This window comes from Centroberyx affinis, unplaced genomic scaffold (assembly GCF_046629955.1).
Source record: "Centroberyx affinis isolate AG114_WGS23_722 - 3 ecotype Tasmania unplaced genomic scaffold, CSIRO-AGI_Caff_v1 ptg001484l_1, whole genome shotgun sequence".
In the NCBI taxonomy this organism is placed as follows: Eukaryota; Metazoa; Chordata; class Actinopteri; order Beryciformes; family Berycidae; genus Centroberyx; species Centroberyx affinis.
Window position 1 is genome coordinate 20,088 of NW_027279951.1, and position 60,948 is coordinate 81,035.

Genomic DNA, 60,948 nt, shown 5'->3' on the forward strand with positions numbered 1-60,948 from the left:
CCCTAATGTACTGTATGTGCGTGTGCGTGTGAGAAAACACTCATAAAATGATTTACAAAGTGGCCTTGCCGCAGAAAAACTATAATGTCTAAGAGCGGCACAGAGGCTCAGTGTTTAGCACTTTTGTCTCACAGCAAAAAGGTCCCGGTTTCGGTTCCCTGGCTCTTTAAGAATGTGGAGTTTGCATGTTCTGCTCAAGTTCGCCTGGGTTTCTTCGAGGTTTCCAGTTCTCTCCCACATTCCAAAAACATGCAAATCAGGTGGATCGGAGAATCTAAATTGCCTATAGGTGTGAATATGAGTGTGACTGTCTGTCTGTGTTAGTCCTGCGATGGACTGGCAGGAATAAGTAGATGAAGACAATGAATGAATAAATGTAGAATATCTAATGTAAAATATACATTGATCTGAATGGGATTACTTGTGGAACAAAGATTTTAAATTCTTTCATTCCAAAGATTTAAAAGTCATTTTCTAGATGCGTGGGGCCACTCCAAACTCTGTCAATGAGCTTTTCAAGGGATAATAAGGAGGAAGCCTGAGGGAGGACAAGTCTGCACAGTGATGCTAAGTAACAACCGTCATCAACACATAACCCTGAATATAACTGGCATTCTCACTTCCACAAGCACCAAACTTCACACTCTTATTAGGTGTCATAAGCCGTCTTTCTGCTTCGGGCAATATTTAGAACCAATTTCCCACTATGGCGACCACAGCAGACATATGCACACTCAGCCTCATATACCCTAAGTGCACATTATCTCATTCACACGCCCAAGTGCGCACCCTCACTTGTACCTGCAGGCATACACACACCAACACACACACACATATATACACACACCCAAGGCCTGAAAGATACTGTAGGCCTGCTCCTTAATCCACTGTGACCCCAAACCAAGCCACCTCATTAAACAAAATTCCTTGAATCTCCCCTGATACTCTGAGAAGAGGTCACTCTTTCATGCTGCAATGAAAGAAAATCTTTATCAGGGGATTTATTTGACATTCTTCATTTTTGGCACACACACAAAACTCTGAAGTTAGTTTCAGGTATATCATCAGTACAGTAAGCAATTTCTTGTTAACTCAGCACAAATTGCATACACATCTATTGAAGACTTAGTGGTATTTACCAGAGACATGACAAACAGTACATAAGTATATTCTTTCAGTTTGTGGTTAGTTGTGAAGTTGTCATCTGTGGATTGACAGTCTCACCCTGCTGAGCCCTTCTCTCTGAGTCACGTCTGAGCACCAAGCTATTATTAGCTGCCGTTATCTGCATTGCTGATTTAACATTTTAAACAGGAAATTAGAAATCTGTAATGGATTACAGCAACTTCCAAAGCAGTAACAGCCTCATTATAACCACAGACTAAAGGACTCTGTTGGTTATAATAAAGCCGGTAAACTGGTCTAAAGAAAATGAGTGCATAAATGATTTTGCCTCTTTGGGCATTAACACAAAGGCACAAATTGGCAGGGAGTCTGGGGCCCCAGAAAAATCAGACATTTTTTAATCACATTTCCTACAATTTCACACAATATTCTATCACTATGTAGTGCTCTTGAACACAAACTTGTGGACACCATTAAGAATTAATTTAGAGAATCAGTGTATATATACTTCTGAGGTATGTAATTTACATACATATGTCATTTATACATATGCCATATTCTAAAATGAAATAAAGGTTGAGAAATCATTGCACAAATTAAGACATTTACATTGTTTATTTTTTTACCACAAGGGCATGCTACTCAAATTAAAATGCAAATTAAAAGGAGAAACTGCAAGAGATTCAATCAGAAAATAAATTAATGTAGCAATACTGTGCTAGTAGTGCAGACAGGATGTGAAACTGTACAAGCTAAACTAGCTATCAATCTTGTAAAATAAGTCATGCTCCTCCCTTTTGGTAACTAGTAAATAATGGCCAGCATATGATGTCAATCTTGTACCAAATTCACCCTACAGCACACATTGTAACAGCTCTATTTAGTTTGTTTAACTAGCTAATTAGACTTGCAAATTCAAATCATAGGCTCTTGTCATCATTACATTTTCAATGCAACCTACATGACCATGGTATTTTATCTGATACCATGACACTGTTCTTTACAGGAAGTTTACAGCCAATCACATAAGCGCATGAAACGGAGGCAGAGCAAAGCAAATAAGGACCAATAGAAATTATTGTTTTGCTCCTAGACAGGTTGAAAGGTGAATGAGTTAACCCATAGTAGAGCGGATGAAACTACTTTGCAAAAAACGCATACGGAATTAATATCAATGGTGATGGGGACAATTTTGGGGACAATTTTGGGGACAAGTGGGACATGACTCCACCATCACCTAATACACTAACTAATACACTAGAACCCTTACAGACTGTTCACTTACTCAAAATTGAGTTGTTTGTGATTGGATTGGATTTTATTGATTCCAATGCTAATTCCGATTTAATGAGCAAATACTTAAAGATTGTAATTTACAACAACAAAGAATCCTACTGAAACATCAATTATTTATTGGGCAATATTGATGTTTTGAAACGATTCATCAGCAGATATAAATCTGAAGCACTGATGATCCTCACTTCCTGAGTGGTTGCAGCATGGGTTTTTGTTCCTGGTTCGCGCTCTGATAAGGACGTGCCAAGCGGTTAGTGGCTTGCACAGTGAGCTCTCAAGTATGGCGCAACATGCCGCAATCAACGTTTTCTGAGAACTGCTGCTGTTTATGAACACTGAAACTGGTAAGAAAAGAGTTTCTGTGGGAAACTGTCCCCTTAACAGAGACCAGCATAGGCCATTGTGCTAAAATATACAGAGTTATATTTAATGTATCAGAGGGCGTGTGAAAGCTCTTTTGCCACTGGCAACAGCTTGGCAAAATGTTCAACAACATGGCCTCTTTGTTCTCCTCCCCATATTTGTTTCCGAGTGTTCGTCCCCAGTCCTCACTGACACTTAACATGAGCTGTTTGATACATTAACACCTCGAGTATGGACACACAGGGAGCAGTCTGGTCGATATCTCACTGTGTGTTCTGGACTATATAGTCGGCAATGACTCAATTTACTCATTCTGCAAGGAAAAAGGGAACAGGCCTTTAGTTCCCCTGACAACCCGTGATGAGAAACAGCAGACTCGGCCGAATGCTGCAAAGCCATTAAAAAAGTTTGACATACCCCCTTCATGCCTCAGTGGCCACCATCTAGTGATTGGTCTTATTCTTTGCCAGAACAAGTTGGTATCTTCTCACACACAAACAAAACAAATGCAGCCATTATGCTCTAGTCTACAATATCTTACATGTTTTTAGCTAACAAGATACAACACTGGATAAATTCAAACAAGAAGATGTAAACATTAGATGATACAGATGGGGTTCCCATTTATTGGGATTTGATAACCCCTGTCCTAAAAGCACACAAGAAACATGGTATACTTGGAAATACACCTGTCCCTTTCTCAGAAATCTTGAAAACTGATGTGGTTTTGAATATTCTACAACAGGAAATCAAAATCAGTTGTTGAAAAGTACATTTAAAAGCAGTGAAATTATTAAATTTATGAATTGTACACAATCTTTTAATTATGTCCATGTTTATTTATTATAATTTCAGTGAATTTACATTCATTCCTTAATGCTTCAACAAAGTCAATGGATTTTAAAATAAATGATTAGCTAGTCTACTACTTTGTGCCATTTTATTGACAATTGTTATTACCAATCCCTACTAAAAAACAAAAGGATCAACAGTAAACAGAAATAGCCTTGTGATTTTGCAACTCTTGATATTGGTAAACTACTGCTGCTGTCTTGAACTACTGCTGCTGTCTTGAACTACTGCTGCTGTCTTGACGAGATAGTGCAGGTCTTACACCACTAGAGGTCAGTTTCCTACATTAGTGTTCAGGTGACGAGTGTAACCTGTAATTTAGCTTGCAGGCATATATTTAACCATTTGTAGCATCAAATCTTGCAGAATAATACAAAGAGTTACTATGCCTGAGATTTAGATGCAGTTGTATCGGTTTAGATTAGGGTTGAACAATTAATCGAAATTTTATCGAAAACGCAATATGGCCTACTTCAATTTTCAAATCGCAGGAGGCGCAATATTTGTTAAAGGCGAAATGTGTGTCAAAATACCATTTTAAATTAGGAACATCGGGACCTCAGGAACATCCAAGCTCTTTTTGACTTCTCCTATGATGCCGTAACTACCACATTGTGTGGGGATCTGAAGCTGAAAAGGACATTGGCATGGAAATAAATTATCTGGGGATGCCCCTCATGTACAACAAAAATGTACAAGAACCAGCTTCTTGACTTCCTATAATATTTCATACCTCTCGGATGGATTAAAACGCCTTTGATTTTCCTCTGAATTATGGAGGCGCCTCACCATGTCCTGTAACATTATGATTAAATTATAAAATCATAAGTCATAGCTATTCTACACTGTTGTATAAAAACAAATTTACACTTGAGGCCATGTGTCCAGTGGTCAAATCATAGCCATGAGGTTACAATAGCAATCTCTACCTTCTCTCTCTCTCTCTCTCTCTCTCTCTCTCTAACGGCCCACGGTCAAATCACTATAATATGGCCAAATCATATTCCATAAACGCAGTCCGTGTTTTACAATTGTTAGTGTCAGGTTTTACATGCCAGAGTAGCTGTAGACGATGCAAAACATACCTTATAAGGCTTTCCCTTTTTAAATAAGCCTATCTGTTTAAATAATGCTATCAAAAACAGTTGCGGCTCACCAGAGCAAACGGCTTCCTGCAAGCCAAATAGCACACATGTTGTATAACAGAAAACTGTACGCTGAACTCCATTGAAACGACTTACTTTGTCATTGTTAACATTGTTAGTAAAAACAAATGCATGGCCTATTCACAACTCGACCCGAAAGATTTGTAGAAAATAACATATTCTATCAACTAATTAATTAATATGCTTTAGTTGCTTGTAAACAGATTGATATTACCGATAAATTGACAGATTTAATTTACAACAGCATATCATGCCGCTATCAATGCATTACCACACATAAAAAGCTCCCTGGTCGACTTTAATCATTTAAACAAATCATTAAATCATTAAAAAAATATATATGGACAAGCAAGTTGAGGTTAGTTCTGCATAAGCTTGGTTGGCGCTACAGTTAAGCTAGCCTTTTAGTGGTAGGAGTTTGGCTAGCGCACCCAGCAACTAAGTTAACAGATTTTTAAACGAATAAAGTTGCTGTACAAACAAGGTAACCTTGGCCTACTGACTTACCGGTGACTTGCCGCAACTTTCGGCGATCGATCGGGCTTGCTTCAGTGGCCTTCTCGGATGTTCTGCCTCGTTCTGCCTCCAAAGCAGGTGCTCCCTTCAAAACAATCCCACCGTCTGCGTTGCACTGCTTATCAGAATGGCGATAACCGGGCTTTCACACCAAACGCGCTATCGCGGCATTGCGCAGGGCAAGGCCATAATGAGGGACACGGCAGCGCTCTCCTAAACATCTGCGCAGCTGAAAGTGGCACGCACCACCTTGATTTTTCGGCAGGTTTTGCGCCCAAAGTTCAACCCCCCAAATACGCTGACCTCTACGAGATGCGTCAAATGGCATTCCGACATTTACAGGAGGCGGAAGTTTTGTAGGCGCCGGAGCACCAAGGAGTTATAACACCACATTAAAAACATATCAGAACCTGGCCAAAAAGTCACAGTCATGGCAGATAATATCCGATGGGGAAACCAGGTTAGAAAAATTATATTGTGTTATTTACATATTCAGAAGAAGCCTAGATAGCGTCATTGTTGAATTATTTCAGCTGCTTTTAAAGATGTTAAGACCTAAAGCATTAACTTAGCACTAGGGCTGTGCAAAAAAATCGATACAGCTGAGTATTACAATATTTTTTTCCATGATACTGTATCGATTTTCCAACCCCTCATACAAAAGAAAACTATTCGTTTTAAACGGTTTTAAAATGTCCTTAAATGTCCTTAAATTTCCCTCAAATCCCTGTGATCAAATAGCCTACGACCGCCACTCCAAGAATACTTAATATGCACTTTATTTTCATATAATGTTATGGCATCTACATTTCAGTTCAGTGTGTTCAGTGACACAGTGTGCAACTGTGCAATGCAAATACTGTTCTAATAAATTGGAATTGAAATTTTGAATTAAATAGTTTTGACTCCATTTGTCCGCTGAGTTATCAGTATAATGTGATGTACATATTAGACTATCCAGGTGGTACACAGCAAGTTGTATTTTCAGCTCTATTTTTAAATTTTCAGTAAATTATGTAGAGTATTGCAATGTATCGCAATATGTATCGTATTGCAATGTATCATGATACAATCGTATCGTGACCCATGTATCGTGATAGGTATCGTATTGTGAGGTCCTTGCCAATACCCAGCCTTACTTAGCACATTATTCATGTCATTAGTAAATCTATCTACACCATTTAAAACAGACTATTTACAGAAAATGAACCATAGGCTGTTGGAATTGTTTAATAAACTGCTGATGACCCTGCTAGTGCATCTGGAAAGGTAAAAATATGTTTCTGTAGCCTACCGAGATTCCAGCTTGCACTCTACCTTGCGCAAAATACACACATTGCCGCTTCTGGTGTGAAAGCCCTGTGACGCGGCAAAAAGGCCAATAAATCAACATTTTCAGTGGTTGCTTTTTCTGTGTTCTAATATTTTTTGTGAAATGTATATGGTGTAAATAATTTGACGTTACCTTTTCATGACTGTCAAACAACAGCAAGATCATTAAATGTTTTTCTTGAAGTCTCACAATGCTAGCATGAACCCTCTCTTGAACGGAAGTTTGCACGGAAGGTTGCTAGCTTGTTAGCATTTTGTGACTTCCAGAAAATAAACATTTTAATGATGATGCAGGTCTTTGATAACCGTGAAAAGGTAACAACACATTATTTACACCGTATACATTTCACATAAATGATCAGAATACAGAAAAAGCAGCCACAGAAAATGTCTATGTTGTACCGCACGTTGTGGGCGTGGCCTTGAATCGTCACCGGGCCTGTTTCGAACACATTTTTGGGGGGCTTAATGGATCATCGGCTACATTCCATTCCAAATCCCGTCAATCTGCCGTACAAAGTGTGTGGAGATTTCTGGTCCCTGAAATTCCCAGGTATCCAAACTGAGAGCTGGGGCACGGGAGTAAACTGACCTGGAAATGTCCGTATACCCACAATGGAATAATCGGAAGTATCTGGGACCTGAAATCCCAGGGTATCTTAAGTGGACGGGCGTGTGCTGGAATATGCGGCTGTTAATTGACACGCTGAAGTAGAATATTTCTGTTTACTTCCGTAAATTCGAAATTTCACAGCAATATACAGAATGTGATTTTTTCATCCAGTGTTTGTAATGCTAACAGGCGACTGGGAGCATTGAGGGAGTTAGCTGTATCTGCATGATGTCTCTACAAAAGAAAATGTTCATTCATTCTATTTGAGTGCTAAACATGTTACACTCTAATAGTTTATGAATAACCTCTGTGTAACTCAACTAAACGTTAAATATTGCTTGCTCCAAGCCCCGCAACTCTGGTGACAGGGTTCTTTTTTCTAGATTTTGTAAAGCAGTCAAAGTGATGTTTTACTGAACTAGCTGCTGTCCCTTTTGCTATGCTAACCCACTGAGCTGTCACTCCTGTCACCTACCAGAGTCTCTTTATATTATAACATACACTGCGATGCCAGTACACAGAGGGAGCATGTGAAAAAGAGAGAGAGAGAGAGAGAGAGAGGGAGAGAGAGAGAGAGAGAGAGAGAGAGAGAGAGAGAGACTGATGGTTGAAATGAGAAATCAAACAGGGCAAAACCATCAGTCAAGATTCAGAATGCATTGCATATAGGCCAAGTCTGAAATAGAAAAAATGAGCTGCCATCAAACCCACGAGATTACAGGTTTAACCAACAGAGCTTCTTTTTTTGCTACTGCAGCCTCTCTCACCACAGGAGAAGCAGAGAGTGTATTTTATGACAAGGCATTTGACATCTATAGTGAAGAGAGTCAAAATATGAGCTTACAACAATGTCGGCCTTCATTAAACAGACACTGGTTGACTTTCCATCCATATTGTTGGGGACAAGAATACACACACAATCAGCATTCTGAATTTTGCACACCAAATCAGTTTAGTTCAGTTACTTGCACATTTAAATCATAAAAATAGACAGACGTAACAAAATAAGAGGGGAAGTGAGAATGTGGTAGTAAGTGGGAGTGTGTGTATGTGTGTGTGTGTGTGTGTGTGTGTGTGTGTGTGTGTGTTCAAAGGGAGAAAGGCAGGAGGGAGGGAGATTGTGTGTTTTTCCAGCTCAAAGTGTCATCAATCATGGTTCCGAGGAATCTGTTTGATAAAACATGTTTTCATTCTTTCCAATAGAAAAAAGGTGTTTCCTGTATTTCTTTTCTGCTGTGATAACATCCTGGCGTTTATTTATGAGTTGCATAAAGAGTTATATGCCTATCAATCTTCAGTCAGAGGCCAGGTTTTATATACTGTACTGACTTAAGCTTTCTGAGCAAAACGCCAGCTCAGAGCATTGACAAGCTATGTGACTTCCCTTAAAGTCTATGGACACTTATGTTTTTCTGGAGGTGAATGCACCCCAACATTGCACCACTGGTCTCAGTCAGTATATTTACACCAGCACTTGTTGATGATGTGAGATGGGTGAATTAAACCTGGGATTGATTCCCAGCAGTCTCAGCTAATGGAATGTGCACTAGGCCTATAAGCCCTGGATGATTAGTTGTAGGATTGTGTTTTGTTGTGAGGGCTATTGAACCGGTCTGTGATTTGCAGGCCCGTTTCTTCCCCATGGGGAAACCTCATAATGTGGTTTGTTGGAACCATTCCTACCAATGCGGTAATCTGTGGCTTGTTTGGGTGCTAGATGTGGCCCTTGGTCAAATGCGTAAGAACGATAAAGTCTAATCTCTATAGGCTACAGTGATTTAATGCTTGCACCCAAAAATGTTTGTTCTTTATTTTCTCACCACAGCATCAATAGTCGTCGGCAGTGAAATGCGCGCTATGGGTGCTGAGCTGATTCTCTGGACATTTTAGAATAAGATGATCATTGGATCTACATAATTTATAGAGGAATTTCTTTTTTGCAACATCAAACAGACCTGATTAGTTCCCACAACCACTCGGAAGAATAAGCAGCACATTGTGACCTACCTAATAAAAGCAATTTCACTTCTCTGGCTGCCTTTTCTCCATCCTCTCGCAGGTTTTTGTCAATCATCTTTGACCTCTCCGCGGCCGCTTTATCCTCGGCGCTCACCGTACAACCCATGGCTCCGAAAGCAGGGGCGCACCGACCACTTGCGCAAAAAAGGCTTCAATGATGATGGTTTCAGTGTGACAGCCAATGCCAAGAATAACGTGCAGTCCTGTTTCCAGTAACCCTGCCCTATAGAGAAAACTGCTCTTGCCGACCCGATTATGAGTAGAAACAGTAATTTAATTACAGAGTTTTTCACGCACGCTTGAAAAGTCAATTTTCTTGCTCTCCTGTTCAAGTTAAAGCTCGAGTCTGAAGACTGTGCCTCCGAGTCATTTGATTTTAACACCGGATCTCAGGCTGCACTGGTACCGTTTGTTACCGGCGGTCCATTTCGATTCAATTAGAGCCCTCTGTCCTGCATCCATTCACAGACTGATGTGTTTCTTGTCGGTCCTCCTCTCCAGACTGTCTCACTTGGTGAACACGTTCCTTGATCGCACAGATCGACTGCAGTCCTTTCCGGAGCTCAATTAGGCACGCATGAAAATCCGTTGGTAGCCTATGCGTATTCCTTGTCAATTGGAACCAGTTGGCCAGTCGCATTTGACGTCACTTGGACGCGATAGTCCAATTAAACAGGTGAGCTCTGCTAGACTTGTGTCTGTCAAAATCCAAATAGACTGTGTGGAACCAATTACAGAGAAGCCGCTGAGGCGTGATTTTTTAAGAGTAGTGTGCAGACTGCAGTGGGCGCTGTGCCAGCCTCATTCCTCTGCATCACGGGGATGGAGGCTTGAGATGGCAAACACAATACTGCACTGCTATAGGCTACTCTAAACACTTGCTGATGGAGCTGTTGACTGTTAATTCCACAGGGGTTTTGTTTATCTGTGCAATTACACAACACAGGCCGTTTGCTGTTGAAATGGCTAATAAATGTCACATGTTAATGAAATGTCTTGGTATCTGCTTATCATAGAGTTGGTGAACAGCGCCCCCAAATGGAAATAGAAGTAAAAAGAAAATCTCCCACGAATGGAAATGCTGAGTTTTTAATCCGTGTTCAAATGCAAAATGTTAAAAGTAGAACAATTACTGGGCCTTGTTTGCAAAGCAAAACACAATAGCCTACTGATAAATTACATTTAAAAAAAAAAACTGTTGAACTATATGCCATGTGTAACGAACAAACATTTTCGCTTCAAATGAACAGTCTTTAAAAAAACATTTAGCATAATGTTTGTTTATTTCAGAAATGCTTCTCTTCTACACATGGGAATATTGGTTAATATTATAATGTTTAACCATGAGCTGCACTGGCTCAAAGTAACTTTTAGTAGGCCTATTCAAGAACATGTCCTTGGTCTGTACTAATTAATGACATGCATAGCTCTTCCTTATTTACTTACAATTTTATTGTAAAATATAAAAGCCATATTTTTCCATATTTGTAAAAGCTTGGCAGATGCTGATCTGAAGCTGAAATATGCATGCAACATATTTTCTAGTATCGTTTCAATTCTGATTTGCCATTTGTTATTGATTCAGTGGCAATTTGCAGCTAAAATTGAGACACAGGTATGTGTTTACTTCATGATGGTATGTTTGTTCTTATATCAGACCAATTAAGATTAGGACGCTTAACAATGAAGGTGTCAGGAATGAAATATGTGCCCTTCCTGTATAATTGACCAAAAACAATTCTGTGTGAATGAGTGCTGATGTGTTAAAAACAGGCTGTAGGTTGACATAATATATGCAGCAGTGAGGGGGCATGACGGCTTTGAGCTCAAGTTCAGGTTTAGTGTATATTGTGTAAACACAGCTTACCCTTGACAGATCAGACAAGTAGACTGACCAGCTGTAGATAAGTGTGACAAGGATACTCTTCTTTAAAAAGATGTGTGTGTGTGTGTGTGTGTGTGTGTGTGTGTGTGTTTGGGGGTGAGGGTGAGGGGAATTCACATACATCAATCTCGATGCGAGTGTCAGTGTGAGAGAGTCTTTTGAATTTATGAACATTAAAGTGTCTATTATTATCTATGGCATAGAAAATAATAACAGGAGCATCATTAAAACACTAGGAAGTAAGGGAAGGCTGCTTTGTCTAAATTTTGTGTTCTTGCATTAACCAGAAAACAATATGTGCTGCTTAAATACTGTATGTATGAGTTTGAGTAAAGAGGAAAATGAAGACACAGGGGCAGTGGAGACACAGGTGTAAAAACATCTACAATTGTTTTATTGCCAAACTAAAACTGTCCCTGCTATTTACACTTTACAAGCTAAATATGCATCACAAATATAAATGGTTTACATTTATATACATTATTTATATAAAGCCACCTCTTACCCACCAACATTCATATACCTTGTTATTTACTCATAGTCCTGTCATTTCCATAGATATAATTCTTAAATGTAGAACAAGAGCTATAATAAAATATATCACATAGATTGGTTTAGGTACATGAAAAATGCATACTTGATATCATTGCTTCTGGTATTAAAACTGTGGTACCTGTTAAAGTTAAAGGCATTTCAAAGCAGTAGGTAGTAAGTTGTTATTTTGGCATGATCCCAGAAAGTGAAGGATAACACTTTTCTCTAAACAGGACAAGACAAAACCTTCCTTTACACCACAACCACTGCCAAGATATGTGGAAAAGCAAGGGACAGAGGTTGATACATGCGCTAAATATTTTTCTCGTTGTTGTTCGTAATTGATCAGTAAAATAACTTGATTATGAATCTAAATCATTAAATGAACATCAAATAGACAGATAATTACTGTAATGTATAAATAAACAAAGAAGAAATGGTTTACACAGGACTTTTCTGAAGTTTGAGAGTAGTGATGCAAATAACCGCCATCTGAGACAAGTAACCTGTATTTGTTATAACATTCCTCTGAGTTCCTATCCGAACTAACACCATGGTCTATAACATTGGGCTGTAACTTTGTGGTCTATATTTCTACAAAATGAAATGCTCTCGGCAGTCTGACAGCTTGTCAGTTGTTCTATCGTTCTATTGTGAGTCTCAAAACAAAATAAATTTGAGGACATACAGGTAGTGGTGGCAATAGTCCACATTCCTAAATTAATTTTAGGATTATAATGTCATCACTGCCTGAAAAGCACAACAGTAATGTCTGAAAAATGATTTCATGTGGCATTATTTTGGGGGAAGGTTGTCTGATAGTAAATAACTACAGCACAAAACTTCAATACACTGCACTATCAGATGGCAATTGTACAGTATTACAACAACAATCATGTAGTTATAAGTGTTTCAATCTTTAGAACTAAACTATGGCAGTGCTGGAAGGAAACTCTCCAGCCTTGCAGTTCACTATACCAACTATTAGACAGACTGGACTAAAACAACAGGGAAACTGTCATCTCTAAAAGATTAAGCTCAGGTCTAAACATTCATCATGTGTGAAAACAGATCAAAATACTACAAATCAATAAGCTGCACTCACAGATGAACTGTGAGGGCGAACAGGAACTGTACTTGATTTATATTCAAGATCACAGGTTGGCAAAGATGCACTAACAGTTTTACAAAGGGAAGTACCAAATCCTAAAATCAATGTCTTTATATTCTATGAAGGATTTCAGATTCATATAAACTATCAGCCCCTAACATTTCTATCATCAATATACTGTCAGCTAAAACAAAAGAGCAAAATCATACATAATATACTAGGCGTACCAAACATTAATAAATGATCATAAACTTGATCATATGCAGTAGTTAAATACTGTCCATAAGCACATTTGCTTATCTTGTGAAATTAAAAACATAGATATCGTAGTTAAATAAATATACACTTTTGTTTTACTGTATCTTTGTGTTATGTTTGTTCCATATGCATAAAGGCACCAGGGATGCTGAAGAAAATTGGATAATCCATGTATATGACTATTTCATACCACACTATGCTCCAACTATGGCAAATAAAACACCTTAGATGCCAGTTGCATCTTATACAAACATGACCGCTAAGCAATTATCTTGTGTTACACAATGATAGTTCGACAGTTACGAGTGCTGCTGGTTCAGGGTGAGATGGTTGTAGCAGCTAGTCACACTCTGACTGTCCCTCCCTCTTTTCCCACTCTGCACTGTCCTCTACTTGTGCTTCTCAATGCCAGATAATTGATATTTGTGTATAAATAACTTATGAGTTACTATTTATCATGTAGTATCTTGATGCATTCCTGTCCTCAGCCGAATATAGAATCTTGCCAAGTTTCTATACAGTACCAGCTGCAGTTTTCTGTGTGTACATGGGTCATGTTTTCCAAATTAAGGATTTGGGTAAATATAAATAAAGAGGAAGCGGTCAGCAAGTGGTCAGTCGCTGATAAAGGTCTCTACCATATAATATATTATAATATTTGTGGATGGTCTTGTACACACCATCCGACTCAAACGGTAATCAAAAAGACCCTGTTTAGTCCTGATTATTCATAAAACACAAGTCCATTGCATTAGTTTAGACTTCATTATAAAAAGTTATTATGAAAAGTATTTTGTTCAGGTATGTGTTATGTTACAGTCAAGCAGTTCATTCAGCATGATCAAGACCACATACTTTTGTACTGTTACCCAACCCCAGGCTCTGTGCTGTGCAGCCCTGCAGTGTGCTCCCACAGAGGTGACAGCTAGCTCACCCTCTCCTTTGAACAGTTCTTATTCCCCATTCCTAAGCCCCAATACACAGCAGCAGGATCTAATGGCCTCCTGCGGCATGGCTGCTCCCTGTTGTCCAGTCGATGACTATGAAGCTCAAACTCATTACCATGAAGGAGACGCCCAAAGCAGCAAAACAAGCGGCCTGATAATGAGAAAAACAGAAAACACCAGTGGCACAGAAACTTAATTATCAAGAACTCGAGTATGCATAATATACTATGTGAAAATGAAAAAAAGGCTGATCACCAACTAAATATAATGAAGGGCTGAAATCTACACAAGGGTTATTATTGCTCACCAGTATCTTAGGAGTGGAGTTCATGGGCTCTTCATCCTTGGGAACTATGCGGATATAGAAGACAGCAGGGAAGATGAAAATGAGGCAGGGAGCCGACGTGGCACCTGGAAAGAGAGAGAGGAGAGGAGAGAAGGACAGAGGGCAGTGAGTCTGATTAAAAACACAACATACTACACAGAAACTTTAACTGAACACAGACATGAACACATAGAGAACATATTCAGAGACTGTGGCAAACAGCCCTACATCCGTCTCATCTGACTGTGTGTATTTGCGTGTGTATTTGAGTGTGTATGCATGTGTACGTACACACCTGTGTGTGTGTGTGTGTGTGTGTGTGTGTGTGTGTGTGTGTATGTGTGTTTGTGGCAGAGACTGTTGCTTTGAAGATGTCCTTGGAGGTCCTTGAACTTAAATGCTTTGAACTTTCACTTCTAACCCGTAAAACATGGCCTCCAATCTAAGGACAGAGTGTGACAATAATATTGACTCAGGCCATCAGTTTGTCAGTGTGTAAACACACACTGATCACGTTTTTTAGTTTAGCTTTTAAGACAAGGCCAGACAGAGTGATTTCAGGAACTAAAAAGACTGAAACATAACAGGCACCGCCATGTCAAACAGGTCGACTTAGTCTGGGAACAGAGACAGAAAAAGTAACCTATAATCACATGATGTCAGAATCTAACATCTAGTCTAACTAATCCTTGAGGAAACCTGAAGGGAACATCAAATGCTCTTTTCAAGTATTGTCTTTTGTTTGTAATGATGATGCTTTTTCTTCCTCAAAAAGAGATTTGTTTTAATATCAACTGGCCGACCAAATCACATAAAAGGTCTGTGATTCAATACTTGAATCTATGAGAGAGGCGGAACATGTAGTTTCAGGGACAGGCATCACAACCTCTTAACTATCTCTGGAAACGAATATTTAATTGATAACTTGCTGTTAGTTTGATAGTTATTTCAGCTTTCTGGCTCTAGAAGAGGTTCGGCTCTGTACTAACCAATGATGCCGAAGATGCCCAGAATGTTGGGGGCAAATATCACCAGCAAGTTGATTAAGGTGAGCAGAACGAGGGCAATGGCAATGTGACGCAACCAGTTGAAGGTCTTGTTAGGGAATAACATGTGCTGGATGGCTCTACGCACCTGTGGGCAGAGTTGTAGAGACACAGATATATGGGGACAGCAGATTAAATTAAGAAATAATACCACAGTATGACAATGTAGTGTACATATGTTATAGTAAATCATAGAAGGAAGGCCCTAACTTACAGGGAACAGTACAATAGGAACGGTCAATGTGACAGCGGTAAGGACAGCCACTCGCACGCACAGGATCAAAGTGTCGTAGGGATCGATCCGACTATAGGTGTGCAGCAGTTCAGGCTCTACGTTATCTGTAGGAATGTAAAGAGGAAACATGTTACTGCTGCAGTGTTTCTATGTGAACCACACTCAGTAACACCTTGTATCATTGGACAAGCAACATATAATCACCACAAGAGGGAGCTTGGACCCTATCTCTAGGTAGCACAGCAAGTACATCTTTTAATCATTTGTTTCTATTCAAAACAGAAAAAAATAGAAATGTTTGGGTATAAATATTTGTACTCAAAATAAATTTGGAGACAAATCTGCTACGTCAGACCATTCACTTTTAGCCACAGGATAGCGTTACTGCATGGATCCACACGTCTTTTTCAGATATTTATCACTTTTTTCTAGCCCAGTTGTTACACATTTAACTGTTCAGCCTACATTATCTGTAGGAATATAAAAAGCATTTTACAGTTTCAGTGTTTATCTCTCAACATCACCCAATAATACCTTAATAATACCTACTTTCATTGGACAGTGCTATTAAACAACAAACAATTACCACAACAGGGAGCATAGGCTCCATCTCTGAGCAGACACATTTCTTCTTCAAACCTTGGATAAAAAAAATATGCAGGGCGACTCTCTCCTCTGAAAATATTAAAAAGCTTTTATTTATTTCACTATTGTATCTGCAAGCCCACAACATGCTGCATTTTTAAAGCTGCACAAGGCAAGATTTCTATATAAAAAGACACCAGTGTTATCAGCCTATAATAGAGAAGAGTGTTCCATCCCCCCTAATTGAGACCCTGTAGATTCTCCCTATTGGCCTACATTTCGTTGTATTTTAAAGTGTGCTATATAAATAAAATTCCTTATTATTATTATTTACATTTATTATAGGTGGTGGGAAATTGTCTCAGCGTACACAAAGTGACAAATACCTACCAGCTAAGAAGAAGAGATTAATGTCTGAGGAGTTAGTTTACTGATGTCACGTCATATTATTTCTGGATAATGAAGCTTTAAAAAATCTATCCCTCGCTGCCACTTGGGGCCACTAAAGTTGCCTAGTGCAGCTTTAACCTTGCAAGATGCAATAACCAATTTAGGAAAAAAAAGTATTTTTAATATTTTCAGAAGAAAGAGTTATCTTTGTTTTGTTTTTTTTATCCTTGTTTTGACAGAGTTGCCCCATTTTTCAAAAAGCACCACTCATTTCGACACCCTCTAAGCCAAAGCAGCATTCCTTTTGCTTTACTACATATTTTTTTACATTAAGAAATACCTATGAATGCTCATTTGGGTATAAACTTTTGTATTCATCCCTTAATAAATATAAACTTCAGGAAAAATGCCAGAGGGGAATTGCTCTCACCATAAAACGTTAGGTAGCCAAAGAGAGCTGCCAGAAAGTACATGGTGTACATGACAAGGATGGAGATGTTGGACACCTGCTGCATCTTCTTCTTAGAGGGGCTGAAATGACACAGTGGAGGGTGAGGTGAATGTCACATCCTGCACATCCTGCATTATCAAATGGAGCAAGTTACACAGTGTGGACTGATGAAGGGCTGACTCACTTGCGGAGCTCAGTGTAGATAGGCAGGACCTCAGGGTGGCACACAAAGGCAAAAGCCAGGATTGGGATGGTGTAAGCTGTCTGTGAGGAAACACATGACCACATAACTTGTTATGATGAGCAGTGCAACCAAGCATCCCAATCAGATCACACTACCTTGTATGGGAACTTTTATTAAACACTGACAGGCTTGTGTGTACATTTGCAAACTTGGACACTTGTGACCTGTGCCATTAACTTTCAAAGGGATCCAAATTTGCAGACTGCATCCTCACCTGCAGCAGTGCGGGCCTACCTGTGAGTTCATGGTGAACATGCGTGGGGAGCAGTGGGAGTCGTCCGCCTCGTGAACCAGACCGTTGTCGTAGTTGTGGCTGTGGGCGGAGGCATTCAGGCTGAGGTGCGCAGCGGTGCTGTTGGCTGTGAACTCCTCAAACGGGCAGGGAATCTGGAACTTCTTAAAGATAACCTAAAGGGAAATATAAAAGGAAGGAGGAAAGGCAGAGGTAGTTAAAGGAGAGACATAAGGATGAGGGGAGAGTCAGAGTCAGTAAACAACAGCTCTTGGAGATCAGTGCCAAGCTCAGAAAAGCCATTTCACAGCAGATTAGGGTGAGTCAGCCTCTAAGCTCACTCTCTCCCTTTGAAGTCTCTCAGCAGCTCTTATTTCCCCCTATCAAATCGAGCCCAAATATCACATACCACTGAAAATAGAGATGAGGGTGGGAGACTGATTAAGAGATGTGCCAAGTTGACATGCCAGCACAAATAAAGCTTCTTGTAAAGAGTGCAAGCCACTGTGATGATGTGACACTATGTGAAGTGAACCAACTTACTGCGGTGAGAAAGAACACCATGCAGCTGAGAGAGAAGCCGCTGGTGTAGCCAAGGTAACCTGTAAAAAGAGAAAAAAATGACAGTCCTTAACATTACAGGTCCTTGGTTGAAAACTGAACGTGTCCAGTGGGCCTTCTTGTGTCGTTTAATTCAAGTGGAGTGACTACACACATAAAGTTTGTTTACAGTTAAAAGGTTCCTCCTGCTCTACAAATGAGGCGTCTGATATGTAAATAAAGGCCCCCAAGAGGCCACATTTAAATGTCCCCTCAGCACTTACTGACTGAGCAGATGCAGCATGCTCATGTTAGTGTAGTAATGAGTAAGTTTGGCTGTCAGTGGGTGAGAGGGTGTGATCATCTCTGGGCCAATGATGGCTAATTGGGCACCTGCTGTTTCCACAGCAGTGGTGGGAGAAGTGCACAAACCCATTACATGAAAGGAAGAAAAGTACTCCATCAAAATGTCTGTAAATTTACTTAAGTATTAAACCATTACTTCTTTCTCATTATGTTAGTGCAGCTCGAAGTCAAAATAATACATCATTTTAATGAAATTGTCCAGTTTTAAAGTTACAAAACTTTTTGAAAAGAATCTAGTAACTGCATGTGTGAGATAAATGGAGCAAAATGGAGAATGCTTTGAATTAGAAAAGAGTAAAAGTAGTTCCATAAAATAGTGATAATTAACTAAAGCATGAGCATCTAAAACTTGTACTTGAATACAAGTGCTTGAGTGAAAAAGGTTAAGTGCATTCCACCGTTGTCTTTGTCAGCAACAATGCAAAGACATAAAATCCGGAGGAGTGCAAGGACCTGATTGGCTAATAGTCAATCAATAGTCAATTCCCTGCTTGCCGCTTGAAGCCAGAGGTATAGTCAGATAGGCAGGTTATAAGCAGCTCATTCACACCATGATTCATGATGGAGAACATAAATACAGGGTAACAATCAATTTGGGCAGATAAAAGTGGTTCACAATCAATTTGGGCAGACAAAACAGGCAGAGGTATCAGCCAAGAGGTCAGTCTATATCAGTATTACTCACCAAGCTGCTTCATTAGAGCCAGGGGCAAGATGACACTGGCAGAGACCATGATGACCAGGTAGTTTCCATTCAAATACCACAGACTGTTTGGAGAAAAATACATTTTATTTTGAGCTCAATATTCAAAACATCAGCATAGAGATTCATTACACAGAGAGAGAGACACAGAGAGAGGAGAGAGAGGCAGAGACAAAATGAATATGTGAGAGAAATTGGATTACAAGGGGTCCAGGTGGCCTATTCTACAGGGCCGATAGAAACCAGTGAGGAACACCATTGTGGAAAAACGTCTGCTGCAGACTGGACTGGAACAGACTTGAGTGAGGCACTGTTACATAAGTCTGATGATTTGTGTGACAGTTCACAGTTGCAGAAAGAAAGGCATAGGGCAGCCTAAACAATATGGCACTGAAGAAGTCAGTGAATATTATGTCACCCTGTTGCAGCACACCCTTGCCTTCTCTCTCCCTCGCTCTTGCTCCCTCACCAACCCAAACAACATCAAATGGCTGGCTACCCCTCGAAGAACCCTACCCCTCCTCACCCCATACCAACCCAAATAGACTTTCATATCACCCTACACCCACCCACGAATACTTTCCCTCTTGAGGGCATTACCTCGGAGGTTTTGGACTGAGGCTACCGAGCACGTGACGTGAGAACCAGATCTGGGCTAGAATGAACGCTCCATTCTTAGCCCAGCTTCCCCTTCAAGCCAATGACAGGCCATGCTGCCATATCAGCATCTGCTATATGAGGGAACCACACATGTCCTCTCATTAAACAAACATCCTGTGCCTGACCGTCATAAAACATTCTCCCTCATGTAACCTAAATAGCCCCAAGGCATGTATATGTGCGTTCTTAACACATGTGCAAATTGTGCATGTTGTGTAGGTGCTGAGATGCAGAGTGTCTGCCACAGTGCGGCTCTATGGTCATGGTGTTGTGGCGACCTAGTCTAACATTTCACTTGCTTTTAATGAGTCGCAACAAAACTGTTTATAGTAAACATACTGTATGTGGCTGAACAGGCCAGATTATGTTGGTGTCTGTCTAGACTCGTTTCAGGCCTTGAGGTGGATCAACACCAGGTTACTTAATGGAGAGGAAAGAGATGGACTGTCCTGTGGTAGCTCTCTTGAGAGAGCAAATAATCTGGGGGCAAGGAAAAGAAGAAACGTCAGTCGCTGTAGGACTGTAGACAGAATTGACAAGAGGAGGGTTATAGACAAGTGTGAAACCATAACACAATTATTGTCTGACTGGCTTACAACAAGAGAGGGACTTTATAGCGCATTGTCTCCCAAATCCTGTGTATAGGAGGCTCTTAGTGACCTGCAGCCCCTTGGTTAAGCTGCTAAGCCTGTTATTCTTAACCGTCTCAATGAGACACAGCCACAGGGATAATTTGTCTACTACAGCCCTACAGGCTGCAGCATAGTGCACTGTACTGTGTGTGGTGGAGGAGGATGAGTCCCTTGAAAGCAGAGGAAGTCACATGAACCACAGGTCATGTCCTTTACAGACCTTTGGTCAGTGGGTCATTCCAGATGATCAGCTTTCATTAGAGATGTGCCTGTGGGGAATCCCTGCCACTTCCAAATATCCGAACTTCTCTCTCTCTTACTACACAAGGTCTCTGGTAATCCTCATACATACTCACATAGATAATGATAATGATAATAAGATTATGTAGATGTCTCTACATAATGTCTATGCATTGCTAGAATCTATGTTTCCTTTCCCCTAAAGTCTTGAGTGAAAGGTACTAATCTGTCCGTCAGCCACACTACATTACTATCTATTTAAAGAGCCACAGGTCATGAATACAGTAACTCCACCACCCCCATCTCATTCCACTCTGTGCTCCTGACGCCATGGGTTTGAAAAGCAAGAGCCATGTCCAGTGGAAGTGCACAGTGGGTGGCTGAGTTGTTGAGGGCTGGTCCTGAACTGACCTGTCCTTATGCCTGACCTCTGAATTTGGCACCCATGTCACACCAGCTGCTGCTGTCATTCTTGTGTGTGCGTATGTGTGTGTGTGTGTGTGTGTGTGTGTGTGTGTGTGAGAGAGAGAGAGAGAGAGAGAGAGAGGATGAGGAAACGGAGAAAGAGAGACTCCTGTCATAATACATAATACTTCAACTTCGATTCAGCACATTAGTAGTTCAGCTTCTGGCCTTCACACACACACACACACACAGAGATCAGAGTATGAGCCTATCCCACCCACCTCATCAACAGTAAAAGGTAACAACGTGCCATTTAGAGAACTCTTAGACCTGCATGTTGAAGCAACTACACAAAACTGAAAAGCACAAAGAACTGGTACACATACTGTAAACACGATATAAAAGACAGGAAATCTAGTATAGTATAGAATCTAGTATAGAAGTTGCTTTAACACAACTTGATTTTGAATTTCTGACACTATTGTGTTGAATAACTCTGTTCCCTGAGTTGACTGTCTGGAACAACATTCTTGTTTCGCTCCTCCATGTAAACCAGAGGCGGGGAGCTTTGATGGTTTGCTGAGATCTTTGACAGGCATAAGAGAGTGGAGAAGTGTTTGCTAAATGTTGCTGGCCTGATAGGCTATACTAGGGAAAGGTAATGCTGCACTCACAGCTTTCCCTTTTCAGCACAGGGTTTGTTTTTAGATTTGAACAGGGGAGGCAGGAATCCACTTCAGCCCTCCAAGGCCATATGCAGAGTGTCACAGCATGACTCTGACGTGTAGAGTGGTTGCCACCCCAAACTGACAGCAGTGTGTGTTTAAGCTGTGCAGAGTGTGTGTGTGTGTGTGTGTGTGTGTGTGTGTGCCTGAAACATATCCAACCTTGGCCCCCTGTTGCTCAGCCAATAACAAGCTGACAACCTAGTCACACCCCACACTGGATCAATGAGTGGTGCAAACTGAATAATCACTGCCCACACACTCTGCACCCACTGCCAGCTGAGCCCTTGGCTTTCACCAGCACCCCAGGGCTGTTATTATTAATACTGCAGTGGACACAAATGACAATACTCACTCAGAGTTGGGATCTGCCTTCAAGAAAGCTTGGATGACCAGTGGTAACTCAGATTTGACAATATACAGGTAGCTGGACATGGCTATAATAGATAGACACAGAAAATACATGTGTTAATGTGAGGCCAAATATGTTTGAGTGCAAATACCAAGGCTGATGTATTCAAAAAAAAGACATCAGTGTACCTACAACGCCCTGTCATGAAAATACTCATCATTATGTAAGTGAGTTAATGGCAACAGTGGGCGAATCATAACACCGGTCTGAGATTACGTCAGCCTCAATTCATTTGTAATCATTAGACTCACTTAGGTCAAGACTGTCATGTGAAACTTTGAAAACGCATCTTTATTTCTCCGTTTTGGCCTTCCATCCACAGGATTTGTGCTCACAGTCTCTGAGCATTACCCAGATAGATTTCACCTGTCGTGCAGCTGAGCTAACTGAATAGTGAGGCCTCGGTAACGAGAGCCACCCACACATGCTCTGACCGATGAGTGGGAGGAACTGTTGCTAATGCCAATACCACTGAGAACGCAACTGTTTGCCAACTGGTCTACTGGTCTTAGCTCTTAATACACCTCCATATGACATTCTCAAACAGAAAGAGATGTAGAGCCAAGATCAACATGCTGAAATCATTAACACAAAGCCAAAGTAATATAGTCGTGAATTTAAGTGAATATGGATTTAAATGTGTGTGGGGGGCAGGTAAAGGTGGATAATTTCTGTTTTCTGCTACAGGGAGTTTGCAGAGAGTCAACATATTGTATGATTGAAAAGACATGGAGTCTGAACTTCTCCACCTGCCACAATGGCTCCTCACCTCCAATATTCTGCAGGGTGATTGCAATACCGGCGGCCATTTTGCCCGGAGTGCCAAAGGCCCTGTATCCCAGCTGTTCATATGCTCGAATTCCTGGAAGAAGATTACAAAACACCAACATCATCAAATTCCTTACATATACTGAGATGTGGCTGTTAGACATTATGATAAAGGTTTTTTTCATCTCCACAAAAGGTTTGCATTTTCCAATTTTTCATTTTTTCACATGTTTTTATACATGCAGATTTTATAGCCAAATCTATAAATCTATCTGTAATATTGTACAGTATGTAAATATTCCAGCTATGACAGACTTTGCAATACACAAGATTATAAATGAAGTAATTTTTCAAGTCAAAACCCTTTAGTTCTAATCTGTATGTAAACAACATATTTTTTTTTCTATTTGGCTGTCTTACTACTATAGTTTGTTTCAAGCAGATAATTCCCTTTTGATTTTTAACTCATGACCTTTTTTTGATTAATTTGCTGGAAATCAGATATGGTTTCTAAATGTCACTAAGTGGTCCTGATACAATTTAGCTGTATCAGATGCTTTTTTGGCTTCAATTTGATAGTGTACAGTAGCAGTAGCAGAATTGTTGAATGGACAAGTCTATAATGTTATCATTGTTTATATATATTTAGCATTTTTATGATAATATTACTGTTACATGGAGTTATACTATTTCTCTTGTGCTGAGCAGACCTTAACGGAAACAGCAGTGCTGTTATTGCAGATTGATTGTTAATATGTTTGTTTTTTCCTTTCTATAAAGCACGTTGTAACATTGTTAGGAAAGCTTTTATATATAATAATAATTATTATTATTGTTAGTACTACATTACATTGCATTACATTACATGATTAACCCAAAATACTTGATCTGTCAGTGTTGAAATGAGACATGTACCGGCTTACCCACAATGCCAGAGGATCTGAGCAGCAGGTGAATGGAGTAGGATGAGAGAGCTGCCACTGCAGTCAGAAGAAACCTGTGACAGAATACAGAGTCATGATTCTATACTTTATTGCACACCATACCTGTGGCACCACTATTTCTGTGTGTGCAAAGTATTACCTCTTATATCACCCACTCTACTATTTTCTCCTCTTTTTTCTATTTATGTACTGTGCATATGGATATTTCTCAGAGATTGGGGCGGTAAAAGTGAGCGGCCTTAGAAGCTGTATTAATTAAGGTATAGCAAGGAATCTCCTTGGTGACATGACTAATCCTTGAGAATTTATGTTTCAAGTAACATGCATTAATGAGGGGATTACTTCTTCATAAAGCCTGAAATGTTTCACTACTGTACAGAGGCATCAATGGCTGGGTTTACACTAACTCAATGTCCAGCTATAGGGGGGGAACTTCAAAGCTTTTTCAGCATGAAAAAAGGAGAGGCAATCTTGAGATAATAAGTCCCTTTTATAACAGGATATAAATTTCTTTCATTTATGAAGGTCAGTAATCCTACTCATGGGTGAAAAGACTATTTCCCACAACCCCTTTCCCCCCCAAGTGGAGCAGTGGTCCTCCTACAGAGGCACTGCGCACTGGGCAAGGCAGCATAGGACTCTCTGCTCAGCATTCCTAACGGGTCAGATTGTGATCCCAACTCCTTCACCTTTCCCAGACCTCTCCGCTCAGCTCCTCTGGGCAGGCTAAGGCCTTGTAACCACAACTGAGGTGAGGATCTTCACATCTGGCCCCTGTCCCAGATGTGGACAGAGGCTGAGCCCTGAAATTCCACTGAGCAGTCATAGCAGCATTACTATGGCTATGTAACCCTTCCAACCTACCGCAACTCATAAACAAGTGTTTGTGATCCCTAGTCTAGATAGAGAACTATCATCCTGTGGATCCTGACTCTCTGGTGATATATTCAGCAAGGCACCAGGCTTCTCGTTAATATTCTATTCTTGTGTCTCACTGGAAATATGCTGACTTGGACCAAGAAGATCTATTTGTATCTTCTCTGAAACCATGAGAACCATGAGAACTGCTGCTGGGTTCAGGGTTTTCTTGACACTACAGGCTATAACCTCCACCAGTGCCGCAATGAGACAAAGTTGATAGTCCAAAGAGATGTGACTGAGGCACCAAGGACCAAACCATTAGAGCATAAGTCCTCAAAGACCAAAAGCTCCTGAATGTTTGAATGACTGTACTGGTGAACACTTGTAGCCATTATGTACTGTATATGTCAGTCCAAATTCCCCAAAATGTTGTTGGTGACACCAGTGTGGCCCCTATAAGTTAAAAGTATAGAATTAAGACCAAGTTGCATGTGTACAAAGTTGGAAAAATGCACAAACATTTTTTGATTAAAACATATAAATCATCTGTATCTGTAAGGTGAAATATTTAACAATTGCACAGCCTTTATCTTTTCACATTCTGTCAACTACCACAATTAGACACAGGTAGCTCTTGGAATTCAAAGTCAGACCTATTCAGAAAATGGTAAAAGCAATTAGCAGTACACCTCGATCCCTGTGATACTGTGATCATCCAGTTTTATCATCACAAATATAATGGGGTTGCAGGGGGATATTGGGCTGTTCTTCAAGAAGTAAAACTTCCAGTTCTTAGAGTGATGAAAAGGGTGGAAATCTACTCCAGAGCTTCCTAGAGGTTCCATGATGTTTAGATCTGGTAATTGGGGAGGTCTGGTGTTCACAAAACCACTTTTGAATTTGTTTAGAAGCGTCTATGGGGGTATTATCATCTTGGAATATGGGAACATCATGATGGAAAAGTGTTTGCACGATAGGGTGCATCTGGGAACAAAGGTGAAAGACAACAGACCCTATTACTTTTTTTTGTTGTCTAGGGGTCGATGTTTTGTGCTCTTTACACCAGTGTGTGCATTGGCCTTGGATACAAGCACTTTCTGAATGACAGCCTTGTTTATGAAGTGGTAATTGGCAAGCCGACATCTGCTGCTAATTGGCATTCAACTTCATACTTACTTCAAACCTTAAGTCAACATATATATATATAGTTTTTATACTGCTGACCCAGATAACAGGTATTTCATGGGAGATGGCCTGTAGCCTCTCTTTTTAGACAAGCTACTCCTTGGAATCCCTAGTATGAAACTAACTTGTTCCTGTTCCCAGGGCTGGGGCTGAAACCGAGGCTGTCCTCTGTCCCAGTCTGGCCACCTGCTCTTTGCAGCTACACAAACCCAGACTGGATCACAGAGACTACCAGGGTCATGGAGAGACAGGAGCAGTCTGCTTGTATGGAGCAGAGGGAGGAGAGTGAGCAAACCAAATGCCACATAGGGGGGCTGGAGGCGGGGTTATTCTGGGCTTTGGCCTTTCTGAGGCCTGTATGTGGCAAGGAGGGCAGGGACAGGAGCCTGAGAAAGAGGGTAGGGATAGGGGTGGGTATATCATGGGACACAATGTGTCATGTCATTACAGACACTAAACCAGTCCTATGAGCACCTAACCCTGCCCTGGCTCTTAATCACACCACCTAAGCCCCTCGCTCCAGAGCTGCAGCTCTGGGAAACCAAAAATTCTTGGAATATCATAGTTCTTTCAACAAAGGTTGTTTCTGTTTCGCCAATTTCACCCATTACATTCAACCAATTAACATATCCCACCCTTTACATATACTGAAGTAGTACAGCTATTGTTTATAGCTACAGCTCCAAAGAAACATATTCAGATGTTAGGAAACTGACATCAGGGCAGCACTGCAACCATCAACAGAGTCTCAGCCGTGTTGTATGGTGTATAAACTAAGTAGGTTTCTTTACATGTGTGAACCATACACACTTCAGCTGTGCTAAAGTACAAACTATTACAAGGATGTGTTCGATGCATAACACGGCTCTAGCAAAGACTTTGTAAATGGTCGGATTGCCCACATATTGATAAGCATGCATGTTTGACTTACAAGAAGAGGAGTATGCCAGTATTGGCCATGGCATAGGCCAATCCCAGGATTCCACTGCCCATAATAGCATTACCCAGGTTGAACACAGACATACCAAAAGAGGTCTTTCCTTCAAACTGAGAAAATACATAAATAAAACATGCATTAATCTCACGTCAGTCAAAAACATCATTCTATTTCTGTTGCTGATGTTTTAGCTGTTGTATGTCTACTAAGGGCCATTACACTTACATCTGTGAAGCGCATAGGTTTCTTTCCATCTCCGTTGGGCAAAAATTCCTCACTCTCCAATATTCCATCTGGTTCATCGAATCTAGGAGACACATAAAAATGTCTGTTAAGTTGATGGTCTCTTTAACTATCTCTGAAAACTGGGGACAAATGGTTTAGGCGAGAGTTTAAATTACATGCGTAAACTTTTGGATGATTACATGCATAAAAAACAAAATGCAGTTGAACAATCCTTCATACAGATCTGTATAAACATACCTGACTGTTTGAGTGCAATTTCTGTATGGCAAGAAAGGATCCATCAGGTGACGCGAGCACAAAAACAAGGTAAACATGCAGTTAGAAACACAAACATTATCCAGGAAATAAGTCATACAGTACGTCACTCACCACATCTGTTATCCTGGTCATTAGTAATGGAAAACTCTTAGCACAAGGGAAATGCAACACAATCTTTGTGGCAGGAATAAATCAATAAATCCAAAATTTTCCTCACAGTCCTCAAGGACTGTTTCTGCTTTATGCGCTGATATGTGTGTAAATATCCATCAGGTGACTAATGTTGATGGGTGTATTGCAAATACCAAGCAGATGTGACTTTGACCAGGCTGTGGTTTCCACACAAGTACACGACTAATACAAAATGACACAAGGACTCAGTATAAAAATGGTTTGACCCATGCTGTGTTAAATTGTCATTCCCCATATCTAAAGCAACAAAAGGGCAGCCATTCATCTCTATGTGGAATAAAGGGAGAAGAATACTCACTGATCCTCCTCTGGCAAGGTCTTCATCGGCACACACATGTCATCTCCTCGGTCATGGCCTTTCCCATTGGATAATATGTTCATCTCTGATGCCATGATCCAAGCTGTCACAGATTATGGATTCAATGGATGTGATCCTTTCAAGTCACGCAGTATCTACAGGGCAGAGTGGGGAAGGATGTCACTGCCACATAGACTTACAGATACATGGGTTTGCTTGTTTATTGTTGATACACATACCATGAGCTCAATATGCTTACATCACTGCAGAGTAGTGCTACAGTCTGAAAGCTTGTGTGAATGTACTGAATGTAATGAATTTCTGAGAGAAATACATTTATGAAGTGACTATTTGTCTGTGCAGCAATGACTCAGTTGTAGTATTTACACAGTGACTTCCAACACCCAAGACCTGACCTCTTTCACTCCCTCACTTCTTTCACTGAAACATGTGCAATATATACACAAACTTGAATAGCACATAGCAGTGAATGATCATAATCTGAGATAAAACGCAGGATGAGGTGAAAATGTTTGTGCTTTCCGGAACTTCAGTACTGAGTAAGGCAAACAAGTCCAGAGCATGAGGTCAAAGGTCAAGGTCTATTTGAGGTTTTTGAGCACCGCATCATGACTTTTGTTTGTTCTTGGTGTTTTTCGTGGTTAATGTCACAAGCCTGCAGATTCTCAGAGCCTGTCTCTGCTCGGATCCCACATAATGACATGTCTATATATCAAACACAAGCGCAGTGTGACAAAACAAAAAGCTAATCACTCATAACAAGGAACCCTCGAATTACTGAGAAAGCAGTCTGTTATTACTGTAATATTATAATTATACATCTCAATAGTACTTTCCCTGTTCCCCTGGGGTTTGCTGAGAGATGGTTAGATGGTAAAGGAGGTAAAAACAAAAATATGTTTATTTTTGTAAAACTATTACAATCTGGCCATAGCCTCTCATAACCTCAGTGACAATGATGGATTCTCTTCACCATTTCCCAGTGCTGCACTCAGGGTTTTACTGAGTGACAATGGTGTGTATTGTGAGCTGCTTCCGGGGTGAGGACCAGTATACAGCAGCTCAATTGTGTCCAAAGTGTCCTCTCTGCCAGAAGATCATTGTTGCCACTTTGACACTTTGTTGCTAAAGAAGGTAATGCCACTGTAGCTACAAAAGAAACCTGAGAGGCATCAAACAAACCCACAAAGAAAATCATTAATGAACGTGGAATATGAATGAGTATTGAGTTCCTCGTACTGTTCCATCTTTTCATCTGCAGTGCTGAACTATTGAAGATAAGTGCTAAACAGAGTCACTGGTACAATCATATCAAGAAAATCCACTAACCTAGGACCATCCAATCCATATTTTTGCACATGAACACTCACTCCTAAAATTAGACAACAGAGAATCAAGGCTTATTCATGTCATCAATAATTACAGCCACTCCACTGACAATAAATGGGAGGCTTATTTTGGATGCTTGTATTTTTACAGCCCAAATGAACACTGTTTTGTAGTAGCGTTGTAACCTGAAAATATACCCTTGTCTTAAAAAAATCACCTTGAGCACTTCCAATTGATTTTCTACTGGAGTTGTAGCTCAGTATGATCTAATAGACTGGGGGGGCATGACAAACTCTTATCTATTGTCTGTCTATGGTAGTGAATGTTTGTTAACGCAAACTAAACTGTCCTTGGCATAGCAATAACATATTTCAAAACAAATTTTAATGAGTGACATTTGTAAAGCAGTAAAATGAACGAATGTACAGTATATACTGTGTATTTTACACCTTCTGTAACATAAGGGCCAGACTTTTATTTTATTAGGCGGTGAGAGATAGCTCCGGCATTTTGTCAAGGGACAAAGACCAAATGAGCAAGCAAACGCCTGGCTTGTAATATTCATATGTACGTATATTTAGCACCTATACTATAGGTCACAGTCTATACTTTTTATATGATCAAAGAAATCAAAGAAAAAAAATTAACAGAGCTTGACAAAGCATACAGAGACGTTGAGAGAGACACACAGTTTGAAGAGTAAGAACAAGAACACTCAAAACCAATATTAAGTAAGGACAATGTTTGTTTTTTTTACCTTAAAAAGTATATTAGTGTGGGGCTCATGCCCATTTCCTTTCCAAATGTATGGTCTATTTGACTCACTTTTTAACTGCTCTGAGTCAGATCCAGTGTAAATATTTTCTTATGTTTCAAATAAACATTGTATGAGGTTAGAATAGGCTTTCCAAGTGGAAAAAGTATAGGGAAGGCCAGAATCCCAGCATATGAGATTCTGCCTGAAAATAACTGCAACCATGGAAAAGGTAAGAGATTCTTGTTGTAGGAATCATATTAATGGGCCATTCCTTATGGACTCTGACAAATGCCCACTGAAACATGTGGCCCTACCAGACTATTCTGTATCAGAATAAATAGTATTCTGTGGGGTTTTGTGAATAGCTCCAAAAGAAGAGACAGTAAAAGTGACAGTAAAACCTGGCCATGTTATCCACTCACAGTTCTCTATGGAAGTAAAAAGGTAACATCCATCAAGGTAACATTGATACAACAGCCATAGGTGAACCCAGGCCAACTATCACTTGAGTCTCACCAAAATATCACCATGCCAACTATGACGGACATGCAAACACATGCATGTTGTGGTATGAATAGTGATCTGGGGTAGCTTTCTATTTTTACTCATTACTGAAAACATAGTTCATCAGCAGTGTTGATACAAACTACTGACACAACTGAAACAGTTTCACAAATATTTTAGAGGTAATCCTGTTTTTTAGGACAGACCTGTCAGGGAGTTTTATGTAAAATCAGGTCTTAAAACAGTCAAATGTGAGGTTCTGTTTCTCCTGTGAATGTGTTATCTAGTGATGGGCAAATGGCAGCCTATGGGCCACTATCAATTTAGCCTTGTGTCCATCAGCAAGACTCACACAACAATGTCTTCCTGTCCAGTTGGGTATTTCTGTTTTGTTTTTTCTGTATCTTTCTTTGCCTCTGATTTAGCCAATGCATCCAATATACTGTATATGTATGACAATGAAGATTACAGCTTTGAACTTTGGACCTAGATATACATTTTTTGAGGATTGATCTATAGAGATCTGTGTTGGGTGGGTGGGTGGGGGGGGGGCAGAGTCAGTTGCTATGAGGGAGGGGTGGTGGAAGAGGGATGAGGGGATGAGATGTAAGGGGGTTTGGGGGGAAGTGTGCACATATTGTGATTGTATCTGCTTCTGTTGCTGTACAGATGTGTACCAACTTATTCTTTAAAATAAAATTAAAAAAAGTTGAACCCAAAAAAAACAAGATTTGCCCAAAGGTAGAAGAAACAAGAGAGCCAAGTCTCTAGTCTGTCATGCCATCAGACAGCACTTTCTGGAGCTGTTCCACTAACAGCAAACACTGACATTCTCCACAAATGGGTTTGTGGAGAATGTAACTGTGCCAGGGGTTATTTGACAAAATGTGGCTTAAAGTGTTAAAGCCATAACACCTACTTTATACATCATTTAGATTTTTTGATAGCATTTGTGCTTTTTGAGTCGGTGATATTTCTAAATAATAAATAACTATGGGCTAAGAATACTGATCCAAGCTTTCCTAAGGCTGGCATGCCTATTAAGAACACAATGTTTAATGTTCATACATTTTGTTTTACCTTGCATATCCTCTTCTACTAAGGACGCTGAGGGTCACCTTACACTCTACCTACTGGAGTCCATGGTTCGGTTATGTAACAAATTTGGCATGCAGGCATATGAGAATGATATGTCCCATTCTGAGTCACTGGACTTACATGACATTTGAAATGTTTGACCAGGTGTGTGTGTGTCTGTTGGGGGGGGGGGGCTGATAATTTACTGTCTGAGTTTTCTGAGTTTTTCCTTCAATGTTAATGTAACAGAATTGTACAATATTTTACAACTCAAAAAAAAAGGTATCAGCATTTTCCAGAATTATTTCCCAACACTTCGTCTGTCAGTCGGACATAAGACAGGATAGGCACGGGGGAGTGGGTGAGCACATGTAGATGAGGAGATGCCCATGTGGTGGTGTGTCAGGAACAGGCACGAGGTTCAGCCAAGAGCGCCTGGCAGCACCAGCTCATCCTCAGCCACGTGCCTGCTGGGGACAGAGGAACACATGCTCATGTCCTACAATAGTGGCAACCACCTGAACCAGGCACTCTCCACTTTGGCAACGACAGCTACATGTATTACTTGAACTGTGGCAAGTTCTCATGAACCAAATCCCTTTTTCAATGTCAATTAAAATGAACAAATTTGCACTTTTTTTTTTTATAGTAGTATTATAGTATATTCTTAGTGGATGTGCAGTCCAAAATGAGGGGTACGTAGCTCAAGAATCAACTACTTCTATAACCTCTGTTTTAGGATTTGTATTCAAACCGTCTTGCATAAGACAGCGCTGAACACATATGGATACAGGATTTATAATCTGAAGAACAGCTGTTCTTCACCAATACAAGTCACATAAGGTAAAAACACCATAACCACCAAGTGAAGCCACCATTATAATAGCTTAGTCAGGCGTTAGCATGGCATAATATTAAGTTATATTAAGGAAAGTAAGTGATCTGGGTGGTTTACTTCATTTGAAGTACTGAAGTATTGTATTTAAAATGATCAATGTACAATGTACTATAAAATGATTCATTCTGATAGATAGATCATTTAGTACACTTTAGTTCACAATGTAGTACACAAATCAGATAATTACAACAACATTTCCGTAAATTATAAAACACAACAAAACACATAGAATGATTTAAAATCCCTTTCTAACTTGTAATGCTATCATGGCACAATCCTCCTTGACAACACTACCCCTTGCTTTTCACGTAGTATTAAGCCAAGATCAATTTTGGTTTCCAAATACAATAATAATTAGATGGTAACAGCTTCAGGCATTCAAACATTGATCAAATAATTTCTACACAGAAGAGATGCTGAGAGATCATAAGCTGAACAAAAGAGTACAATCACAACCCTATAATGTGATTATAGAACTGAATAAGAAACTTGGAGCAATGAGGGAAAAAAAAGCTCTGAACAATGGAGGGTAAATGCCTTCTTTCATTGAGTGACCAAGGTCTGCTAATATCTGTATAATTTACCATTAGATACCATAAAATTGCGCTCACAGTCTTTGGCACCATTTTGGGTCAAAATACTCATCCCACTTCAAGAGATAATAATCAACATCCAACATAAAAATGTGTACTGGAAAATATATATGAAAAACGGTGGAATGGCATCTCTATGCAGCTTCTATATTTAACAGAACCACACTGAAAGTTATGCTGGGATTGCTAATTGATTAATTGAAAGAACTATAATGTATCTTCTTACTGATTCAGTTTTTAAAAAAAAATCTAATTAATACTACACTCACACTACCTTCATTGTAAGGATATCCTCTCATGCAAGTTTTCAAATAGTATCCTGAAAAGCTGTGCAATATAATACACAACAAATGCTACAGGTGTTGTTCATGCTAGCAAGGACATTAGCTTACTCCTCATCTCCTAGTTTGAAATCCAAGTCCTGTGACTGCCAGCATGACAGAACGGAAACACTACTGACTGACCTAATTCAAAAGCCAGCTCTTTAGCTGGACAAAGGATAGCCTTTTCACCAGAGCCATTAGTTTAACTAATTCCTTGTATTCAGTTACACCTATATGCTTCATAAGCAATGTTGGCAAATGTTACTTATTAAGCCTTCTGTTATAAGTGTTAGTTATGTTAAAAGTAAGTTGTTGCATTACTTTACGTTGCAAAGGACGCACTCTCAGGGGTATATTGTACAGGTGCAAGTATTGTTGGTATTATGGTACATTTGTTGGTACATTTATGTATTTAAAGCTGTAGCCACTGCATGTTATTGTGATGACAGTAACCTGACTCATAGGACAGCCTATTCAAATAAAGCATGAAATTAATGATAGAGTGAGAAAAATTCCACTTGGCACATGACTAAGTGATACTATAGCTGTGCATCAGAGAAGTTGTTCATATCCCATGAATTTGTTCATATCCCATGACTTGTCAAGGTCTACATGCATAGAAATTGCAAATATACAATGCAAACTAGGGAGCAAAGAGGATTTACCTAGGTAAATCGTCCTCATGTATCCTCTCAATGACATGATTAGCAAGGAATGAGAAGGCAAGAGTAGGATTTTGAGAGGAAAAATTAAAACCTGAAATATTGGAAGAAAAAAAATCCATGCAGTAAATGCATCATACTTTAAGTCTGTGTTTCTTAACTGGTAGGTTGGAACCTAAAAGTTATATATTCTGACAGAGGCATGAACAAAAGACAGCTTAAATAGGGAAACATTATGTCATACAATATATTGCCACGCACTACACTACTTTGAGAGAGCAGTCCTTCATGAACAGCAAGCTGAAAAGTTTGTGCTAGGCAGCCCAGCATCCTGCATTGCCTTTGTTAGGTTTCTTGCTTTCTTGCACGATATCACCTGCACTGCTGCTTTTGGTATATTCTGGATCATGCATTTCCACCATGACGCAATTTTTTTTTTAGCAATGGAGATAGAGACTTGATTCCAAATCCTAAGAATATGTCCGCAGGGTCAATCAATTTCACTTAAAATCTAAGTGATAGGAATGTCTTTGGATGGAACAGCAAGTTGGACAGCGTTAGGGGAGGTTTGTGTTCTCCAAGTGCCTTCTAGTTTATTATATTTAACATAAGGGCAAGTTTCCAATTACTTGTTGTTGGAAACTTCATCCTAAAGAAAGCTGAATTGAAGGCAAACAAAGCTGTATTTAAAGGCATTGCCTCATGACAAGGAGAAACGTTTATGGCTCGATTTTCCACCATATTGATGGGGAGGACAAAGAAGCCAAGGTTTTGAATTATGGCCAAGTTATACTTCTGTGCCTAAGTGCCGCTGGACCAACAGTGTAAGTTTCTACGGCAGTGCGAGCATTTATAGTTCTGTGTTGGTGATTCTGCGCATAAAAAGCGGGGTGATTTTTGGCCAATTTGCACCGTTTAAAATAAAACTACAATTGAGCTTTCAAATAGAGATGTTTGCTTATGATTATCTCCCGTAAGATGGAATATCACTTGCAGAACACCATTGGTATTATTAGATTGTTTCTTCCTTACTCAAGAGCGAAAGCACAGCCAAAACCCGGGGAATTATTATTGTATATTGATCGGCAGCAGTCTTTGAAACAGTATTTACAAGCTATAACACCTACTTTATACATCATTTAGATTTAAATCCTTGCAAGTGATACACAGATTTAATTGACTTTCATTATTTACATGTTGACAGGCTCAGAGCATTTCTGTAAGTAATACCTTGGTAACCAAGTGCTAACTACAGGAGGTACTTGGCAATTACACTCTAATATTTCAGGCAGCTCTGACACTTCTAATACAACTCTTAGCACAGGCCTGTTTTATACTGCTGGTTCAGCTTAAAAGCAAAACAAAACAAAATATTAAATAGATTTCATATGATTCAAAATTATTTCCATTTTCCAAATGATTTCCATTATAGTTTTGTTTAATTATTATTATTTATTTAATACCGTCACTGTTTTCATAATAATACTGATAATAGCCTCAAGAGTGATAAGTTTATGTCTGCATGTGTATTCCATTAGTGCAAATACTTTTGTTGTCAACATTGTATAGCATGGTGTTTACAGAAGAAACAGATCACATGGAGAGGGGAAAAGGTTGCTAGCAGTCAAGGGTGACTTGGGACCAGCTTACTTCCATCCACTGTATTGTCGGAAATAGGAGTTTAGTTTCACTTTGGCCATGTTTAAATTACAGTTTTGAAAACAATAGCAGGTTTCCAAAGGTTCCCTGTCTATTAGACTACAGTACATTGTTAATTCAAGTCATTAACACTGCAATATAATGTACTTGTTTTATCGACTAACAAGCCAAACCAGCCATTTGGAGACATAACATCAACAAAGGAAGGTGACTTTCCTATAACTTAAACATAAATAGACTGAGGCACATGGTAAGGTCACGTTCAACCTCATGGCTTATGAGAAGCCCAATGACAAAGATAATAATAACCTCTGGAGAGCTCGACACTTAACACTGGGCTGACTCAAACACAGATATTCACAGGTCTCTGCAGTGACAGAACAGCACAGCTGGCTGCTTCCCAAACGGATAAAACACAAGCCTCCACACCAATCCACCTGTCCAAGTCCTGGTCAGCCACTCAGCTACTTTGATCACTGCACAAGTTGGGGTCACTGACCGCAGCCTTGCTTATCTGCTCATTCTCCACCGTGATGAACCCAGCATGCTTCCCCATGTAGGGTGTTGGTGTTTAGATAGGGGCCAAAGTCAAAAACATAGCCCCCTCGCCCACACCAACCCAAATACACAGAAACCTTCTAAGTTCTCTGGACACAGCAGTATAGGCCACATACTGTCTATATCCCTGAAACTGTTAAAACATTTTCAACGCTGTTCAAAAAACAATATACATGGGATTTCAACAAAATCTTTTTTTTAAAACTTAATTTATCCTGGAAAAAGTTTTTGCTGACCATTCAGGCTCTTTTTTAGCTCCACCGTGCTTCAGTTGGGCAACTGGGCGGGTTAAGCACCTCAACAGTTGTGCAGGGATGGGACAGAGATATTCACATTTACACACCTAAATCTTCCCAGCTAGTACAGGATTCAAACTGGCAACCTTCCATTTCCACGCCAACTTTTCTAACCTTTAGCATATTAAGAGGACCATGGCTACCTATTCAAAAGGCATGCACTGTTTCTCTCCAGGGAGCCCACAACCAGCTTGACCTCTCCTTAGCTTTCTGAATTGTGAGTTAGACAAAATTCAAGCTTTGTAAAACACTTTCCAGATATTTCAAATGCAATTTTAACATTTCTGCCTCTCTTTAGGCTAATTTTCTTTCCAATGTGGGTGCATAAGACACTATGTGTTTTTGACAGTGTAAGTTGTGACCAAATTATGCAGTAACTGTAAAATATTAAAGGGATAGTTCCCTATGAACCACACATATGTCCATGGACATACATATCAATAATCCACTGATTGATTAACTATTGAAATACACATGCTGTTTTGCTACTGCAAGCATATAAGTAATACTATTGCTCATATCCCTGAACAGCATTAAACTAATCAATAGTATTGATGTAACAAAATCATATGGCAATTAAAATGACTAATGAGGCTTGAGGCAGACCAGCATTTTAAATACATACTGGCACACATTCAATATAATATAGCCTACTGTATATCATGAAAACTGCTCAAAGGAAAACTGTAAAGTATAAACCTAAATGTGTTCAGTGATATGCACAAAGTTCTTTATGTTCACACTCACACACACACACACACACACACAGACAAACGACACTAAGCACAGATGCCAAAACGCTATTTGACGAGAGCAACCGGTTTATAATAGGCTCGTAACATTTTAGACATGCAAATCTCTCGGTGGATAAGAATTAAAATATTCCTTTCTGCCTGCAAACCCATAAGGCTACAAATACCCCTCCAATTTGGTTATAAACAACCCTCTTCAACTTTTTTTTTAGCACAAATTGTCAGCCACACAATTACATAATGCAATATCATATTTGATAGGTTCAATTAGCGAAGTGTGATGACGTTATGATGTGGAAAAGTAACTATCACATGCAGGACACTCCTTCACCACATGGGGATATTTACAACAAAAAACGCACGGGGCTTTAAATGGTGTTTAAGCCACTAGTGTGGAAATTACGCACGTCTTCTTTTTCCTTTAACATTACAGTATCTTACTGCTGACTGGTAGCATCTTAAAAGTATAACCGGTTAGTACATTGTTGGTTTCGAATGGATATAATTATCGTTTTGATTGTAGGAGGAAAGGGAAACGATTGACTTTTCGTTCACAAAGCCATGTGGCGCATAGACCGACGCCAACACATTAAAGTGTGGGCTAGATAAGCAGGCAAATATTGTCCCACAGGCAATTCAATGAAATAATAGGCTTCAGAAAAAAAACAGGCTTTTTCACACAGGCTGTGTAGACCGGTTATTCTGACTTTTCTGAGTGATTAAACGCTAGCAACGTTGCCTTGCTGCTTGCAAAATAAAACATACAAAGCCCATAGGGAACATAGAAATTTGTCAGTTTTAGCTAATATTTACGCATGATCACCAAACAAGCAATCTGCTTCCTGTAGGCTATGGGCTACATATGGATTAATGTTTATATAAATATAGGTAGGCTATGTATTCATCCAACTGTTGGTCTAAACTGTTGCGGGCAACTTTGCCTCTGGACAGGCCGATATAAAGTGTATGTAAAAGGCATATCAGTGTGAGATTGACTATAATTCAACATGAATCGAACAAGAGGTGAACAACAATGCCAATATGTGACAAGTGACTCCGGGGAAGGCACATGGTGGTGACATCTGGGCTTGGCGCTCACTGCGGGGAGACCAAGAATGCTATTCTTCCTGCATTGATTAGTGTCACCAAAAGGAAACAACGACATATGTCGAAATAGTTTGCCATTTTAAAATATAAAGATAATCAGTCACGATAAACATCGGTTATCCTATACTTTTTTCCTACAATATAACTGTGCGGTTGAAAACGCACGCATCCAGTTTCTAAGACACTACACACAAGCCTCAGCCTAACAATGAAACCTATTCAATACAAAAATCATGACAAAACCAAAACATGTAATTTGCAGTCAAGGTCTGTCCGTTTTCCGTTCAGAACAAAAAGAATGTAACAGATTTGTTCAGTCTTACCAAAGGCTCTTGTGGCACGCAGCTTTCAGGTTAATTCCACTGATCAGTGGGAATAACTTGATATTATTTAAAAAAAATAAATAAAAAAAACTATTTTCCTTGCAGTCCTCCTTTAGTGTTTTCTCTTCCACTTTCTCCTTTAGTAGTATCTAAATTCTTGGGTATTTACGCACATTCAGACCCTCACTCTCCAAGCCGCACAAAAAAAATGCGGTTTCAGAAATGGTCGGCATTTGTAAAGCCGCTGAAGCTCAATAGTGGGGGTCGCTTTAGGTCCGCCTCCTTTCCAAGCCTATGTGTTATTCGGTAGCGCTTCCACACTTTGTCTTGGCGCTTACTGGGGAGAAATAAAGCCTACAGATATACAGGTTGTATTTATAATTGAGCGTCGTGTTCTTGCAAGTCACACAGGGAATTAAGTCTCTTTCCTCATGGCATTAAGGAACTGCATGCGCTTAAATGGCATTATCGACGGTTATCCAGCAAATTACGCACCAGAGTCGTTTGGAGCGCAAATCATGGCCAAAGATATTGGCTATAGGCTGTGGGAGGCATGAGGCATTGATACCTATACATAGGCAGATCCAGTGAGGTTCTATTGTTAAATGCTTGCTGGATTACGGAAACTGTCAAAGATAACAGAGGGCCTTGGTATCACGACACATTTTTCTTTTTTTTCTTTGGTTGTGATATTAGAATTTTAAAAAAAAAATAGAATTTGAGAAATAGCCTATATCCCGATATACCCCTACACACACACACACACACACACACACACACACCATTGGCTAATTTAGGTGCTCTAAACAATTCCATACACCATTTGGCTGTGTGGCTGGTTGTCCCTCTCTGATGTCAGCTCTGAGTTCATTGCCCCTCCAGCTCTACAGCGTGCTGTATAGGCCTATCCATTGGATCCAGCAGCTAATAGCACAGTACATCCTGAAATTTGGCACCTGTTAAGAGAATGTGCCTCTGGAATGCAGAGAGGTCAGCATCAGATGTGACAGACAAATAGAGAGTGATACACTGATTCACTAATTGACTTAATTGAATAGTTTCACAGCAAGCTAAGCAGGGAGCACGACCTCTTCACGTTTCTATATGTAATAGGTCATATTTTGGAAAAAATAGGCGTGCCAATAGCTGTCCGGAGAAAGAATTTGGTGACCGGGGGGTTTTCTTAGTTGGAATACATGGAACAGATTTTTTGAGGCATGTTAATTGGAATTACATTAACATGCCAAAGTGGAAGGGAATACTGCCACTGCCACTGCCCCTCTTGTGAAGCCGATATGCAAACAAGCACAACCTTAGGCCCTTCTCTATGAAGCAAGGAAGCTATGATGTAGGATGATTGAAGAATTTTCCCCCAAATATTGACAAACCTCGCTTATGCTGACCTCAATTCATTGTATTTCACCCTAAAATTCACTAAAAATAGCCACTACATATTTTTTTTCCACTAATCACTATTAGTTGTTATAGAATACTAGTTTATTAGGTACTAGTGACAAGTTTTTTACTAGTCACTTTATTATTACTGCCTTTAATAGGCTAAATTGAGTAAATACTAGGTGAGATTTCAGCATATTCCCTGACAATACAGAAGCACGTATCTCTATTCCTACACAGCTCTTTTACATACGCTCCCCCGGACATCATCCCACTGGCTTCATGAGCTTATTGAAGGTACTGACGTTCGACTACCTGTGGTGATCCTCATTTACACCTCCATCTGCCTGAATGGTGACCACAGAGACAGGCTTTTTTTTTTTTTTTTTTTTAGAGTGGAGCCATCAGGGGCAGAATAGTTCTGAGTGGTACTAAAGGGGAATTTAAAAATAAGCTGTTTTAATTCTTAAAAAATAGAAAGAAAAACATACATATTGTATGCCAAACTGGATTGAGGTGTTGGAAATAGCAACAATCAGCTGTCTTCCTAGATTTGTTTGCTCGGCATACAGTGTATTACTGCTTTAATTTGTATTTATATTGTGTATACTCCCCCTACATTATTTGCTTTTTTTTTTCTTTTCTTTTTTTCATATTTATGTTCAATTTAATTTTACAGGGTAATAACTCAAAACAGTGATTCCCATGGATCCTCAGCTAGGATTCCAGTCAGCTTCATCGTCAGGTTTAAAAATATTTCTGTATAGAATTTATCCATTTCAAAGAAATTTGGTAACCTTTGATAAATAGTATACCAATTTTTTTTTTCCAACTTTGCTTCTACATGAAAGCTGCCACTGTATATATGAAACTATATGAATAAGAAAAGCACATCAACTGATTGTATGGATTAGTTCAGGTAGTGGTTGAAGGCAGACATACATCACCTCCAGTCATATCTGTTTCCCTCTGCAGTCATTTATCTGCAGTGTAGTAACTGTGTCCAGGTTCTTACATTATGTTACATTATGAATCAATGAAACTCCAAGGGCAGATAGCATAGGATCCCCTACTGGTGGGATATGTAGTGTAACTTTTAGCCAGCACAGTCCCACGACTTTCCTTTTGCCATCATTTCTCACACTCAAAACTTGTAAAACAAGGTTTTTCGTAACTGTGACGATACGAGACAAGTGAGCTAGAGATATACATCAAACATTCCACACGCCAACATTCCATACATATGAATCTCCCATTCTATACACACAACATGAGGACGATAAAACACACTTAAAACATATCATCCTGGTCTTATACCTTCTCACTTTTGTCCACTTCATTTTTAACTTTGTATAAGACTAGGAAGAATCTAGTTTTGGCATCATTGTTTCAAAAAGTATTTTATTCATCTGAGAATCTACTAATACTACTAATACATGTAGTATTCTGAAATGTATTGTCCCCTGTGATTTCTTGGAAAGACTATAAGCTCCTCCCATTTGATGGTCTGGTCCTCATTGCTTAATAACCAGCTTTTCCACCTCAGTCAGTATGCACTGCCTACAGCACCACTGTTTCCCAGAACATATAAACGCAGAGATCAGATCAACGTGAGCAAGCTTACAAGTGGCCATGGGATTGTTTCATGGGATCATTCCAGGAGACATCTTGAGTGGTACTTGGCAGCCCATAAGGCAATTTACAAGAAAAGGATACAGAGCCCTCACAGAGCAATAGGGGGTAGGTGGTAGGATGTTGGGAGACTTGTAACCAAACTCTGCCTCACTCTGGTTCAAGATCCTTAGGAAAATAGACACTCCTAGGCCCGTCTGATGGGATCCCAGTCCCTTGTGCAAACCAAAAATGTTGAACAGAGAGGCTCTTTGTCCGTACGAACCCCAGGACACTCCAGCTCCATGCTCTCTCACATGGACCTTGTGCCATACACACCTCAGTCAAAATCTGCTTAAAGCATGGAGTAGAGCTTGACCACTGCACAGTGCTTTTTCAATATCACAGTTTATTTAGAGGAGTAAGGTAATGTAATAAGCCTCTTTTTTTTTTATAGAGAGAGATTAAACAAGTTCCTACTACGGCTCATCTTTCTCGAGCTGAAGATGGATGTTTGATTCTTGCGATGTTTCTGAGAACTGAGAGTGTAGAACTAGAGAATGGAAACGTTTGATAACAGCAGTGATTCAACTGGGATACTTCAGACCCCAGGAGCTAACTAATTATATAACAGAGGTAATATGTGAGGTTCAGAACCTTTATTCCAATTTCAAAGGAATAGATGGGGCACAACGAGGTCCATGAAGCAAATACCAAAGGGGATGTATTATGTTTTGTTATATAACCCTTTTTGTTTTTATAAGTACTGTTAGCACAGACATAGGAAACCTTCTTGTGTGGAGGAACTACAGTAGATACAATATAACTAGCCTACAAGCCCAGAGGCATATGCCCTTTACTAATCTATCTGACCGATATGGAAAGTATTTCCAATAAATCCCTGCTTTGTCACCCTTTCACTCTCCACTTACAGTATGTTTTAATCTTAATGACATGAATAGTCATCTCTCTCCACTCACAAACAGATACACAAACAAAGACCTTGATCTCAGAAACCCAGAGAGCAATGATCTCTTTGAACACTTCCTCCAAAAGGTACATAGGAGCAAAGCAAACAGATGTTTTCCCAACCTCCTTGTCGACTCATAAGCAAAAGGCTAATGTGTCATGTGTGTAAAGATTAGCTCCAGTGTGTTTGAGAACTTGCTCAAATATCCTTTTTAACTATCTTCGACAAGTATGGCAATTAAACAGAAGGCTCCTGTGTAACTGCCATAATTAGTGGTTCTTGGAAAAAAACAGAAACACCTTTTCTTTATATCACCAGCAACTTTGCGCTGCATGATAGCACTGAACAGAAAACATCCAATTTCTTCCTTCTCAGAACATGAGCCCAAAATGTATTGCTTACTCTTCATATACACATAATAAAACAAACCAAATTTACAGTATATATACATATCTATTGCTACTGTTTCCAACTAAATCTATTTACCAGCCTTTCTTCACAAGCTCAAAGATGGCTTAATTCTCTGGATTCAAACTGATGATTTGGCAAATCTCTCAAAAACCGCATACACTCAAGAAGGATAGAGAAAACTATTGTAAGATGGATGAAACAATTTTTTCCCCCTTGTGGTCCAGATTTAAACATTTTTCTATCCTGTAACTTGTATTGAAAAGATGGGATCTGAGTCACATTGTCATATGAGTGTTTTATCAGAGCCCGAGAAACCTCTCATACACTGACAACACAAAAAATGCCCCCGCACACAGACACAACACACACATACTGTATATATGTACTTGCAACGATCAGCGTAAACAAACAATGAAAGATTCCAGTGGATTCCCTCTCTTAGAATTCAAATATGTATTGAATGGTGTTATGGATCCACTCCTCAATACAGTTGCCATAATAGGAGAGGTCACATAAAATAAAAAAAAATAAAAAAGTTATGCAGTTCACCCAAATGTTGATCTTGTGCATCATGTATTTGTAATGTTATCTGATAACTACCTTGCATTTTGGACAATCGCATAATGGCTTTACAAAAAATAATAATTAGGAATCAAAATGAGAATAAAGAATTCATTAATTAATAAATAATAGGAATAATCATATTTAGTCTAAAACTAATGCTACCCTTCACATTATCACAGATAGCTAGCCTCAGTGTGATCTGTGTTTACACCACATAGCTATTGACACTCTCTGTTGGCCTGTTAAAATCAGATTCCCATTATCTTTGTGAACATTACATTATAGGAATAGTAACATAAGCTCAGTTCACTTGTTCTCTCTCTTACCTATCAGGGACTGCAAAAATAAAGACATGACTGATGAAATGTAAGAAAAACACATGCACACAGATACGAGTTCAATGGGTTCAAAGATAACACAAATATATTGTAGTAAATTGAATTGCACAAGCTTGACAGGAAACAGGAAGTCACTGCAAAATGTACGGGAATTTAACAAAATTGGCAAATCCAAATTGCCTTATCAAGGGAACATCAAAGAGCGCAATGCTGGAAGAGCAGGTCTGCCTTTTTTGGTGGCATTGATTGGAGGTTAACTCGGGAGTCAAAGTGAGATGCCAAAGTCAACAATAGTGACTCAGGAAGAAAAGCAGCATCAGGAAAAAAAAGCAGCAATGCACACTAGAATGTCCAGACTGAGGGAAGCACCACATGGGGTACATGATCTACTCAAGTTGATTCATTTTAGTCCTTGACCTTAATTAAACCTCATCCTGCAATGACAATAAATACATGAGCTGAATGCTGGACATTTTATTCTGACATTCAATATCCTGACATTGTTCATGACGAGAGGACAAGACAACAACATTAGGATTACATAACAGCGTAACATGTCACCACGGTTATGATATTGCATTAATAGCACAATGAAATACTGTTATTATCATTTGTCAGATTCTGTGGCTCTATTTAATATGTAACAAGAACATGTAGGAAGAGAATAGCACTCAAATTCATGTTTACAGTTTATATCAACTGAAAAAAAAAATCAAAAACTGAACATAAATTGAAAACTACATGAAAAAAAAAATCTCTGGAACAGTAAACAAAATATTTTTGAAGTATCCCAAAAACAAACAAGCCATTAAGCAAAATCCATATTACCTTGTGGTCATGTCTACAAAACCTTTTCCCTGCGATTTTCAGGGAATACCACTGCCTCCCTGTGGTATCAGTGTCATCTTTGCACACATCTATCAGTCAGGATAGTAGCCATTATCAAAATAAAATAATAGAAGAAGACAATTTCCATAAGACAGATCACAACATCAGCTATATGTCTTGTCAATAAAGTTTCTATCACACAAAGGCAACTGGGGGTTAATCTATTCTGCTATTCTCTTTGCTGGCTCCACAGGGTCCACGGGGTACAGAGCACCCGATAGATGCAAGGCTGACACCCTGTGTTGGTGGAAACAGTCAGGACAAAATAAGATGTAGAGGGTGCCAATGAACACTAGGTAAACATGGTGACAGTTGGACAGGCTTGGCAGACAGAGCCAGGTCCAGCAGGGTCTGGAGGGAGTTGGAACACATGCAGGTTGATGCTGAATGCAGGTAGGGGGTGGCGAGGCACGGAGTAGCCAACAGTCCAGTAGAGCAGTGATTCTCAACCTTTTTCATATCAAGAACCCCTCATTTAGTACACATTAGCACCACGGACGCCCATTTGATGAGATTTTGTCTCTCTGACCCAAATCTCGGTCTGGGTGGTTGCTTGCTGTCGCGGGGGCTTGAAGCCTGGGTCCTCCAGTTGAAGGATGTCTCCCTGCAGCCCAACTGAAATTGCATCAAATGTAGTTCTACACAAGACATGTAGACAGTAACCGCTACCAATGTTTCTGACTGCTCTATACCAAAAGGCAACATTAATAGGTGAAGAAAAATATGCAATCTCAGTTCACTGCAGAGATGCACCCAGTCCAATGGGAAAATTCAGCACCATTTCTATCAGCCAAGAGAAATTCATTACTGTGGGTGAGTCACTGCAGCACCACATGGTTTCTACCTGGCTGCTCACCTGTGATTGGAGCAGAGTGTTATAAGGTGATCTCCACTCTCAAGCCGTGCGACCATCTTTTCCCCATCTTTTTCTCTCTCTCTAACACATAAAACCCGCTCAAAACAAACCACAAAACAACATCCCTTTAGAAAGGCATGCTATATCTTCCAGCAAAAAATCACACCCCCCAAAATCCAAAATCTTGGAGCTGGCAAGCCAGATAAGTCGTAATGCCTTTGCCGGTTTCCAATATTGCATTTGGCTGTACTTTCTAATCTTAATCTAATCACATCTAATCACATCTAAGAGTTAGCCAGTCCTGTCTTCTTCAGATAATGGTTTAAGTGAAAAGCTGCAAGCTTAATGAAAAAGTGGGAACTGATACAGTTCCGGCAGACAGCACAGCAAATACTTATACAAGTTTACAAAAGGAGAAGTGCCTTTGCTTGAGATAAAAATGGCTTCAAAATTCCATCTAATTCCTGTTCTTATCTACTGCCAAAATAAGGAAAACTGGTAGCATTGTTCATTTCAGCATTGCTATCAATCTGAACAAAGAACACTCATCTCTCCTCTAGTACCAGGTGTGTGAAGAATGGGACCTGTATAGTTTAATGCCAGAATAAAACAGCAGCATGACATCTATGCAGTCAATTTGACAGCAGTAAATATGTAAAAATAGATGTAAAAATAGCTGCACCCTACAACCACCTATTGGGAGGTCCCAATGGAGAATGGGACATAAAGCAACTGCTTCATTAGATTAACTGTCCTGGTGAGTTGCTGTCTAAACCACCATTCATCATCACTTCAAGTGGGCGAGTAGGATTTAGAAATACTTGAACATGAAGGGTGGCTTTAACTATGCAATTCTCTGCTGAGATCTATAGAACGGTTCATGTGATATGCTGTGAAATAGTGGCAGTCTGTAGTGGTCAGACTGCAGAAGCCAAGGGAGAAGGACTGCCGTTTCATAGATTCTGTTTTACTTAAATCAAAAAGAAGGGGCCCAATTCCAATACATTTTTGAGCCAAACATATGCAAGCTTTGAGCACACTTACTCTTGATCGGTTGCTGAGAATTCAAACCGCAAGTTAGGATATTTTAAGGTTTTTTGACTGATTTTCTAAATACGGCAACTGAGACTACATTTTCAGTTTCAATCAGCTTGCAAAGGAAAAGGGAGATCATATAGTTTCCATAATTGCACTGCTACCATAACTCAAGTTTATTAAATATGATCAAGTCCACCCAGTGATCACTTAATTTCATTTATTCATGTACAAACTGGGACAATATTTTCATAGAAACTGTACAACTCTTTCAACATGCTGAGACAAAAATGTTATTACCACAGGAGAAAAAAATAAAGGAAATATGTAAACAAGGAAAGTAAATTCACTGTGCATATATACAAATCATAAATTATATTATCCACTATCTTAATATTCCTCCATTGCAGATTTTTTCTATTGTTTGGTTTAACCATTAATGACAAGAGAGGCATAATCTGAGTGTTCTTCATTGATCCAACATGGAGGAAAATCAGTAAAGGGGAAGAACCTCTCTCTTCGCTCCTTCATGACATTTCACTGAGACGGCTGACGCAGGCATGGTGGAGCTCCACCTCATCAGCCGGTTTCACGATCTCTACAGAATTTGAATGTAATGAAGGGAAGGCGCTGGAGGGAGTGTTCACCATGAGGATAATGACTCCATCCAAAAAGGAGCACAGCACCTGCAGGATATGGCCATTTCTTGGGCTTGAGTGGATGAAACTAATAATCGCTCACTCCATTTCAGTGAAACGGGCAAACATGGCTTTGCGGACTGCATCCTTGTACGTGTCTGAGGCAGTGAGGTTGTAGTTGCTGCCTTTGGTGCCAAGACCAGCTCCCTTCGTTCTCAACTGTGCCTAAGAAGGAAAACCACAAACTTGAGTGAGGTTTACTAGGACCAAGAGGCATGTATATTTATTCTGACGGGTAAATTTAACATTTAACAATTTAACACAAATAACCGTTTTGTGTACCTCAATAGGTGCAGTGATGCCCTGCTGGTTGCGACCTAGACCTTTGCCCTCCTTCCAGCCCATCGCCTGCAGCATTTTGTTCCCAATATTGTCACTGTTAAGACCATCTTTAGTGGGCTGCTCATAGTTACTGCATGGGGAGAGGGGAAATATTAAAACATTATTGAAAAGACACCAAATGACCAGAAGCACCCTGCAAGGAGAGCAAAACAAGCAATTTGCACAAATTTATTATTTGGGGGAAAAAGGTCTATTCAGGCTACATGGAGAACTTACACGACTGGTGTTGGTTGGGCAAATTTCTTCTTTTTAGGCGCTGGGGGTTCAGGGATGCCATATTTCTCTCTCCTCTCAGCTGCTCTGTCTCTATATTTCAACTATTCACAAGAAAGAGGAAAAGCTTTTAATTTTAAACACAAACCCAGTAACACGGAAACAATGACACATTAGCAACTGGGTGGTTTTTGTATTGAGCCAAACCTCAGTCTCTTTTCTCTCCAACTCTTCCAGCTCCGCCTCGCTCAGTTTGGATCTGCGGAGAACCTCCAGGTTTTGCTGGGATAGACCAAGTTACAAGTTAGAATGGATGAATGGTCTTATACTTTGCTTGACCCAAAGTGTGCACTTTCCCTCTTTAGGATCAAAGAGAGTATGTTTACTTCCAAAGAGTGTGTGATAATACCTTGTGGAGGTCAGAGAGCTGCTGATGGCGGACTAGACCCTCCTTATTGGGGAATTGTCTCCTACACAACAAACAAGCCATCTTCTTCCAGTCTGTCAGCTTGTCCAGGCCCTCCTCACTATACTCAAGCTCTGCTCCCCCCTCCTCAGGGTCACTGTCTCCACTGTAAGCCGCCACAAGACCACACTGACCATGGATATAAAAACACTGTTAGTATAAACAATGGAAGAACACAAATGGAGTGTAGATATGCACTTACATCTGGCTAGTAATAAAATAATTTCCACCATACTGCAAAGGCAGGTTTAGCCTCCAAAACCAGGGATGTTTGAACCTCTCACCTTGGTAGTGTTGACTGAGCTGGTTGGTGCCTCCTCTTCAGGGCCTTTTAGTGTCTCTTGCATGAGTCTCTCAAAACCTCCTGCCTGCTGGAAAAAACAAAACAAAAAACAATCCATTCAGGCCACTTATTCCAAGAGCCGTCAAAGTCCATCTGTAGTTTACAGATGCAGTCTCAAGAGAACTTTGTGATACATTAATGAGCCCTGTTGGGATACCTTCTTTTCAAACAGTGTGAAGCCTGCATCAGCAGCTGCTGCCTCTTTCCTCTCCTCTTGACTGATGGGCTGAAAGCTACTCCTGAAGTTCTCCTTCTGCTTGTTTAAACTTTTAGCCCACCGTTCCATGTCTTTAGCGATCTGAAAGAACAAAAACATGATACCTTCAGTACAACCTCCCATATACTAGTTACTGTCGAAATATTGGGATGAAAGCTATCTATATATTTCCCCTTTACATTCATTTAGCTGTGGTGGTCCCCTACAACTGGAAAATTACTTCCACAACTAGAAAATTTAAATCATCATCTGGCCTTATCGTATGGAGGGCCAAAAGACATGAAAATGCAAATGCTACATTTAGCCATTAATCACTGTTACAGTCTCAAAGGGCTTCACAATGCCAACATTATGAAAACAATAAATGAAAACGCTTTATTATGCTTAATTTTTTACTGTTGTGCTAGGAATAATCATGCAACAATAAAATGTAAATGTGGAAATTAAATTATGAAGAGTAAAATGAAAAGTTAAATATAAAACTTGAAATTAAAAAGCATTAATAGGAAATTCAAATACTAAAGATAAAAATGGCTAAATAAAATATGATGATACAAATATCCAAAGTATCTTGTTTCTACAATGTATAATGCACAATATGTGTGACAGTAGGATTTATGTCACTGTACCTGCTGGGCAGTCTTGCTCTTGGGCTTGTCTTTTTTATCCTTAGCTTCTTTGCCGCCTGCTGCTGCAGAGCTAGCGGCCATATTGGCACTTTGTCCAGCAATTGCGTCAGCTGTGGCAGGGACATATGTCTGCTTCTCACTGTCCCAGTACAGATACTGCTGAGTCTGCGAATTGTAGTAATACTGAAAGGAGATAAACACCAATGTTAATAAACAACACAATGCACTCACCAACATAACTGAAAACCAAGTAACTTACACATGTTGGTTGTGCACTACTTACATGTGAGACTGCATCATAGTAGAGGCCGGTTTGAGGGTCGTAATAGTAGCCAGAGGACTCATCGTACTGATAGGTGGATGTGTCAGGAACAACTGTCAATTATACAACGCAACATAATTATCAACCAGTACAGCAGACCTTTTTTATGCTAGTTACAAGAAAATCCACCCCAAAACACAATTCACACTATTCCTACTGCCTTTCAAGTCCAGTGAGTACTTGTGAATATTAACACCTCTTTCCTAAATCTAAAATCCAGACAATTAAGACTCTAATGTGTGATACCATTTGAAGTTTATTGAGCTTCTTTAGTCAGTCTACAGGCAGTCTACAGGCTGACACTTCAAACTCATGAGTTTTGGGTACTGTCACATGGTCCACAGATTTGGTTTCCTATTCAAAGCAACAGATCTGGAAAGTGTCTCTCAACATCAAAGACTAGTCATGGCTCTCTTGCTTGTAGCTTTAACAGAAACCCTTGTACGCCCAAATCTTTAATAAACTGTCTGAGATAATAATTACATGTTTCCACTACATTTACAAAGCAGTAATGGCATCCCACTGCTGTAAATCTCCTCAAAATCAAAGCAGCATCAGATTCAGGACAGTGCTTTGAATCAGTTGTACACACACTGTACAGTTGTACAAGAATTATTTTGGAACCGCACGTGGCTCTCGAGTTGGAACTGGGACAGGTATCCTGCTATAAAACATCCCAAAGAAAACACTATAACGCAAATATGTTTTTTGGTGGGTTTTCTCTTTAAGCATCTCAAACATCAACAGAGCATATTTTTGAAAGGGCTCTTGTACACTCGTACCAGTGCTGGTGTCAGCTGTCTGTCCAGAAGCTGCTGATGTAGTGGTAGCAGTAGCAGCTGAAGGGGAAACTGGCGCAGACAGTGTTGCAGCACCCGGCGGAAGTCCGGTCTGGGGTTTTGCTTCCAGTTGCTGCACAACTGGCAATGCCTGCAATTAATGTCATGGTTATTTTAGGATAGTTTGGGAAGGAGTATATTGAGATTGTTTTAGTCTGCATTTTAATAATGGTGCCAAATAATGTAATGAAAAAAATACCAATATGCTGTATGTTACCTGGATGGTAGGCTGACTAGTTATGTGGGGCTGGTAGACTTGCGCACTCTGTGAAATTACTACTCCAGCTGCAGTTGGAACAATCTTCACACCAGGGGCCGCTTAGAGTGGAAAAGCAAAGCTCTATGACTATTTTTACAACACTCAGTTGCTGTGCAGAACAGGTCAGACTAATGTCTAGCTCTGCAGAGATGACGCAGAGCTCTTTTGTCTGTTTGTTGTTTGTGCATGGTTCACCAAACAACAATAACTAACAGTAACTATCATTGCTTATGCTTTTGTTAAGCTTGGAGGTTTCATGTATACACAGACTTTGACCACACAACACGGGCTGACGAGATGTAATCAAAGTGTCATTATAACAGACGCCAACTTCACTCTCAAACTCATAGGGGTTCTGTACTCTAATTCATTTTTCAGCATTTCAAACATCATCATTTCCACATGCTCCTTGTACTGGGTATGTTCTGTTCCCAAAGATCCATTTATATTATAGTATGAATAGCCAGTAACACTTTGCATAATCGTTTTAGCGTCTCTTACCTCCTAGAATTCCATTACCCTGGGAGGTGTTGGCCCCTGCTCCTTGCTGGTAGTACGCCTGGTAGTCCTAGTAACACATGCCACACAGTAAAAACACTACTATGAAGCAGTTGCATACACAATCCAGTTATCATTATCATGAACAAGTTTCCCCTGAAGACAGAAACCGGAAAACCGAGATTAAAATCTATGCCGACACACTGCAGACAGCCCAAAGATGCTTCACTGCTAATCAGGAGATTTTGTAGGCTTCTACAACGTTTGCTGCTTTTTTTTTTTTTTTAAACAAATCCATCCAAGGTAGGCTGAATGGGAGCATTTTGATCAATTAGAAGTGTCAATACCTCATTGTAGTATCATGTTAGATACTTTTTCTGAGACTGATGGCCTCTGATTTAAAGCAACTAAATTCCAGAACACCAGAAATAGTCTGCTCTAGGGTTGGGCTGGTATAAAAACATTTAAAACCGGTTTGACATATGGTCAAATACCGGCTTACACTGTAATACTGACTTTGACCACTGGGTGGTGGACGCAAGCTGCTCCTGAGCAACAGCAGTTTGTTTCAAATTAATGGAAAAACTCAGTAGCCATTATAGCTTGTGAAAGTTTTTCGTGCTCAGACAAAACTTGAAGTTCTGTTTATAAACAAACATGTTATATTTATCACGTTTTCATGTTGCATATAAACAGTACAATACGATTTAATACAATTGGTTTTTGATTTGCCAGATCATCTTATAATGACAAATGCCGGTGCAGTCGTCGTGCAGAAATCTAATCGGTGTAAGCTGTTACACCATATCACACCGGTGAAACTGGAAACCGGCCCAACCCTATTCTGCTCTAAAATATTTCACTCTGTAGAATGTTTACTCTTTTTTGTTCTACTCACCTGTGAGGATGGTGTATAGCAGTCTTGCAGATAGCTATACTCCGACACTCCCTCTGAGCCCTGCTGTGGCTGGAAAGGAGAAGAGTGCATTAACAGTCTGTTACATGGGTATTGGGAGATAACACCAAACAGGTTGGTGAGAGGAACTAGGACCTACCTGACTTGAGGACCACTGGGCTGCAGCAATGGCAGTGCTGGCTACAGAGAAGGCACTGACACGATTCCCGTCGGGTAGTAAAAGGTCCCTAAAGAGACAAAGGGAAGATAATGGATGAGAGTTTATTCTCAGCTTGAATTTCAGTCTCTTTAACATGCATCAAACAAGGTCATTGACGGAAAGGACACTTCACCATGCCATCTCAACCAATGAGATTTGAGAAGGAGATTAAAGAGTTAAGGAATATAGGTAATAGTGTGGTAATATGGCCTGAATTTTATACCACAATATATTATTAAATGGTGGACAGTAACGGTATAGGCTTTATCAGGGTATACTCATTTTTCTGGTAATGTAATTTGAACAATGTTAAGTACAAGAACCCTCTGGAAATGTCTGTTTTTTGCCTCAGGTTTCAATAATGCAGTTACTGCAAACTTTTTGATAAAACTGATGCAACATTTTTTTTACAATACTTATACTTGCATGTTTTGTCTTCAGGGGGTAAAATAGGTTGCTTACCCTGGCAATGACAGTCACGCAAGTCATAGCTTCCTGTAGTTTTCTGTTTTTGTAAGCTAACCATGTCCACGGGATGGAGGATGCCCTCTTTTTGTTTTACACAATCTCTTCTTTATTGTTGACTTTCGTTTGGTCGTAGACTAGGAGCTGTGCTCACTTCACTTTCACTTCCCTGAGGCTTTGTATCTCCACTTACATAAACACATGGGTACTACTCATAAAGCAGCCTTACCGAGCATTCTTTCTGCAATTTTCCAACAAACTGCTTGATGTCCGTGTAACTAATGTTCAACCAAAGATTCCTCACTTCCATCTGGACCATCTGGACCAAAAATGTCTACCGGTGTATTGTCTCTAATGTCATACCACCCACCGCTAAGAGGCAACACTTGGAATTCACTCCTGCGCTCTGGTAAAAACTGTCATGCATCACAACACCAAGCAACACTAATAACACTCACTTCCTGGCACTCTTAGCATAATCCACCCCGATTGTTTTCCCATCCAGCTTTAGGGGAGGCTGCAGTCCCTGTAGGATGGTTAGCAGCTGAGAAGCCTCCTATGAAAATTGTGAGTGGACAGATATGAGTTTAAATAGTGAAGTTTAAACAGTGACATGCAAACAGGGTAATAGCAATTTCATCAAAGAGAGAAGTAGAGGCCAGTTAGTAAGTAATATCATTAGAAAAGCCAAACGGAAGCCACTGAGAGAATAATAGAGGAAGGGTTGATTGTTGAGTAACAGTAAAAAAATCAAAGTTCATGTGTAGATGTTAAAAAAATCCTGTACCAGAGGGGAGGACAGCTGTACAAAGGCAAAGCCTCTGTTCTGGCCCGTCTGTTTATCCTTGATGAGGCGAATGTTGTTAGATGAGAGATTGGCATATGGTGCCAGGACTGTCATGATGGCCTCAACTGTGGTCAGGGGAGCAATGTTCCTCAAGATGATCGCTGCACAGGACAAAAATCTTAATTAAAAAATATCCTACCTTGGCTTGTGATCTACTAAGCCTTTTGTTGTGAAGAGAATGGTGCATAAAGTCTGCAAAAAAAAAAATCAAGTCCTTACTGTCACCGTAGAAATCTCCACTGGGATGAGTTTCTGCGACTCCAGTAGTACTGCTGGTCTCACTCTCTGTTGAGAGAATGACAGAAAGTAAGGGGTGCATTAACATAACCTCCAGGACTGTGTGATCATGAAAGAACTGGAAACGAGGAACTGTGCCCTGTGCTACAAAAGGACTCACAGTATTTAGCATATGACATGGCCTATTTCATACAGCCCATTATGTATTGTGCTTTATCCCCATTTTATTTTGTCCTTAGGGTAGCAAGGAAAAATATGCATGCTGTATCCTGTCTATGTTCTTCGCCTAGATCTAACATAGTGACAACACTGAAGAATGCAAATCAATTGGTTCAATAGGCCTCTACAGCTCCAAAAACACAAACTTGTGTGCTGCATCCCAGCACTGTGCCTCAGGCTGTCCGGATGTCTGCAGTCAGTGGCCTCTTGGTTGATGAACTACTTACCAGCTTTGGCTGCTCCACACCTGAAGCACTTCAGCCTCCTCCGGAAATTGTACAGGCCACACTGCAAGCAACCGTTCACATCATTTTTATTTATCATACAGCTACTAAGGCCCTGAACAGTGTTGCCTCAGAGAACACGCAATCTAAACTGGTGCAGCGTACCATACTTACCTGAGACAAAACCTCAACCTTTACCACTTATTGTCCAAACGTAGATGTACCACAAAATAAGCTGACAGCACAGCATACAATAGTAACTGGGAGGCCTAACATTTGAGGGGATTTCTGTAGAATCTGTGTGTGGATAATGTGGCCATAAGATCAAGCCAGATCATTAACTTACAGTGTTGCAGAGCCAGTCTTCATACTTGTTTCGGGGATGGCTGTAGTGCATGTCCACGCTTTTGCCTTGGATGGTCAGACGTTTCTGCAAGAGGAGATCAAAATCACTCAAGTTTTCGTGGCTAGTGTTCATCTCATCAACAGAGCAAGCAGTGTTGGAAGGGAGAGAAGGGGGAGAGGGACCCCCCACAGATAGCGTTTGTGTTAAAGACAGGCAAAAGATGTATATGTGAGCATGATGTACAGAGGGTTCTTAAGGTGTTTGGGACCCGAGTGCCCAGACTGAGCTGGAGCAGAGTGTACAATGTGACCCTAACAGACAATTATGACTGCTTTCTGTAAAACCAGGGATGGGCTTTCCACAACAAATATCAGAGGGGAAAAAGAGATTTTCTAAGAAAAGCAAGATTTAAAACAAAAAACGAAAAAGACCCTCTAACTAGGGGTCAGATTTGAGAAAAAAAAAATGTTTGAATTAAAGTTTACATTCACCTCTAAAATGTCATTGACAATTCCTCTATCAGCCATATTGCAAGGTAAAGATAAAATGTGTTCCTTGGCTGAATAATGTGCAGATTCCTTAGGGAGATGACATCGCAATGCAAGTCATATCTGCAGCTTTGTTGCTACTACCATTACAGGGTGGTATATACACCAACACTAACACTTATAAATCTTGAATATAATTAATTCTATTATCCTACAAATTGTATATTGCTCTTTGGAATACAATCCATGTGTTTTTCAAACAGACTTGTACAATTTCCACACTGCTTATTCAATACATTTTGGTTGCCTTTTTGGTTATCTTTCAAGATCCCCAAGATAAAAACTAGACTTGGCGATTGTGAAGCAACCTGATTGGTCTCCATCCATCGGGTAGCATCTTGCAAGTGATAAAAGTCCACGAAGGCGAAACCACGGCTTATACCTAGAGACAGCATTCAAATATAGACGGGAGGCGTGTTAGTCAGAGTCCATGGGCATATTATTCAAACTCTGTCACAAACTGCTTCACGACCCAGGCCCTGTTTGGTAAACAATAGGCCATTCCTTAGGAGTTTTACCATAGCAAGAATTCCTGTTGAATGCCAATGTTTGAACCGCACTCAACAACAAAGTGTGCCTGTGGCAGTTGACTTTCTCCAACAAAAAATGTTACTGCTGCTCTTACTTACCTTACAGATCCACAAATTAAATGAATGAATGAATTCAAATGTTACGGCTCTATCTTTTATTGAACAATTTGTCACAAAAACTATTGTTCTAAGCTGCTATGGCAAAACGGGTCTAAATGGAAGCAGATTGGCCCTATGGTCAAAGACTGGGGGAAGGAAGGGCTCCATGGTACACCTGGTTCTCACCTGTCTTCTTTTTCATCAGCCTGATATCCACTGGCTGCGGGCCCTCCAACTCGTCGATGGCAGTACGAATCTGCAAAACAAGAGGTAGACACCCCATTATCATCTTATACAGACACCACATTTAACATTATAATCCAAAAACTCACTCCTGTCCACTGTGATTCAGGTTACATAAGGACAAGTATGTATGTCCATGTGTCTACTTTTTATTGCAGTGGTAGTACCATACATGCAAGCAAACTTAAAGCCAAAATGGTTGCATATCTACAGAAGAAAACTAAGGACTTACATCATCTTCACTGACGTGAGGAGACAGACCCCAGAGCATGATGGTCTTGCTCTTCTTCTCCTCCCCTGGCTCCCTTCTGTAGTCCTGCTCTGGGTAGTCTCCATCAGAGTGATAACCATCTTCTGATCTATCACTGTTGCGTCGTTTCCTCTCTCTCTGAAGACAGATAAATCAGTGCATCAGTGAAGTGTGGGTATATCACAGAACATGAAAATAGTCTGTCTAAGCATACTAAAAGCTAATGACGTGAAATCATTGAAATCTGAATTACTACCTCTGGACTGTCTCGGGTTCCTCTGCGATCTCCTTCATAACGTTCGGTACGTCTCTCTTCTCCCCAGCGACGCATGTTGTGCTCACGCTCTTGGTCCCTGTCTCGTCTCTCACGCCATTCTGACTCATCACGGGCCTGGTCAGAGCCATATCTACCACTGCGTTCAGTGCGACTGATCCTGTTCAGAAGGACATTGAAAGAAAAGGTAAAACAAAATTGCTATGAGACACATTTAGCATCTTATAGATCTGCAGTCAATGCCTATTCATTGTTTAAGCAGCAAAGACAGATTTTACATCTCAGTTACTTCACAAATTCAAGGCTGAGTTCTCCAGTTTCTAGCTTTAGGAAAGAGTGGTGCATGTTCACAAGTATTGACTGAACTGCCCTGTTTCAATGGGTGGTATTGCCCTTTAAGTTACAGAGTAGCGTCTTAGATGGGGTTTGACCTGATATTCTCTCCAATTCAAGAGAGAACAGCACATATTGGGTCTTAGGATAAAAAAAGTAAGCTGCCATTAGCCATAACAACCATGGCGACGAACCTAGCACCAAACATTACTCACCGTTTATCAGCTCCCATGTCTTTCTAGCTGCAGCACACACGACCTTATTATAGGAAAAGAAGGAAAGAGTTCCGTGTTATTAAAAACCTCTGATCTGTATCTCGATTCAGTCGATGAAACGTTAAACGGCAGGACGACTCCCGTACAGTCCAATGATCTGGGTGACGCACAGCAAAACAAAATGCTTGAAAATGGATCCGGTCCAACAAACAGCCATAGCTGACACCAATGACGCCAAAGACTAACGTTAGGTAAAAACTGTTTCGATGTGTAACTTGGTATCAAAGTACAGCAACTCACCTGTGTAGTTTGTTACGACAGTTACTCCCACTAATAGTTTTTCAAATTGATATGTGCTATTTTTTTTATCGAGAACTCTCATCTCAGATGCAAGGACTTGCTCAAAACACTGCAACGACAGCAGCACCTTCTTTGTCCCAAGATGCACTGGTGTATGTCCGGGTGCATGATGGGTAGTGTACGTTGGGAATGCCGCCATCTTACCTGGGTATACATTTAAGAAAGTAATTTATTTGTATGTATTTATTTTTATTAGCCTATTAATTCTTTATGGGAAGCACTTTGTATTATGCTCTAAAAGTGTAAAGCGCATTATTAGTTTTAAACATTTTAAACATCAAGTCAGAGGCAGAGACAGTCTTGGATGATCTTAGGTTCAAGCCCTATGTTGACAAACATCCTGCCCTGCATTCATGATCCCTACCAGCTCCAGGGGTGCTGTCCTGTAGCTGACCCTGCTGGAGGGGGGCAAAAAAAAGGATAATTTCCTATGGTAATAAATTAGGTATCACATTATTATGTTTTATGATGTTCCTCTTGGTGGGTGTATTTAATGCCTGGTCTCCAAACTTGTATTTATAGTCTCAGACTCAAGCCTACTGTATTATGACTTTGCCTAACCACTGGTGGGTGTCAATAGATTCTTATTCTTATATTTATTGTGTCCAGTCTATTAAGCTGTCATCCAATTTAACATGATTGGAACACAATCATATATTTATGATTAAGCCCACCAGTTCAGTGCTGTGGTTTTAATAGGTTTTGATTCACTCCAGCCTTGGTCTCGACTTGAACCAAACTACCCAGGCACCTCGTTCTATAAACTGGATTAAAAATAATTCAGTCTTTTTAATGTGTCTATGGACAACACATTAAGTGTCATCATGGCCTATCACTGTTGTGTACAACATGAGGTGCCTGTAGGTAGGGCAAATGATTGTGAAAACATAACCTGGCTTAATGTCACAACATGAAACATGGTCATTATTTTCCCTTTATTACAGTATTTAAATCCTGAAACATCATCACCAAACAGTTCACTGTACAAGCAGGTCCTTAATAAAGATGAATACACACAGTTACTTGTTCAACTTGGCACACAGGAATGTTACCCTTTCATAACCCTTTGTGTTAATGACACTGTAGACAACACATATGGTCAATAAATTGTGCTGATGCCAGATCCATAATTCAGCTTCACAATATGCTTTTAAAACCAACAAGGAATATGGAGGTTTTTCTTGTTTCGTAACATTGGTGATGTTTGAGTCACTGACACCCGAGACAGACAGAAGTTCTTGAATAGAAGTGTGTCATGGGATCAAATAACACAAAAAACTCAGCCATATAATATCAAAATTATCCACATGGTCCCAAAAAAGAAGGGTGAAATCCATCACACTTTATCCAAAAAATCAGGGGGGTGGGCAGGTGGCTTCATGATGCTGTGAATTTCCATGACAGGTTAGGTTAAGGTCTCTCCTTTTGTCACCTGTATTGATAGACAGATGCATGTTTATGTAATGAAGACTGATCATATTTCAATTTGCAACATTCACATACAAAAGAGGGCCAGTAGACTCCATTCATTATAATGTAATATACTTACTCTGGCCTCAATATATTCAATCCTCCTCTCCAACGCTGTCAGCTTCTCATTGAGGGTGGCTAAGCGGGACCGACACGACATATCTGTGAGGGTGAGAAAATGTAGGACATTAAGTAAATATAATGGGAATAGCCGTGATCCCTTTTATATGGTGTATATGCTGACAACTGTGACTACATTCACAGGGGAAAGACTGCAAAATGATGTTGTTGGCAAATATTTATAAGAGAACTCAATTTTATTTAAAAGATGTAACGTTAGTGACTGCAAAACTGACAGCGGAGCAGATAGAAATTGCGGTGGAGGCCATAGCCATTATGTTTAGTTATCTTCATCCATCGGGCCTACGATAATAGGCCTAGCCGTTAGCTGTATCAAATTCTCAAATCCAGTGTTAGCCAGTTTGTAAACAACGAAGTCAACGTGGGAGGTAATTTGACACCAACATGTCATAATAATCACACATGGAAATAATAACACAAACTCTAAGCTACGACAGCTACAGCTGGCTAACTGGGAGTGGCCGTAGACATCGACATCATAAACATTAGCTAACGTTAGCTAGCTTGCTACAACAGGATAGCTAGCTAACTGATGTCTGTGTCGTGTAATGTGATTGATCTGAAGTAGTTTCTTACCAAACGAATTCAGAAAGTCGGCGATTTTCTTGATGCTGCTCGTAATTACTTCTATGTACTCTCGATTCGCCCAATCTTGGTGAATCTCTCTTTGCACTGGGTCTTCCTGGCCAGCCATGTTGGTTTAGTTAAGACGAGTCGCGGATGGGCGTTCAGCCAGGAAGCAAAACGTAGGAGGGCGACGTTATAATCAGAGAAGCTTGACGTTAACGGTAATAGCTCTCATCACCGACCCAGGTTCAGTGAAAGATCTGCATCTCAAACCTATACTTTGACCTAATTGGGTAATGTGCACAATTTGCGTGTACCTTACGTTAAATATAATCAACATGCCCAGATGTTTATAACTATTTCCAAGGAAGCTTGTGTCAAGTATTACTACTATATATTCATCATATATATGGTTCCATCTGACTTTTGTTGTCAACTAAGAACGTATCGTTAACGTTATCCCTGATTATTTTGACAACATGTATTAACATGTATTTATAACATTTATAGAACGTTTGAGTTAGTAAAAGCTGATTACTTTTGCTCCATTGGGTGTGAAAAGTTAGGCGAAACACTCAGCATCTCAAAGCTACACTAACTGTAGACATAATTTTATTAAATAAACATTCCTCACGAGACCCCGAACAAAACTAGGCCGGTTGCCTAGCAATTGTTATATTTGCCAAACGACGTAAACAGAGACAATACTAACGTAATACAGCTAATTTTACTCCCGGTTGCAGGTAGCCTACTAATCAATTGAATGGTGAGGTCATTTTTTCTCTTTTCTGGATTGTCCAAGGCACACTGAACAG

General features: G+C 39.9%; 3 protein-coding genes across 4 annotated transcripts; all 3 read right to left on the minus strand.

Annotated features, from left to right (window-relative positions):
• Nucleotides 1–11,538: 11,538 nt before the first annotated feature.
• Nucleotides 11,539–38,971, minus strand: LOC139650339 (sodium-coupled neutral amino acid transporter 3-like). 2 transcript variants are annotated; one of them, XM_071526980.1, is made up of 17 exons: nucleotides 38,757–38,971; nucleotides 27,898–28,052; nucleotides 27,387–27,407; nucleotides 27,129–27,210; nucleotides 26,898–27,013; nucleotides 23,900–23,973; nucleotides 22,978–23,070; nucleotides 22,152–22,233; nucleotides 19,117–19,199; nucleotides 18,069–18,127; nucleotides 17,528–17,701; nucleotides 17,234–17,313; nucleotides 17,029–17,129; nucleotides 15,603–15,727; nucleotides 15,332–15,476; nucleotides 14,325–14,428; nucleotides 11,539–14,168 (listed from the first exon to the last, which is right to left on the minus strand). In XM_071526980.1, the coding sequence occupies exons 2-17, from the start codon at nucleotides 27,990–27,992 to the stop codon at nucleotides 14,064–14,066; spliced, it is 1,539 nt and encodes a 512-aa protein (XP_071383081.1). In that variant the 5' UTR covers nucleotides 27,993–28,052; nucleotides 38,757–38,971; the 3' UTR covers nucleotides 11,539–14,063. The 2 variants fall into 2 exon arrangements, with proteins under 2 accessions (XP_071383081.1, XP_071383082.1); XM_071526981.1 differs by lacking the exon at nucleotides 38,757–38,971 and adding an exon at nucleotides 28,864–28,996.
• An 8,059-nt stretch (nucleotides 38,972–47,030) lies between these two features.
• LOC139650362 (RNA-binding protein 5-like) lies at nucleotides 47,031–58,032 on the minus strand. Its single transcript, XM_071527011.1, has 25 exons — nucleotides 57,896–58,032; nucleotides 57,596–57,638; nucleotides 57,030–57,207; nucleotides 56,756–56,911; nucleotides 56,467–56,536; nucleotides 55,960–56,033; nucleotides 55,104–55,187; nucleotides 54,761–54,821; nucleotides 54,297–54,362; nucleotides 54,018–54,178; nucleotides 53,689–53,786; nucleotides 52,706–52,793; nucleotides 52,549–52,617; nucleotides 51,654–51,720; nucleotides 51,111–51,211; nucleotides 50,837–50,984; nucleotides 50,016–50,107; nucleotides 49,733–49,915; nucleotides 49,044–49,184; nucleotides 48,828–48,914; nucleotides 48,487–48,672; nucleotides 48,285–48,359; nucleotides 48,081–48,181; nucleotides 47,805–47,934; nucleotides 47,031–47,687 (listed from the first exon to the last, which is right to left on the minus strand). Exons 2-25 carry the CDS (start codon nucleotides 57,610–57,612, stop codon nucleotides 47,562–47,564), a joined length of 2,559 nt encoding a protein of 852 aa, XP_071383112.1. The 5' UTR covers nucleotides 57,613–57,638; nucleotides 57,896–58,032; the 3' UTR covers nucleotides 47,031–47,561.
• Nucleotides 58,033–58,876: 844 nt separating this feature from the next.
• brk1 (BRICK1 subunit of SCAR/WAVE actin nucleating complex) lies at nucleotides 58,877–60,293 on the minus strand. Its single transcript, XM_071527029.1, has 3 exons — nucleotides 60,143–60,293; nucleotides 59,505–59,587; nucleotides 58,877–59,387 (listed from the first exon to the last, which is right to left on the minus strand). The coding sequence occupies exons 1-3, from the start codon at nucleotides 60,258–60,260 to the stop codon at nucleotides 59,361–59,363; spliced, it is 228 nt and encodes a 75-aa protein (XP_071383130.1). The 5' UTR covers nucleotides 60,261–60,293; the 3' UTR covers nucleotides 58,877–59,360.
• Between the last annotated feature and the right edge of the window lie 655 nt (nucleotides 60,294–60,948).

Excerpts from the sequence above, each read along its gene's own strand:
- brk1 (XM_071527029.1), bottom strand. The coding sequence starts at position 60,260 with ATGGCTGGCCAGGAAGACCCAGTGCAAAGAGAGATTCACCAAGATTGG. Across the intron at positions 59,588-60,142 it reads CGACTTTCTGAATTCGTTTG|ATATGTCGTGTCGGTCCCGC; the intron begins GTAAGAAACTAC and ends TCACCCTCACAG. Across the intron at positions 59,388-59,504 it reads TTGAATATATTGAGGCCAGA|GTGACAAAAGGAGAGACCTT; the intron begins GTAAGTATATTA and ends CTATCAATACAG.
- LOC139650339 (XM_071526980.1), bottom strand. The coding sequence starts at position 27,992 with ATGGCATCAGAGATGAACATATTATCCAATGGGAAAGGCCATGACCGA. Across the intron at positions 27,408-27,897 it reads ACCTTGCCAGAGGAGGATCA|AAATTGCACTCAAACAGTCA; the intron begins GTGAGTATTCTT and ends CTTGCCATACAG. Across the intron at positions 27,211-27,386 it reads AATTGCACTCAAACAGTCAG|ATTCGATGAACCAGATGGAA; the intron begins GTATGTTTATAC and ends TGTGTCTCCTAG.
- LOC139650362 (XM_071527011.1), bottom strand. Across the intron at positions 56,034-56,466 it reads GCTGATGAAAAAGAAGACAG|GTATAAGCCGTGGTTTCGCC; the intron begins GTGAGAACCAGG and ends TGCTGTCTCTAG. Across the intron at positions 54,179-54,296 it reads TGGAGATTTCTACGGTGACA|CGATCATCTTGAGGAACATT; the intron begins GTAAGGACTTGA and ends TGTCCTGTGCAG.